The following is a 72,089-nucleotide window of genomic DNA, read 5'->3' as shown; positions in this document are numbered from 1 at the left end:
GCAGTGCTTTTTCCATTGGAAATGTTCTCACTTGGTTTTCCACTTATGTGACCAAATCTCTCAGTCACTATTTTTATTGCTTGGACTAATTTAATTTATTTTATATCTATGGGTTTATTATATTAATCTGCTAAGTTATTTTTCATATTGGTGTTTTTAATTATTAAATTTATTAATTCTGCAAAGTTAAACATGTTAGGGGTTCTAATTATATTTTTTCACCAAGGAGTTTGATTTTTCATGGTGATCAACCAACATACAAGGTTCACATTGACCTCAATCTAAGGTATGCACAAAAAAACCTAGCCATCACTCTCTAAGATTGTATCATAATTAAACACTGCCTTCGCTAACTTAAGCATTAGAGGTCCCTATCAGTCCCTGGCAGCTCACTCCATTTCATTTTTCATCTTCATTACAACCCCTTGTGGGTTTGACCGTACGATCAGTTGCATCAACAATATTATTTATCATTCATTCTGCATATGAAGAAAAACAATAGTAAGAGCCTTGGAGAAATCCGAATCAATCCCACTAAGCTATTTTCTTGGCCATAGAATTTTATAAATCGGGTATCCTTTCCTTTCGGTTGGGAATAAAGTTTCCAGAACCATCAAATTGCCAATTAGTGAAAGCTTTTCAGTCACATATATGCCATTCAAACATGGCCATTATTTGGATACGAGATGCAATCTTATCTATGAACAGCCAAATGTGGAAGCCTATAAATGACTCCTCAAGTGACCAAGAAATGCATACCACAGAAATCTCACAGATTAATTACTAGCTAGTTCTTGCAACTTAAGAAGATTTCAAAATGCGCAGAAGCTATGGTTACCAACAGCAGAGCTATGCGATGCAGGAAGAGGTTCAACAGCAGAGCTATGCCATGAACCAGCAGGAGGCTTGGAAATCCCAAAATCAATATCAAAACCAATATTCAGTCATGGAAATTATGCCTAGTGCATGCATTGATTCTCAGCTCTTGAGGCGCCAAAATAACTTCAATGGAAAGAAAGGTCTGCATCAAAATGGCTGGATGGGCCAAGAGGGGCTCCAAAATGGCTGGCATGGCCAAGATATGAGCCAAAATGGCTGGCATGAAACAAGTGCCTACTCTAGCCATGTCTCTGGCGGCAATAGGTTGCCACGGGGCAATGGCTTCAAGGCTGCTTCTCAGTTCTCACAAGGGGTCATGCTCAACAATGAGATGGAGGAAGATTTTGAATATGAAGCTTTCAACCAGGTGCAAGTTCCATCAACAGTGAGGGTGCAGGAAATGAGGTATGAGCGTAGCAGTTGGGGTGACAATGGCCATCCCCGCAGTAGGAATATGGTGATGCTCAATGGGAATGGCTGCTGGAATGCCTAGTTAAATCCTATTATCATTATGAAATTTGACATCTTCTAAGAAGAGTGTGCTTGGTGTTCTCTTTGCTTGTACTATCTGGCCTCTGTGTGTTGTATTAAGATGCTAAGTGTGTATAATATGAAAACTAAATAATTTCTACTTGCTGACCCAGAGGCATCAATAATAGCTTGCTTTTATTAACTGGAAACTTGGTTGTCTTGAATTCTCTTCTATTGTTTTAGTGTTGATACAAAATTTGGTGCTCTTGATCATATTGGTAAGGTTTGAGAAAATCTGAAAATGACTGTTGAAACTGAATAACATCCCTTATTTGGACATAATTCAGATTCGAATTAGGAAGCAAAACGTGCATATGGGATCCGTATGGATCATGAACCTCTAGAGTTCCACTTCAAGCATTGAGTTTCTAAATCATATCCATTCATTTTGAAAGATGTTTATAGAAACAACAATTTACTAGTATAAAAAGACAATACTAAGTTTCTAATGAATAAAAATAAATTTTAAATATATATATATACACACACACTAGTTGCTAACCCGTGCAATACTTGGAAATAGATTTTGGACGAGTTTTAGGGGAAAAAAAACCATTATTTTTGAGTTTGAGTAGTAAGCAAAAATGCATAAAATTAAATAATAAAAAAAAGAAAAAGAATTAGCACAAAGCTTTATTAGTTAGATAAAAGAAAAAAAATATTTTTTTAGAGAAATGATATGTCTACAATATTTTTACAACAAATCCTAAGTGGCAGATTGTTACTAGTTGTTATTGTTGGGGCAAAAAAGTAATCTTAGTGTTAGTTTCAAATTTGAACAAATAACAACTAACCACCTGTGATTTATTGTAAAAATATTATAGACGTAGCATCTCTCATTTTTTTATTTATCAGTTTTTTGTGGGAAGGAATAAGAGACAGAATGTTGAATCTCTAATTTAATTTGTGTTGTATATATAGGTATATAAAATATATATTGTAATATATATACTAAAAGGTGCTTATTGAAATGTTATAACTCTTTGTATTAGATATATTAAAAGGTGCCTATTGAATGAAAATGTACTTACCAAAAATGTGTCTATTGAATGACAAGGTACCTATGTAAATAAGTATGGAATTGTGTTTGTAAATCAAGCACCTTCCAAAAAGCTTCATTTTTCACTATCTCACGGGACTATCTCAAGAGAGTTAATACTGAATAGAAACACGTTTTGATAATACCTTTGAATTGTTTTGAAGTTATCGCTAATTTTATATATAAATAAATAGATATAAATATTTATTTATGCATTTATGTGTTTATTAGGCAAAACTTAAATAAATTGTTAAAAACTTTAAGATTTATAATAGTTGATATACTTCAATATTATCAATAAAAATTTATGTACAATTATAATTATTTTAATATTATTATTATTATAAACTAAAAAAGCTAAAAGCATTCCTATCAAAAAAACAAAAAAAAAGAAGAAGAAAGAAATAAAGAAAGAAAGGCTAAAAGCATCTGTTTCCAGATGCTATTAAGTATTAACATTGGTAATGTGCAAAAACTTGAATTAGAATCAATTCATGTGGTGTGTCAGACAGGTATGGGCACGTTTAACAAAACATCATACTAAAAAAAGTTAAAAAGGAAACCCAAACTACACATCTAGGTAAAGCAACATGAAGAGGAAGAAAAAAAAGAAAGAAGAAGAAGAAGGGCGGGACAATGTCAAGGTACCGGTACGAAAAATTCCATCTCTTTCTCATCGTATCTTCTGTAACTATCTCTTCTTTCCTCTTTATTTATCTTTTTCTTTTCCCCACAATCAAATCCTTTGTTATCCCTCTCTTGTAGTAGTGCTCTTTTCGACACTAATCCTTCTCTTGTAGTATTGCTCTTTGTTATCCTTCTCTTGTGTTCTCTTCAATTAGTTAAGCCATTTGGTAATGGAAGTTGTGGAGATTTGTGGGTTGGAGTAAATTGGCCTTGGACCACCAAAGAAATGTTTCAAAGTTGTGGACAGAAAAATAATTTCAGAGAGAGTGAGAGAGAGAGAAGAGCGTACTGAGAGAAGTGTTGTTTTGTACTTTTTATGTTTTAGTTTTTTTGTGGGATCCTATATGTAAATGTGTTTGTAACTACTATCCAAGAGGCAGAACGATGCGTCTCTAGTTTAGTATATGCAGGAATTTTTTTGGGTGAAATTTATTAGAGAAGGTGTAAGATTTATAACTACCCGTTGGAACAATGCAAGTATGCTACTGAACACCAACTGTAGCAAAAAAATTGTACTGAAATGGTTTGTATAATCACCAAATGAAAAGATACATTGTTTTGTGTTTTTAAAGGTAGACATTGCATTAATTTATGCAATCACTTGGCGCAATAAGCAGCAGTCAACAAAAAGTCAAACGTTTCGACTATTAGTTATTATATATATATATATATATATATATGAGAATAAATTTTCCCAACCATTAGGCATTAGATTAAAAATGGTGTATCTTTTTAATAGGTGGATATATGAAAATAATCTATTTATATGTTTAGTGGATTAGTGGGTGACAAAGAATAAATATGTCAAGTTAATATAGATTAGCGGGTATAAAATGTGAGTTTAATATGGTTATAATTTATATCTATATAATACTAAAAGTCGAAACGTAACATTTAATGTTGCTACACTCTCGTTGAGCCACATCAGCAACCATGTCATTACCAACAATTTTTTTCAATTTCTCTTATAATTTAAAATGCTTTTGCTAAATTTTAAAATACTAATAAAAGAAAAAGGATTCCTAACCTTATCTCCACCGTAAAGCCTAATCTTTTTTTTTGAGAAACCACCCTCAAAGAAAGAGGGGGGGGGATCATTTTATAACTTCAGAAACATACACGTCTATGACTCCTGGAGGAACATCCTCCATCCAGGAATGGAAATTTACAAATTTACAAGCCATTCTAGCAAGCCTATGGGCAACTAAGTTGCCTTGTCTACGAGTATGGTTGAAGAGAACACCTCCAAGCGATGAGGATACCGATTTGATATCCTGCAAAATGTGGCCAAAGCTGGAAGCAGAGAGACCATTACTGTTAATGGCTTTAATGATAATCTCAGAGTCGCCTTCCACAATTACCTTGTTGAAGCCGAGATCCTCTACAAAGCAGAGGGCACCCCAGGCTGCCAATACTTCCACCATCTCTACGGATGTAGGCAGTGGAATGTGTTGTGTAAAAGCAGCCATAACTAGACCCATGTCATTGCGGATAATTGCTCCCAAACCAATAGAGCTAGAATCGACGAAAGTTGCTCCATCGAAGTTAACTTTAACCCAGTTCGGGGGAGGAGGCAGCCATTTCGCGACCTTTGGATGGGAGGGAGATTTTGGATGGTTAAGGGAGGATTGTTGGAATTCTAGAAGGCAGGTAGACGCCAACTGGTTGAGCAGAGCAAGCGGAGTGACTGCCTCACCCACACGGAGCTTGTTGCGCCTGGTCCAAATCAGAGAAACAATCATGGCAAATAAATCCATATGGTGACTCTTATCAAATCTCACTTGCAAAACATCAAGAAAGCAAGAAGCCTTACCCGCTTCTTTGATAAGCCAACCAAAGTGAACTTTCCAGACCTGCACTAGTGAAGCGCAAGACCAGATTGCATGGAGCGAAGATTCCACTTCCAGGCCACAGGATGAGCAAGTAGTATCTATTGGAATTTTTCTTTTCCTGAGGTTGGATTTTGAAGGCAGTGAGTCAGACCCCGCTCTCCACATTAAGTTCTTCACTCTATTTGGGACTTTTAAATTCCAAATACCTTTCCACAGCCGTCTAGCATTGGAGGGGTCAGAGGCCCTAGGGAGCTCATCAAGTTCCGAATTAACCAACAAATGATACCTGGACTTGACGGAGTAAATACCATCCCTGTTTAGCGGCCAGAATCTAGCATCTGCGCAATTGCCAAAGCTGAGAGGAATGGCCTTGATTATGGCTGCTTCGTAGGGGAGGAAGTTCGTGTCAATTAACTCCTGTGACCAGCACTGCCTCACATTATCGATAAGACTAGATACCATTTCCCGGCTGTCCAACAAGAGAGGTTTTGAGATTATCTTCTTGAGGCTCGGATCAGGCAGCCAATTATCATGGAAGATCTGGATTGATGCACCGTTGCCCACCCTCCACAGCATGCCTTGATGGATAATTCCTCTGCCCTTGAGGATGCTTTTCCAAGCGAATGACCCACTCCCTTCTTTTGCCTCAAGAATGGTACCCGTAGGGAAGAATTTGGCTTTAAAAAATCTGTAGAAAAGGGAGTCCTCGCATGCTAGCAGGCGCCACACTTGTTTCGCTAGCATCGCATCGTTAAACTTTTGAAGGTCCCTAAAACCCATGCCGCCTAAACTCTTTGGTTTACAAAGCGAGCTCCACTTGGCCCAGTGGATTTTCCTCTGCTCACCACGTTGCCCCCACCAGAATTTTTTAATCAGGGATTCTATTTCATTGCAAAGGGTGATTGGTAGCTTGAAACAACTCATGGCATAAGTCGGTATTGCTTGGATGACTGCCTTGAGAAGCACTTCCCGACCAGCTTGAGAGAGGAGCTGTTCTTTCCAGCCTTGAAGCTTTGCCCAAACCCTTTCCTTAATGTACCTGAAACTTGCCTTCTTGTTTTTTCCTATTAAGGTTGGTAAACCCAGGTATTTCTCGCATTGTTTCACTTCTTGGACTCCAAGAGAGGCCTTTATTTGGTTAAGGGTGTCCGGGGGGTAGACTTACTAAAGAATAAGCTCGTTTTGTGCATATTAAGGAGCTGCCCCGAAGCTTTCTCGTAGCAAGAGAGGAGAGACTGAATTTTTTGGCATTCAAGCATGGAGGCTCGGCAGAAAATCAGGCTATCGTCGGCAAAAAACAAGTGGGTGAGCCTTGGGCCTTTTTTGCAAATGGAGATTCCGCGGATATGCCCCATAGCTTCTGCTTGATGTAAAAGGCTGTGGAGACCCTCTGTGCACAAAAGAAATAGATACGGGGAGAGAGGGTCCCCTTGCCTGATGCCTCTCGATGGACGAATCACGGATGAGGGTTCTCCATTTATAAGAATGGAGTAGCTCACCGTAGTAACGCATTCCATCATTAAAGCTACCCAATTCTCAGCAAAGCCCATCTTTCTCATGATCTTCTCAAGGTAAAGCCATTCAACACGGTTGTAGGCCTTACTCATATCCAACTTCAAAGCCATGAAACCCGTCTTGCCGGATTGGTGATTTTTCATGTAGTGAAGGGTTTCAAAGGCCATGAGTACGTTATCTGTGATGACTTTCCCAGCCTGGAAAGCGCTTTGATTTTCTGAAACTACAGCAGGTAAGATCACCTTAAGTCTATTAGCCAGGACTTTGGAAGCTAGTTTATAGACTACATTACAAAGGCTGATTGGCCTGAATTCGGTAATGTTCTCTGGAGATTTCACTTTTGGAATCAATGTAATATATAGACATGTATCTCACATTAATGATGACTAGCATGAAGCCCAGACCTATATGTTGTCCACCATAAAGCCCAAACCCAGCCAAATGGTTTTTAATTTTTAACGGCAAAAAACCCTTTCTAATCCCCCCACCTTTTACTTTACCCTTGTTTCACGGTTTCAAGCTTGCTAACAGCAGCCTCTCTCTCTCCCAAAGACAGTTTCAAATCTTCAAAGTTCAGACTTCAGATTCATAATGCCTGCCGAGCTCTCCCTCTTCTATTATTGCGGCTCTTCCTTCCTCCAAATGTTCAAGTCCTTTCAGTTGCTGCTTTTTCAGAAAAACCAAAGGTAGGGTATTTAATGCAAGGTGAATTTTTTACGATCTCCATGTATCTTTTAGTTTTGTTTTTAATTTTTCCATTCTACTTATCTTTCAACCTTGCAGTGCCACGACTACACAATTGAAGAGCTCATCACCAAGAGCTTCAACAACGTCATCTAGCAATCAGATTGGCTAGATGAATACGGAGATAGGTACATCATGACAACAATACCTAATCTTTCTCCCTCTCTCTCTTTGGTATTGTAACATCCATATTTCATTTTTTAATCCTTTTGGGTTTTCAATTCTGGCTTATTGTTATTTTATTTAGTTTCTCAATTTTTGGAATTCTATTTTTTTTTTCTTTGGTTTCTTAATGCTGCACAAGTGTTTGAAGAAATGCTTAAACTAAACTTTGGATTGGATGTGTGGAACCCAATTGCTTATGCACGTGCAATGCTATTTACATATTTCTTTTAAATTATGTTGTCAATTGTGATATCAATATTAGTTCTTTGGAAATTTGGTTTTCTTTTTAATGTTGTGGTTTTATTCAAGTATATGTATGTGAGATTGACCTATGTAAGCTCTACATATATATTCATATTGCTATATTCAATTTGTGTTTGCCAATTGGGTTTATGTGTGGCCTTGGGTCCTTGCTATCTAAATGTTACTTTCTCTCCCTCAAAAGGCTGAAAACTTTGTTATGTTGAGTTATTTGGGTTTCGTTTGAATGGCTTTCGCTTTTTTTTTTTACATGTGAACTTTGGCTTTGGGAATTTTTTTTTTTTTTTTAATTTTCTGTTTTTTTTTTAATTTTCTGTTAATAAAGCATATTTACACTCAAAAGTTGTTGGGTTAGAAAGTGAAGGGTTCCAGTGTTGATTAGCTTCTTATTTTTGGATTTTAGGGTGCATATACCTTATAGGAATTTGTAAATGTTTTGGTGTTTTGGCTGCTTTTTGTTCAAGTGAATTTCATGTAACATGTGGTTGAGATTTGTAATAGAAATTGGATGTGAAGTTGACCACAAAGCACCTGCATGCCTTAAAATTAAATCCACCATTTGGTATGGTTGTGCATATTCTACCTCCAATTCTTAGAGTACAGGTAAGGTCCTCTTCAGACTAATCAATCTTTGAAGCCTATTTAGTTACATGATAAATCATTTCATCTTGGGTCTTTCACATCTTAATTCTCCAGAACCATTATTTTCCATAAATTCAACCATTAGTGCAAATTGTTCAATGTTGATTGGCTTATGAAAGGTTAGGCCTAATAAGTTTTCATGGGGAATTCAATTGCCGACTTTGGTAAGTTGGGTCCATCAAATTAACAAATTACATTCTTTTTTTTCTCATGAGTCCTTCATTTGCTACTTAATATAACATTGCAAGTGATATTTTAGATGGTGGTTTGTTCTAAACCTCATGGATGCTATTTCAATGCACAGGATCAGGTCACTTTCTGAACATGTCAACCAAGCAAATTATAAGTTTGAGTTTCTCGGTTGCAATTAATCATTTTGGGGGGGGGGGGGGGGGGGGGGGGGGGGGTTATTTTCAATTGCAAAAATTAGGAACTTTTCTATGCAATTTGGATTTTTTATATGAAAATTTCAATCTAGGACCATTAGCTATTTAGGTTTTGCAATGTTAGCCAACAACTGCAGCTCCTAAAACATGGCAATGGCAGCCACCTATTTCGCCTCATCTCAAAATGAATATGGCGCCTGACCTTTTCCGAAAAGCCACTAATTATGCAAGTTTGGGCATTATTGTTAAAGATAGTTGTGGTTCTTTTATTATAACCCATACTGAATTAATCCCTTGCCAAAGATTGTGGATGGCTGCCACAGCTATGTTGAGAGCATCACACATGTTAATTTAATATTTTCATTTGAATATAGCAAATTGATTTACAAAGCAAGCAATGTTATCTTGAAGGTACTCCCTTTCTCTATTTCTCTTGCCTTTATTTTTCTTCTTTGAACTGTATGTGGAGGTTGCATTGGACTTGGCGAATACACCACTCAAAAATTATGACAAACTATCTAAAAAATGGGGAGGAAAAAAACCTCTTCCTTTTTTTATGGACCATACAATAAGGGTAAGTTTGTATCTTTAAGATTTTTCCTTAATGTTCCATCTTTTAGGTTTTAAGTCGTTATCGAAGAGAGACACAACTTGATTATTTACTATTTAATGGTCCCTTCTTCTTTTTTTTATTTGGTTCTGTTGTGTGGATTGCAAATTGTCAAAGTTGAACTTTAATTTGAAGGAAAATTACTAGATAGGGTGCCTCAACGTTATTTTGGAGCATGGGATGCTTTTTTCACTATAGTGAGGAAGGTCAATTTACTTTCTATAATATTGTGCCTTTTGTTTTCCGTATCTCAATGCATTATTTCTAATACCTTTCAAAAATTAGGATGTCTATGGACTGATCTCAGGACCTCCAGCTTTATTAGGTAAATCAATTAATTTATGAGAGTTTATATGTAGATTACTGTGTTGAAGTCAGATGGATACAGGGATAATAGAGAGATTGCAAAGAAATGGGTTCAACTATTTTAGTACTCCTTATTTCTTAGTCACAGCCATGAATGCAATGGACACATTCAGTTGATAAAAATTAACTTTACAAATTAGTTGGCTAGAAATATGAGGTATTATAATTGCAAATCGTTAATAAAATCCTTGTTTCATATAAAACTCCATCACTGAGTAAAAGTTCATAGTCAAAATTTAACTTTTCATTGCAAGTATATTATTTTTCAATTGAAATATGCCAACAAAATGAGTGGATTAAATTTTTGGTCATCAACATTTAAATAAATATTAACTATTATCATTTTAATATATTTTTTTTAAATTATCGATATAGTGGCAAAATTCAAACCACTCATTATAGATGAATAAATTTTTAGAAATTTCATGGAAAAATTATACAAAGAATTTCAGAGAATCCTAATCTGATTCTATACATGAGTTCTAGCTTCAAAATGTTAAAAGGACATGACAAGCATGAATAAAATGGTTATCATTTCTCCATCTAATAATTTCAAACTAAAGTGTCACAATCCCATTAATTTGAAGCTATTGTTTCAGTCAGTGCAACTCCATTTGGAAAAGCAACTTCCTTTATTCTTCCTCTTCTCATATTCCTATCTACCATCTAATTGGATGTAATTACTGCAGATCTTATCTCCTTTTTTAAAATTAATTAATTAATTTTCACCTTATAAATTTTATTTGCTAGTCTTCTAGATTATTCTAGATATATTCATTATGTACCCCATTAAAGCATTGGAGATGATATTCCTCATAATTACACGGTGTGTGTTAGATGAGAGATTATACACACTTCAAGCATATCCATGCTTGAAGAGCTTTAGACACCCACAATAATGGAGGAAGTTTCCACCACTTTAATCCCATATATATGTTACATCATCAATCATGTTTTCTTGAGTCTAACATGAAAGTAAAACATACTAATCATACTATATTTCATATATTACTTTCAAGAAAATTTCTTTTCTATTTGAATTGTTTCATCAAAACGAATCATATCTTAATATCAACTAGGATTTGGTAATACGCAATTATGCTGATGTGTGTTAGATGAGAGATTGTACACACTTAGGGATCATATTCCCTATAATTATGTGATGTGTGTTAGACAAGAGATTATACACGATATATCCATGCTTGAAGAGTTTTAGACACCCACATTAATGGGAGAAGCTTGTACCACTTTAATCCCATATACGTAACATCATCAATGATATTTTCTTGAGTCTAACATGAAAGTAAAACATACTAATCATATTATGTTTCATGGGTAATTCTACAGTACCCAAAAAAAAAGGGGGTACGATACCCACTAGTAGGTAACCTACTATATCAGGTTATCTTTTTCTCACACTTGATGGTTTCATTCTCATACTGTACAGTTCCAACATCACATGTGACAGTTCTTTTCTCACATTTGGTGGTTTCCTTACTTTTTTTCTCACATTTAATGGTTCCATCCTCACATTGTGCAGTTCTAACATCACATGTGACAGTTTTTTTCTCACATTTGGTGGTTCTCTTACTTTTTTTCTCACATTTGACGGTTCCATCATCACATTGTGCAGTTCCAATATTACATGCGATAGTTCTTTTGTCACATTGGGTGGTTCCCTTACTTTTTTTCTCACATTTAATGGTTCCATCCTCACATTGTGCAGTTCCAACATCACATGTGACAGTTCTTTTCTCACGTTTGGTAGTTCCCTTACTTTCTTTCTCACATTTGACGGTTTCATCTTCACATTGTGCAATTTCAAAATCACATGCGATAGTTCTTTTGTTATAATGAATGGTTCCCTTACTTTTTTCTCACACTTGACGGTTTCATCCTCATATTGTGCAGTCCAAACATCATATGTGACAGTTCTTTTCTCACATTTGGTGGTTCCCTTACATTTTTCTCACATTTGATGATTTCATCCTCACATTATGCAATTCCAATATCACATGCAACAGTTCTTTTGTCACATTGAGTGGTTCCCTTACTTTTTTTCTCACATTTGACGGTTCCATCCTCACATTATGCAATTTCAACATCACATGCGACAGTTCTTTTCTCACATTGAGTGGTTCTCTTACATTTTTCTCACATTTGACAGTTCTATCCTCACATTGTACAGTTCCAACATCACATGTGACAGTTCTTTTCTTACATTTAGTGGTTCTCTTACCTTTTTCTCACATTTAACGGTTCTATCCTCACATTGTACAGTTCCAACATTACATGTGACAGTTTTTTTTTCTCACATTTGGTAGTTCCCTAATTTTTTTTCTCACATTTGACGGTTCTATTATCACATTGTGCAGTTCCAATATCACATTGTGCAATTCCAATATCACATTTGACAGTTCTTTTGTCACATTTGGTGGTTCCCCTACTTTTTTCTCACATTTGACAGTTTTATTGTCATATTAAGCAGTACTAGCATCACATGTGATAGTTCTTTTCTCACGTTCGGTGGTTCCCTTACTTTTTCTCACATTGACAATTTCATCCTCACATTGTGCAATTTCAACATCACATTTGACAGTTCTTTTCTCACATTGGGTGGTTCCCTTATCTTTTTTCTCACATTTGACGTTTTCTATTATCACATTTAACAGTTTTTTTTTTTTGTGACATATAGTGGTTCATTTATTTTTTTTTTCTCACATTTAATGGTTCTATTATCATATTAAGCAGTACCAACATCGCATCTGCTTTATTTTTGTCACATGTGATAATTCTTTTGTCACATTGGGTGGTTCCCTTACTTTTTTCTCACATTTGACGGTTTCATCCTCACATTTTGCAATTCCAATATCACACGTGATAGTTCTTTTCTCACATTTGGTGGTTCTCTTACTTTTTTATCACATTTGACAATTCTATTCTCACATTGTGCAGTTTTAACATCAAATGTGACAGTTCTTTTCTCACATTTGGTGGTTCTCTTACTTTTTTTCCTCACATTTGACGGTTTTATTCTCATATTGTGCAGTTCCAACATTACATTTGACAGTTCTTTTGTCACATTCGGTGGTTCCCTTATTTGTTTCTCACATTTGACAGTTCTATTGTCACATTGTGCAATTTCAACGTCGTATTTGACAGTTATTTTGTTACATTCAGTGGTTCATTTATTTTTTTTTCAAATTCGATGGTTCCATTATCACATTGTGCAATTCCAATATCAAATTTGACAGTTCTTCTGTAACATATAGTGGTTCGTTTATTTTTTCTCAAATTTGATGGTTCTATTGTCACAGTAAGCAGTACCAATATCACATCTAACCATAATTTTACATTTTGGCCCATCACTAAAGTCACTTTTTTACTTACTAATAACCGCTCATCACAATAGTAATTTTTTAAAAGTTATTAAAAAATTTAGATCTAAAATCTTAAAAAAAAAAAAAAAAAAAAAGCATCCCAAGAAATTAGCCTAACCACAATAATTAATTTTGTCACATTTGGTAGTTTCTTTATTTTTTTTCTCACATTTGATGGTACCATCCTCACATTGTGCAAGACCTATTATACGGAATTGTACTTTGTCACATTCGGTGATTCCTTTTTTTTTTTTTCCCCTCATGTTTGATTGTTTCATTGTCACATTAGGCAGTGTCAACATCACATTTCTCACATTCGGTATTACTTGAATTTTTTCCTCACATTTGACAATTCCATTATTACATTGGGCATTACCAACATCAAATGTGAATGTACTTTTGTCACATTCGACAGTTCCCTTATTTTTTCACATTTGATAGTTCCATTGTCACATTGGACAGTCCTAACATCACATTTGACCATATTTTTGCCACATTCGGTTGTACTCATATTTTTTTCTCACATTTGATAAGACTATCCTCAAATTGTGCAATATTAACATTACATGTGACTGTACTTTTGTCACATTCAGTAGTTCCCTTATTTTTTTTTTCTCACATTCGATGGTTTCATTGTCACATTGGACAGTACCAATATCACACATGACCGTACTTTTATTACAATTAATGGTTCTTTTCTTCTTACTCATATTTGACAATTCTGTCGTCACATTAAGCCGTACCAATATTACATAAAGGCGTAGCCAACCCAACCCAATGCCATCAAATTATCTACTAATTGACAAATATATATAACAAAAATACCCCTAAAATTTCCGAAATACCCTTAAATATAATAAAATTACCAAAACACATCCGAACACTTAAAAATTACCAAATAACCCCGAAACTCTAAAAAATTATTAGGATATCATTAAAACCTAAAAAATGATCGAAATGGCCCTAAAACCTAAAAAATGACTGAAATACTCTCTAAACCTAAAAAATTAATCGAAATACTCTTAGATACTTAAAAAATGACCTAAATGACCATTAAACCTAACAAAATGACTATAATGCCCCTGAAACCTAGAAACTTAACAAAATACCTTTGAAACCTAAAAAATGACCTAAGGACTCTTGAAATCTAAAAATGACCAAAATACCTCCTAAAACCTCTATTTGCAAGACTAAAATGACAATAAAAATTTTATACAACCACTCTATATGCTTGATTTGAAACCCGTTGATTTTAAAATTAATGGATTTAAAAAGCCTTGATTTGAAATCTATTGATTTTTAAATTCCTTGTTTGGGTCTTTTTATACAATGAAGGATTTGAAATTCCATTATTTGGATTTGGATTTGAATTTGAATTTAAAAATCAATAAAATACTTTTTCCAATTATTATTTTTTTTAAACCCTCTATAGTTTAATTTTAGTAACATTTTTTAATAAATACATGAGCTAATAAAAAAGCCATTGATAATCCAATTGACAATATGATTACTAAAAATCTGTCATCATAGCCAACTAAATTTTTTTTTTTTTGGCAAACTATTGGCAATTAAAATGTTTTATATCAACATAAATAGGGAACCCAAATGCATGAGTTTTTTCTCAACATTTAAAATCTCAAACTAAAAAATTGTTTCAAAGTTCTTAACAACTAAAAAGTTCTATTTCAACAGAGACAATAAATATCCAAAATATATGTTTTTTATAGAAAATTCAAAACAAAGAAGTCATTGATAGACCAATTGACAAGATAATGATTAAATATCTTCCATCATAGCCAACTAAAAAAATTTATCGCCAACGCTTGCCAACTAAAATATTTTAGAGAGAGAGAGAGTACCCAAAATACATGGGTTTTTTTTTAACAACATTCAAAATCCCAAGCTAAAAAATTGTTTTGAAGTGGATATTTTCTACTTTTTTTTCTTTGGCAAGGTTCAATTGCATAACTTATTGATACCAAATGTTGACGTGTTGTTGTGCAATAGGAGAATTCATCACTTTTCTCCTTCCTCAATCATAACTTCAACTGCATCATCCATATATTTTGCACCAACTCTAGGAGCTCTATTCCTCCCACACAAGATCTCAATGTCCTCCAATTGTCAATAACTTTGTTTTTATATGCACATGCTTTCGTATTTTTCTAAGGAGAAAAAAGAAAAAAGCAATGAGTTAACTTAAATAAAATAAATTGGACAATAAAACAAAGGAAAGGGGAAAAAAAAGTAGGACATTATGTGATGATTGTATTAGTGATAAACTTATGTAGAAATGAAAGGCATTATGTATCTACAAAATTTTCTCAAAACAATTTTTAAACATGGACAAAACTCGTTATAGCTTGAAAACTGCAATACCAGGAAGTAGTTAGCACACAGCCATATAGTTGAGTTAGCCCTGGAAAGTCATTCAATAAAACAAACATCACATATGACCCCTTCCCGGCCATTTATTTTAAAATATTTTGAAATTTTAAATTTCATATTTTGCACAATTGATACATAAACTGATGTAATTTTTTTTTTTTTTTTTGCATTGATTGGGCAAATTTTGGGTGTTATAATATTTTTGCTCTCTTGATCTGAATGCTATATGAAACCCTTTTCCTCAAGTTCATATACGAAAGGATAAATAATTCATATATTAGTTCTATTTGTATATGTCATAGATGGTCCAAAGAAAACATACCACCTACTTGCACTTGGAGCTAAATATAGTGTTTTTTACCTCATAATAACGATAACGTGAAATGATATACAACCCAATTTCATGCACTACAAACAGGTCTCTTGTTGTAAAGTATCTAAAGGAAGCTGAAAAACTTCAAAGAAATCCATTATAAGTATCTTGACTTCTACTTACTTTGCTGCTTGCTCATCATAAGAAGGAAAAAATTCATTTACAAAGAAATCCACTACAATGTGTTTCTTCATATCTATATTTGAATACCATCATGGCAATAATTGAAAAAGAGACAATCAAATGCATCTTGCAATTGGTCTACATGTTTGGATTATTCATTCCTAAGTTCTCAACATGGCAATTCTAACTTGTAGGAATTTCTTATTGCATGTCCCTTTTGCAGCACAAGTCGTAACTAAAGTATCTGCATTTACATGGTATAACTATCAACACTTAGAAAAATGAGATGTTCATAAGAGCACACCTCATTGCATAGAGAATTCTGGTAGTTTTCTGCACATCAAAGGGGAATTTATCAAATAAAGCATATAATAAAGACATTATGACTAAAGTGAAAAACACAAAAGGAACACAAGAGTTAAAAATAAATCAATATCCTTAAAATTTATAACAAAATATTGATAAGTTTTTGATAAGGTCCAACTCAAAGATTCATGCCTTTTGACAGCAAGTTTTTTTCCAACTAATTTGTTAATTTATTTTTTTGATAAGTAATTTTATTGAAAAGTTCAACTAATTTATTATGTAGTTTCCTTTATAGGTAAGTTCTACACGCCTCTAAAGAGCGCCAAGTCAGGCACATTCGTGCTACACCATATTTCCAAAGGTCACAGGTTTAGCGTATTGTAACTAAAAGGCTACTATAATGGTTTATAAAAAAAAAAATTGTGATCCACAGTGGCTTAACAATAGGTTCTTGCTCACCAAATTAGTGACTTACCATTATCCTTCCTCAAGATCAAATATTTACAATATTTTAGTAGTTGCAAGTCAAAACTATAACAGCCTAAATCTAAGAGTTAGCCATGGAGTACCACTGTACCAGGGCCATTAAGTTCAAAGCAATTTTTAACAATTTGCATAATGAAAGTACCATTGAGAACTCCAGGAAATGAAGAAAGGCATCAACTTTTGGAGGTACAATGATATTAATCGTGTCAACCAGGTTTAAGACAAAAATTTCATGTATCAAGCATTTTCATGTTAATAAATAATAATAAAAGAAAAGTAACAACAACAAATGAAGACGTAATTTGATGTATCTTATTTATACCTTTAAACTTGTGAACCAGATCAATACCATCAACAACCCGAATTCATGAATCTGCAGGATGTGATGAGAACTTCTGATGAACTACCTGGAGCAAACTGTTTAGATAAACTGATTAGCAGCTGAAAAGTATCAACCAAACTTGTCTCTCAAAGTAGGCATACAAACCATCTTTGCAAGTGAAAATCAGCTGAACAAGGAGAGAGTAAAATAGAAAGAAATCGGCAAGTTAATTGTAGTTTGTTAGGTTCTAAGGATTAGGAACTAATGTATTAGAACTCTAATTTGTATTGTTGGCAAATCATGATCAAAATAGGTTTTAGTCTTGTTTAAATTTGCTCAAAGTGTATGCGTTTTATGTAAAGTTGGAATCGAGTTACTGCAGAATTTATTGTGCAATTCTGTCTGGCTCAATCGGTCGAGAATTAGACTCGATCGATCGAAACTCGGGCAAAATGTTTTTCTGCAGAATTTTTCAACTCAGCCCAAGTCCGCTTGTCATGTAGGGTTTTATGTTTTGTCTTAAGTATAAAAGAGAAAACCCTAACCACATTTTGGTTGCTCCTTATGCTGTGTCTGTGAATCTTTTGTGAGATTAAGAGGTGGTTGCCTTCACACATATTTAGGGTTTCCAAGATTCAAGATTATGTCAAGAACTTGGTGATCGATTCAGTTGCTGCATTAAGAACTTAAAGATATACAAGCGGGAGTGCTTGTACTTGCTGGAGAATCTAAGAAAGAAGGAGTCCATGGTCTCGGAGATTGCACGTGGTCGTGTTAGTAAGTTTCTACTGGTGGGTAGCAATAGGATGTTAGTGATCTAAGTTGCTATTGTAAAACTTCGATTCTTTCATAATGGATTCAGGTTTACCTTGAGGATAGTTAGGTTAAATCCTCCCCAGGTTTTTACCGGTGTGGTTTCCTGGGTCATCATATCTTTGTGTTCTTTATATTCTGCATTTTACATTGATATGATTATATGATTGTGTTAACCTAGATCTGAAATTTGGACTAAGTAATCACTTGGTTAATTCACTAGGTTAATCCAATTGTGTTTTTAAGGAGTCTAAAAACAAACATAGTTGAATTTATAATAATCTCATAAAAAGTACAAGATGGTAGAGCCACCAGAATACCTGGAAACCAGATTTTCTTGTGATGAGATTTCTTCTTCTTGTTCTGTAGATTTTTTTTTATACAAGATAGAATTTTACTCTAGCCTAATCTAAGTGTATATGTGTGTGAAGTTCCCTTTTAGAGACTTGAACCCCGGCCCTTGCCCCCCACACCTCACAAGCACTTATACTTGTGGAGTGACCATCGCACCAAGGGTGTGCGGTGGTTTTTGAAGGGTGCACTAGTTGGTTCACACAAGGGGAGTTGTCATTTATACAATACATCTAGTACTAGTTTTTCTTGTTCTGTAGATTGATTTGGCTTTTTTGTTGCAACTTATTCTCTGAAATTATGAATAGATAAAGAAGTTATTAACAGTTGGTGCACTAAAAACTTGACTAAACCAACCATGCACACACAGAGAGCTTTCTAAACTAGTACTAGATGTATTGTATAAACGGCAACTCCCCTTGTGTGAACCAACTAGTGCACCCTTCAAAAACCAACAAATTTCTTAAGCCAATTGAGGAATTTTATTTTATATAACTTGAACTTTAGTCTTTGATATCAACAGTATCCATGATACAAATTTAGTGTAGAAGTCACCTGACTATATTGGCAAATAGAGCAACTATTGCTTCCATTTAATGAGAGGAAAATCTCATGGATATAAACCTCAAGAGTTCTTTTGCATTCTGCATAATTGTCCTCATATTCTGAAGTCCTAGATGAAAATTACAGTGCAAACATTATTGTACCCATTAATATAATATTTATTGCAAAAATGCAAACTATTTAAGTTCTCTGCTTTTATGAATTAAAGCATCATTTTTTCTTCTTTTTTTTTTGCTGAATTACTACGTCTTTTAGGAGTTAGGATAGCCTGTTTCTATTTTTTATGGAAGAAAGATGTTGTAAGTCTCTAGAATTATTGCTATTTTCACACCAAGGTTCCATAAGTTCTTATTTTGACTATTTATTATCATTTTCAAAGGTTTACACATGGAAACTATGATGATGATGATGATGATGATGATAGTCATCATAATAGTTTCCACGTGTAGACCTTTGGACCAATAAAGTCAATTTCTCTAAAAACACTAAAAACACAAGTAAATCATTAACATAGAATACTAGACATGATTTTCTTTCTTTTTCAAAAGAATTAAGACATTATCCTCAGGCTCAAATGCAAAGCTCAGTCAAGCATGGCAAAGGATAGCTATTGCCATGACAAAAAGCCAACTAAATCCAAACACATCAAAAACATTACAATGGCCTATTAAATAACTAAGGAAAGGAAACATTATGCATAGAGGAAAAAAATATTAAATAAATAAACAAAAGCCCTTTTTGGCATTTTTACAAACATGTATATGCATAAGCACTCTTATAAAAAAAATTTAAAAAAAAAAAAAAAAACCCAAAATTTAAATGCAAAAAATTCCTCCATTGTGAATCCTATTTACTAACTCAATCACAATTCAACATTATCTTCTCACATCATAAAATCCAAGAAAATTGAAAGAAGAAAGAGAGGAAAAGAACCTTATTGCATGTACATGTCAAATATCAATTACATGGCATAAATTTCTATTATTAATTGAATTGAAAAAACCAAAGAAATTTTTTCCCCAAATAGATACATGACCTACAAAGAATTAAAGAACTCATATTTTGCCAATCTAGAGGCAGAGATCTAGACTAAGAAATACCAACTTGAGAATTGTTAGAGTCGGAAATTTCTTCTGCTGGATATGGATTTGTTTTTTGGAAGAACGATTTTTTTGCCATGAAAATCACTGCTTGATCTCAAGTCCTATGATTTCTCCTCACTCAGCAAGGCAAGAAACGACAGGATTGTATTGTAGAGATGAATTACCTGCAACAACCTATCTCTATCTTCAAGCTGCTTTTGATTTGCAGATCGGAAACCTTTGTAAAATTTTGTAGTTTTTTCTATCATACCTAGAATGATAGAAAAACAGGAATACAATGTGACCATGAATATAAGGGAGTGGAGTGAACTCAAGAGCAAAATCTGAGAAAGGAAGAAGAAAGAATCGGAGAACCAAAGGAACAAGAAGAGAACACAAAAGAAGAGAAAAAGCTGAGATAGGAACCATTTGAAATTTTTTTAGTTTATATACACTAACCTACTTTACCAGTAACAGGTTTCCATTAAAATTAAATGAATGGCCAGGATTGAAACAATGATAAATTAATGGTTTGGATTGGAAAGGAACTGTACCCCCAAAACAAATAGGGGTACCGTAGAATGACCCCAAATGTTTCATATGTTACTTTCAAGAAAATCTATCTGAATTGTTTCATCAAAACGAATCACATCTTAAAATCAACTAGAATTTGGTAATACGCAATTATGCTGACATGGCTTAAGATTCCACAAGTTTATCCCTAAAATAATGCAAATTGTTAAAACGTTTATCACACCTAACTCAAACTCCCAAGCATAAACTAAATAGTCCAAGTCAGGAAATCAAATTTGTCTTCTGAGAACCGAAAAAAAAAATGTCAAACTTCGATTCTCATGCATCTATCTTCAAAAACCAGTGAAGCGACAATTTGGACTATTTTAAACCAGAAGTTCGGCAAGATATTTGTTCGGCTTGTTCACCTAAAAAAAAAAGAAGAAAGAAAGAAAGATTCGGAGTTGTTTCCATGTATGAGAATGGTTCTTCCTTATATTTGGTCCATCAATAGAACATTAATTTATGCCATTCTGGTCATCTAGATTATAGAAATTATCCCCAACTAGTTTAAGAAATTTCAATTGGCAACAAAGTTACAGCTTACAAGTACTTTATAGATTCCTTATGCCTTGATGATATGACCCAAACATGGATGGAAGAAAACGTAGTGCTGTTTCCTTTTTCTTTCTAGGCTCGTGGGTCCAAAAATTCGGCCAAAAAATAGAGTATTATATTCAATCACATCCTTGGGGAATAAAACCATTACTCTATAAATTACTGTCTCGAAAATACAACTACCACATCAAAAAAAACAGTTGAATAGCGACACAAAATGTTCGGAAGTACTCATCATCATCTTCATTCCAAGCACCATCACCATCACCATCATCATCATGGTTGGAATAGGAGTACCTCAGATGATAACCAAGTTTATCAAAACACAATTTCTGAAGTTATGACTGAAAGCCTCAATATTGATCGTCCTCAATACCCAAATGTCCAACAACATGTGACATACAATAATGATTATGAGGAGGAACGTGTTACAGAGGGCCCAAGGAGGGCGCGACTTGCAAAGTACGAGTATGCTCCCCAATATGCCAAACCTAGTGGTAATCATGTTCATGAAGCTGTCGACCAAGAAGCTGAAGAATTTATCAAACTTGAGCACAAAAAGTTTGAAAGGAGCAAGATGCTGTCCATGAAGTCTCGCTGAGTGATAATATTTATAAGGTTTATACAGCATTAATTTGTGTACATGCAATTTGCTGCAAATTATCTATAGCTTAAATAATGCATCAAATTGCCTTTTATTTTTATTTTTTTGACATTATTATGTCTCATACGTAATGGTGAAATACTTCCTAAAAAAGTGATTTGTGTTTTGTGTTTTTTTACTTTTTTTTGGTCCTCTCCTTTTTTCATGACAGATATTTTCATCAAATTACTGGTTGAAGATTTTGAACAAACACATCATATGTGGCATGAATAACAAATATATAATCATAAAGAGCGTTGTAACACAATTAGTACTTTTTAGTATTTCCAATAAAGATATTTAGAGGTTCAAATCCTCATCCCCAATTATCAAATAATTAAAACCAAAATATATATAAATAAAAAATTTCTTACTAAACCTTTATTTCTTTTCTTATTTTTTTTAATAAAAAAAAAAATAGGTGAATTACATTTCTGTAATTTAACTCTATGACTAAAGTTCGTCTTGTTTGATTTGTGAATCACCGAAAAGCTTGACTTGTTTAATTTGTGAAATTTCCTTTTAAAAGGAAGAATTTGATAAAAATTAGTTAGGATTTGGATTGACCTATTCCATGTGACAAAACATGTGTCAATAAGGGATTTTGTAAGAGTTTTTATGTTTGGTAAAAGTATATCAAAGTGTTGCTTGAAGATATCAAAGAATTGAATGTTTGGTAGAGCAAAATCAAGATTCTCTTGAACGATCATTAAAGTCAAATAAAAAGTTCACAAGATGCTTGACATTCGCTTGAGTGAGATGATAGAATCAGTCGTCTCCATTCTTCTAGAAGTTATATTCAAACCAAAGTTTAACCTATCGATATATGCCCTTTGATGCACATTTTCATAACAAGAAGGTTGCCATACAAGAATATCTAGAGTGACTTTCTCCAAGAAACTATTTTTATTTGGAATAATAATAATAATAATAATAATAATAATAATAATAATAATTGTGGGGATAAATAGGCCGAGTTGGAATATTGGGTTGTGGGCCTTGTCCGAGGATGTAGGATAACTCGAGGAGGGTTGAACAGTAAGATAAGCTTGTATAGCAAAGGGACGAGGACAAGGACAAGTAATGATGAACAAAGGTTGTCTCCCGAGGATCCAAATTTCCTTGGGAAACGTTTTGGGGGGATCAAAGCCCGGTTGCCTAGAAGATACCATGCAAGGGAGCACCATACTTCAAAGGATAAGTCTTAGATAAAAGAATCAATAGTGAACCAAGAAATATCTGAGAGGAAAGTTGCTACCACCACATTAAATATTCTGCACCTAACCATCTGACCGCATTTATGTGGAAATAATGCCTAAACAGTGACGTTGAGCCTTACAGCTATATGCAAAGGTTCCAGGAGGGCTCTGATGGGACAAGCATCCAGAAGATCACTTACACAATCAACAGATGGAAGGCTGGGATTGAAAGGGAGTAAAACTATATAAAGAAAGGACCCATGCAAGAACTGGGGCATGTAATCACGGAGAAAGAAAGAAAAACAGGAGAAAGAGGGAGAGAGAGAATATCATGTACTTAAAGAAGCTTGAGTGAATATAAGAACAATTGATCCTCAAATTTGACCGAGCATTATTCCATTTTAAACTGTATTTTCTTATCTTTTTGGCGTAAGTCCAATCCCTTGTGGCCCATACATGATTTGCTAAGTGTTACCCGTAAAATCCACTCTCTAACAAAATATATTGCTTTGGGCTCGTTGGGCCATCACCCATTGCTAAGGGGCTAAGGGTCAAAAGCAAGTCCTTACAATAATAATAATAATAATAGTAGTAGTAATAGTTGATTTAGAATATGATGACATTCTTTTTCATGTTATATATTAAAATATTATTATATGTAATTAAAAAGATTACTAATGTGATAAATACAATTATTTTTTATATTAATTATTTAATTATAATAAAGTTTTGATGTCATTTTTCTAAGATTTATATGTATGAGAAACAATTGATTTGAAATATGGTATTCTAGGTCATATTTAGTTACTTTTGCAACAGTTGAAACAAAGTCCAACAAAAAGAAGAAAATTTTAATTACACACTGTGGGGGCCAGTTAATCAATAAATTATTAAAATCGTGTAAATTGGGCCTGTGGCCCATCCGAGGACGTAAAACCGTCCGAGGAGGCCCAAATCAAGTTGTAAGGGTAACCAAACGAAAGGAATAGTAGATATCACGTAAGGTGAATTCAGTATTTGTTCGAGAACAAAATCCTTCTTGGCAATATGAGTCTGAGGATGACCTAGACGCCACCTTCTTATAAACATACTTCGGAGCTATGTTACCACTAAAAGTGGGATATGGGGCCATGGGTAAGAAAGAAAAGGGAAACAAATATCTATGACAGCAGCTGTCTCCGCATTAATTGCCTCTCAACCAACTCTCTAGCCGCATTAATGTGGAAATGATGCCTGAGCAGTGATGAAGCAGCCTTACAGCTGCTGGTTGGAGGTTCCAGAAGGTATTAGATGGAACAAAAAGAAATCCCCTGAACCCAACCTACGCATGTGTGGTGAAGATGATATCAAGAGGACAGTATATAACATAAAAGAAGGCATTGAGGAAAGAAGATTGGAACATCAAAAAGAAACAGAGAGCACTCAGAAGAAAACCTTAGAAACCAAAGAACTGTACTTGTTTCAAAGAAAAGCTAATTGTTATATCAGTGCTAATCCATCTATAAACGTGAGGTTTAATCGTTTTTCTTTTAGAGTTAACCTAGTTCTTGGACGCCCACGCTCTACAAATTTTATTGTTTAAACCTTTAACGTACGAACCCAATACCAGTTTGGGATCGTTACAAATTGAGTCCTTACACACACAATTAAGAATGTAAAAAAAAAAAAAAAAAAAAAAAAATTTCTATTTACCAAAACAATATTTACATTCTTGAGTAGGCTTGAAAAATGTCTATCTATATTAGTTACTATATCATTCAATTTTTAAATTTTTAAATACATATAGTATGATCAAATCACTATATTACTTTGTCTATAAACATAGAACGCTAAATATTAAAATTTTGTACAAGAAAAATTATTGAAATATTGGAGGAAATTAATAATAAAATGAACTGTACATCGGGTGAGAATTTGTCTAGTTTAAACAAAAAGACAAATCTGGCTCTGTGTGTATTCAATCTTGTTAGCGTAGTGGATTGTTCAATATGTAAATTGAACTTTTGTCCAAGGCATATTTCTACATGTGACAGGTTTTGAAGATGCACACTCGGATGCAATTGGGATGCTTGTCCAGATTCAAGAAGAACCATCACTGGCTATTGAGTATTCTTTGATTTCACGGAAATCAAAGAAGCAAAACACTATTTCTAGGTCAATAGCATAAGCTGAGTATAGGTGTATGGTAGTTGTTGTTTACGAGATTACATGGATTTTGTAGGTGCTTAAGGACTTAAATGTTATTCATGACATTCATAAAAATAAAAAAATGTTACTCATGCATGACAAACTTGCATTATTCTTCAATGACAGTCAAGTTGTTTTACATATAGGGGAAAATCCAGTCTTTCATAAACGTATGAAACATATAAAAATTGATTGCCATGTGGTAAGAGATAAAACACAAGCTGAAGTGATTAAATCGCTTCAAATCAATACACACTCTTAGTTGGCAGATTTGTTAACAAACGCATTAAACTCTAATCAATCTTCAGCCCTTCTTATTAAGATGGGCATCTGTAACCTTTCACCGTAAGGGGAGAGTGTAAAAGATTAAGATAAAAGAAGAAGAAAGAAGAGAAAGCTGTGAAGGAAGAAGAACAAGCTGCCTCTATAGCAAACGACAGTAGTTTTGATGGCTATTAATGTGTATAGCTGTAAGCCATTAATTTGTTAAGTTCAATAGTTAGTTAAATTATTTTTCTGCTTTTCCTTTAACTAATTCTGTATATAAACAAATATCTATAACAGTTTTCATTCAAGTTTTAATTGATTTTATTTCTTTTAGATTATGGTTCTATACATTTGATTATTCTAAATCTAATTCTATGTCTTGGAATTTAATGAATTGTTAACTTTAGGAATTAATAAATAAAAAAATTAGACACAGGTAGTATCTAATGTTAAATCATATTTTTGAAATTTAATATTTTTTACTCTTTAAAGCATTAATAAAAATAATCATTAAGAAGTGGACATATTGAATTGAAATTCTGTTATATTTAAAAAATTATATAAATAAAAACACTTTAAAAGCATTGGATAAATTTTGATAATAATATTACTCAAATTATTATGCTATTTCATGAATGTCATGTGTAAGATTTTGAATGATAACTTTGAAAGATCCGGGTTCTTGAAGGGAGTCACTTTCGAAACTCACTGGTTAATGGATGACTGGTGTTTATCACTGCACGCCTACAAAACAAAATCTGAAAGCGCTAAAAGAAAGGATTAAAAGCCAACTGTTAAGTCTTGAATTAGTTCAATGGTTAAAAAAATTTGCAAAAAAGGATCAAATGAGTGTGAGTTAGGGAAAGGGTGTGATCTAACATGGCTAGAGGCATTTAATTTTAATGGGCAACCCGCATGTATAACTCTTCCTTTCAAATACTAACTTGTTTTCCTTAAATAAGTCAAACTGATGATGATGTGTCTAATCTTTTAATCTTTTGCTTTACATCAATAAAAAAAACTAGTATATAATCCGTGCTTTCGCATAGGAAAGATGAATTGTAGTGGTGCTATTGATATTAATTTGGGTTATTATATATAGGACATTAGTTCGACTAGAATATTTGGAGATACTAAAATGATATTTCCTTGCTATTTTAATGATATTGGTTATGTTATAATTTTGAAAATCATTGTTGGATACTACATATATAATACCAATTCACTATCATTGTCCGTGAAATTCTACTAAATACAACACAAAATAAAAGAATAAATTTGTTCAATAGTATCTCCTAAATTGATTAGGAATAGGTGCATAGGATCGTTTAGCTCATTTACAATTTGTTACATTCAAGATCTTCATATACAAAATATCTAAATAGAAACAGTATTAAAAATATATTCATTAATTCAAAAAAAAATATGAATAATTTAATTTGTATGAAAAGCTAACAAAGGCAAAATCTAATTTTGATTCTAATCAAATTTTATTTAAGATTTGGTTTTATATATATTACCTAGGTTTATTTATACTGGACTCCTCATTTTCTACATTGAATTAACTTACTTGATGCAAAAATTAAAAAAATTTAAATTAGATAGGACACATGGCGCAAAATTAAACTTTAATTGAAATTTAATTTTTACACTAAATTAACTCACTTGACACAAAAATTATAAAACTTAGATTAGATAAGAGAAATGACGCAAAATTAGACTCTAATTGAATTACAATTTGAAATTTAATTGGACTTTCTGTTAACTTTACCTATTAATATATATATTAGAAACTTAAGTGGCCAATAAAAGGTAGAGAAATTATTCTCTCACACTTGTTGGTGTACATTTTGTACACACGTCCATAATTTTACGCGTAGTATCATATATATATTTTTTAAGACAAAATTTAGGTACAGTACCTTATGTGCTATTTTTTAGGTTTCCATTTTAAGATTCAGTCACGTGGCCACTTAACTAAAAAATATACTTCTATTCATGAAAAAAAAAAATTCACATGACAAAATCTTAAGAAGGAAACTTAAGGAATAGCACTTAAGTACTATACTTAAATCTTATTATTTTTTTATATTAATGTCCACATTTAGAACATGAAATAGTTGGTGCATTCGAATAATATAAAATAAATAAAGTGTGTATGAAAATCAATGCCCTTGAAAGAGTGGCAAGCCCACATGTATAAGTATAGCTCTTCCTTTCTGTTAAATTTTAAACCACAATCACACTTTCCATTCCGAACTACAATTCCCATTTTATTTCTTAACCCCCATGAAAATACATGGGTTTGGACCGTGATTTGAAGCCGAGAAGAGACGATTACCTTTGCAATGGGTGATGGATTTTTTCCCAATAAACTAAGCCGTTTGAGGTTTCGGCATGGACTTTCATTGCTATCCGAAACTTGCTGTAAATAAGGGTATTAATTGTAGGACCCAATCTGCATGGGTGAAGTGTAATGGATCACAATGCCAAAAATAGTTTGTGGGTCCTTTAGCCCATTTAGGTATGAGTCTTTTAGCCCAATTAGATTTGTGGAAATTGGAAACCATAAGGCCCGGCTTGAATTGCGTCATCAAGGCTAGATTGAATTGCTTGGCTTTAGATATGCGGGTCATTTTTACCCGACTTGGAGTTTTATTGAGTTATTTCACTTAAAGGCCCAACACTCTTGGACTAGTGCTTTGGGTCTTTCGGCCTTTCATGTATTCAACCCACCCATTTTAAGTGCTGCAACGTTAAAACTAAAAAAAGAATACTGAACACATTAATTTTATTCAACAAGAAATATTAATAGTGCCCATTTTATTTTATTCTCATTATTCATAGGAAACTTGGCACAAGATCCCCCTTTTTTAACCCTATATCCTCTTGGTACTTTGTAGGTGTATTAAAAAAAAGTATGGAAATCAATTTACACTTCTTATGTGTATATTCTTTTTACACATTTCACATTTTTAACCATCAAATTCCAACATTTGTTATACCTTAATTTAAAGCTCAAAATTATGAACGAAAAAAAAAGGGAGTTCAAGAGAGGTGTAAATATTTCAAGGAAAGCAAAATTATTTCAATGAAAGCAAAATTGTCACATAACTTTCTCTAATTTTGCTCAAAAATAAATAAAAAGATGACAAAAGGAAAAAGTACACTAGAGAAAAAATAAAGCTGTAAATTTCAGGGTATCCATCCAACAAAGCCATTAATTCTTCTTCTAGTCCATAGAGCGACAAATAGGGCATGTAGTATGCTTGTTATCGAACCACTTCTCTAAGCAACCTTTGTGGAAAAAATGCTTGCAAGACAATTCACTCACTTCCTCTTCAGCTTCAAATCTACATAGACACACACAACATTCCATTGTGCACCCATTACTACTACTACTACTACTAGTTCCACTTCCGCCTCTAGTTTTACTTGTGCTCCCAAGCTTAATGGACCTGTTTTGGCACAAAGACTTGAACTGGGTTATTGAAATGCGTCTCTCCCTTGCATTTTGAGCACACCCATCTGGGTCTTCCTCTAAATTTGAAGGATTTTGATCACTAGCAGTAGCACCCGTCCCTTGGAGCAAAGACCTCACCATGTTCTTCAAGAAAGCCACTGACAGAACTGTGTTCATTACTAACACAGGAAGTACTCCCTCAGCTGGACTTGGAAAGTTTGAGAGCCCCATATCTTTCTGTGTTCCCAAAAATTCCCAGAAAAATAGCACAAAATTTTTGCTATAAACTTGTGGTGGAAGAGTTTGTAGCAAAATTTACTTCCAATTCCAAATACACTGTTCACTGCCCAACAACACACTTAAAGACTTCACCAACATTTATCAACTTGGGCTTAGCTTTATATACACATAGAAGGAGCTGATTCTAACCACGAATGTGTGAACCAGGGTTAATGAGCTAACCATGATGGGTCAATGTTACATGTGGCAGTAGAGCAACACGTGTAAGTTCAGAGTAAAGATAATGATTGATGACTGATGATTACATTTACGACAATGAGAGAAAATGCGTTGGAAAAATCGGTTGTGGTGGCGTTTTCAATTGGAACGAAGGGGTGAAATAAGAGAGAGCCGCGTGTCCGCGGAGCTTTGTGCTGGCCAATTAGGTGGCGCCTTTTGGAGTGGTTGATCACCTTTCATCTTGGGGTTGGAATGGATGGAACCTTCTTGATTCCTTAGTGACACATATAAGGTCATGATTTTTTTGAGAAAACGTAAAAGCTTTATCTAACACCGCGTATATGAGTAATCTTATTGCATCACATGATGCTTACAGTGACACTTTGGCAATTATGCAGTGCTTATAAAATTATAATGATAATCTCATCAAGACTCTAATAATATACGTGATATTACTTTTATTGTTTTATAATGTGGACTTGATTGTCGTGCTTATAAAGTTATAACAATAGTCTCATCAAGACTCCAATATTAGTTTTACTGTTATGTAACGTGAACTTGATGAGCACATGGTGGATATCTATTTTTTATTATTTATAAATAATTTTTAAAAAAAAATCTTTGTAATTTATCTATGCCCATTTATAGGACTTATGAGTGAAGTGACTTTATTAGGCCGTGAGGATCTATGTCGGTAGACCGAAAGAATGGTCTACTGCCCACCTTTGAAATCAAAGCTTTAGTGGGGCCCCACGTTGAAGTGAATTTGAAATGGTCTACTCTATGATCATCAAAGTCATCAAGATGACACAAACCAATTTTATTTGATGATTTTTTCTTCCTTTATATATTTCATAATTTAAGGAATCTTTGAAAAAAAATATAAAATAAAATTACGGAGCTGAGTCAGACAATCATAAAATCACATCAAAGAAACGTATTGAGATTCCTAAAATTATTGTATATTAAAAATAAATAAATAAATCCATCAAATTAAATTGGCTTCTAGAGCTTCCAAGTTGTTTACTTTAAGATTGACTTACGCAAATTTTTTTTTATATATAATTTAAATATGTAATGCCTAGTTTAAACTAGGGATTTTTTTTTTTCCCTAATTGGAGATTTAGTAGATAGATCATGGGTGATTAATGATTTGAAGTTTAGATGACTATATTGGAAATACTAAAATATATCAATTGAAATACAAAATTATTATTAACATTTAAACTAGGTTGTGAGTACCCTACGTTTGCTAGAACTATATTGTCAAAATTTGAAGGAAAGTTTCCCAACTCTCAATTCATCCAACTGATTCTTCTCAAAAAAAAAAGTCATCCAACTGATTGGATAAACCAGAACAGATTTAAATACATTTGAGTTTTTTTTTTTTTTAATGGAACAAATACATATGAGTTTTATTGGAAAATATTCATCAAATGTTCTATTTTACAAATGTAACAATTAATATAGTAATATCATGTTAGAACTTAGAACTTAGAATAGAACTTAGAACTTAGAATCCATTCTAATTTCTAAGTCCTAACCGCCATAGTTGTCACCACCAGCCCACCATCATTTGGTGAGTGAATACTACTACTACCAATTTTTCACACCAACCAGCATTGTTTGGAGTTTTCACTTTAACCAAAATTTGGCAAATCATTTTCCAGGTTTGAATCAAATAATGGAAAATAAATCATTTTCCCTTAGAAATGTCATTTCATTTCTGGTATTCTTCTCAAAAAAATTGGTATGAGGATGAGATGGCTAGCTCCAAGTCGTCGAACCCTGACAAATTAGGGAATCAAGATATCAACATATGTTGCTTTTTTTTTCTTTTTTTTTTGAGTAAAACATATGTTGCTTTTCATTTAAAACATATGGGTATCATTTTTCCCCACACACACATTATACCAAGAATCTACTTGCATACTCTTCGGTTCAGTTTAGCATTGGAGCATTTAATGGCGGACCACGCAACTGGTCCTATTAAGTCACAAAACCATGTGAAAACATGAATTTCCGGTAGCCCTATCCTCAATGACACAGCATGCCCCAACCTCAATTCTAGGTAGCACATTTTGCCCAGAATGGCCGTTGAAGTGTGAGTTTTTCCAATAAAGAAAAAAATTATATAAGTGGAACTATTAGTTAGAGACATTGTAGCATTATTAGGTAACATTAAGTGCAATTCATGATTCATACAAGCAAAGATACAGAAAAGAGATTAAGAGACGAGACTGTGTGATTCTTTGCTAGTTGATTTGAGGAAGCCTTAAATGTGTTTTCTTATTTGGTCATGCTTCCATATAATTATTTAATGGTGAACACAGAATCTCTCTCTAGGCAAGGCATTTGATTTTGGGGTGTCAACATTTTCACCTAGCACAATTGGTCCTCAATTTTCTAGCTTCCAATCTGACTGCCTATTTGCCAACCTGCCCATATAACCCAAATGGTGACCGATACGGTATTTAAAACTTTGCTCCAAAAAGCCTCCAGTCGACACTAATATTCTGTATGACTTTCACCTCGTGTTTAACTAAGATTTGAAAATTGCAGTTCTTAACAAATAATGATACAGGTAATAATAATGAATTTTACTAATTTATGTAAAATCTAAGCAGGTGTTGTGCTTGTAGTACAATCAGCTTCTGTTATTGCTGTTCCCTAATGAACTGTGGAATTGGAAGAACCAATTCCCATTGCTTTAAAATATTGATTCTCCGCCTTTGACAACCGATCTTGGAACATTGTCCACTCCTTTCTACACCTCTCTCTAACCTGGCACAAGTGAAATATAAACATTGTCAGCACAATTCATAAACAAATAGCTGATTTATTAGAGAGAGAGAGAGAGAAAGGAGAGTGATGCAAAAAACTAATTATAATGTGAAAAAAGCTCTACATACCCCTTGCCATGGTTTCTTCCCATCGTGTGATTCTCCCTACCAAAAGAATTAAATAAATAAATATTAGTTTCTCATTCCAGAATGTTTTATTTCTATAGAGTAATAAAATTTTGAGAATGTAAGGTTGCCAATGATTTCTGCTTTACCTGGCTACCAAGTGAGGGAACAGTTTGATGAACAATCCACTGGGAATCTACAACTCCTATCTTCTCGTGTGCAGGCTGTTTTCGTGAAAGCAAATAGCGTATTTTAATAAAGAATTGCATTGCAATCACTCCAAGAATTAATAAATAAAGAAGAAAGCAGAAAAATCAAAAGGTAGGTCACTCACCTCTACACATTTTCTAAGGGCAAAGTCAAGACCCCACCCATGGACCAAGTCATTCTGCAATTCAACAAAGTAACGCAAACTTAATATAGTGCAGAAGGCCAGAAAAACAATTGAAAAACACTAATTTCTAAATTGGGAGATAGTAGAATGCTCAATACCTGAATCAAATGCCACACACAGCGCCATGCATCTCGGGAGAACACTGGAGCCATGATTTCCACAAACCTGCGTTAATGAAGGAAAAACAATGGAAGATCTATTAAATATAAGCATTAGACAGAGAAGAACTTAGAACCATAGCGCATAACAAAACTTTTCACATACGCTGCACAGGGAGGCAGATGTGGGTCAGAGCACCAGCCTGGTTTCTCGTCTGTCTCTCTGGTAGAAATTAATTTGCAAAAAGAATATAAAGGTTAATTTGTCTGTGATAATTAATCTGAAATAACGGACTTTCAATAAATGGGTCCCATTGTTCTTACTTGTGAACTTCTCGATCACCTCTTCTCTTTGTCATTTGCCATGTTAATCCTTTATTAGGTTCCAAACCAGGCTGTGAAATCTCCAAGCCATGCTTCCTTACTAATTTTATGTATCTGAAATTAAATTTTAGAAGAGGCATAAAAAATTGTCTGGAGTACACTGAAAGAAAGTTATCATGAAAGAGTTTTCATATCCAACTCACTCTTCTGCATTAAAATGCTCTACTCCCAGGTCTTCATCCCAGATAAATATGTAGTCATATTGGGCCACTATAGCAGGATGCAGAAATCGCTTGGCATACCACCTTGTACAAAATTTCAGATGGTAAAAATTAGAAGCATAAATCAAAGAAACCACCTAAGCCTACTGAGCAAAAGCAGAATGAGAACTTGTCATATAAATAATACATAAAAACCTAGCAGCAGTTACTTACCATTTAGTCTGTTTACGAATGCTCACATGAATAGCCTGCTTTGACCACTCAAACTCATCCCATTCAGTTGTTCGGCCATCATAATGAAATAGAAGGATTGTAAAGTTTCCCGAAAACTGCCAGAATAACATATTCAGTCACACACACAATTATACAGAAAAAGAAACGAGAGAGAGAGAGAGAGAGAGAGAGAGAGAGAGAGACCTTTTTCACTGCCGCATCAATATTCATTCTCTGATCATACCCAACGGTGAAGGTTACAAGGTACTGTGGTTTGCTTTTTAAGTCCTGTAAATGCCAACTTGATCACTCAATGTTTTTAAAATGTTCTAATAGACCAACATCAGATGTCTTTCAGTTACAGGGGGTAAAAAAAAAAAAATCAACAGAGGCATTAAAGCATCGGTGTCACAACATCAGTGGCAAATTTTACGATTCCTCAACACCAGAGAGAGAGAGAGAGAGAGAATTTTTTTTTTATTATTGTCTGTTAGAGTTTTCACTGGAACAATAAGTATTAGAATTATTCTGGACATGAATGAATGCATTTTATCATCATGTATGAAATTATGACATATAATCATTCTCTTCATTTCTTGTTTAATATAAGTAATACCATTCTCTTCACTTACGAAGTCCTACATATTTCTTTGTGTGTACTCAACTCAATTCTCTAAATGATCAAAATTCATGTAATGCGACTAAATTTTATGCTGGCCCTTGACCTAAATAGTCCTCCTTTCTTCAGATTTGAGACCAGCTTTGTGAAATCTAAAAACATTATGACACCAAACACTGACATGGGGAGAGTTATATATGATAAAGCATTGATGAAGAAAATTATAGCTTCTATGTTATGGTCATACATAACACCATTAACACTTCTCACATGTAAAACAACTTCTCCACTTCATCCCAAGTCACAAATCCCAGAAAAACATTTGTTCACAAAAACACCATATTTTAATCATTCTTCAATAATTTAATTTAGTTGGTCCAAACTAAATGACATTCTAGAGGTCGAGCCTTGTTGTGATAGCAAGTGCCTTTCATCAAAAAGCGACAAGTCACAGATTTGAGTCTAGGAATCAGCCTCTCCAATATATTGGGGGAGTAAGACTGGCTACCATGACTACTTATCAAAAAAAAAGACTAGCTACCATGACCTTTCCTAGACCTCACAAAAGTGAGAGCTTTGTGCACTAGGTATGACCTCTAAACTAAATGACATTCTGAAATTCTTAATTGCATCATATTCACATATGAATAAAAATGTTGTAGGCATTGTACAAATTTTGTAACCACAAGGAATATTTAAGTTGCAGAAAAATACACACCTCATTAGGGTTACCCCACAATCTTCGCAGGTAGAAATCTGACTCAGCTGCAACAATTTTAGGAGGTAGTCTTTCCGCACCTCTAGGATTAGACGGAACCCAAATCTACAGCAGAATAATAAGTGAAGCAGGAAAAGTACAAAAGTATAGAAATGACCTATTACTATTTCTTAAGAATTTGCAGCACGCATTATTTCTAATTTCACCATGATCATACTTAACATGCATGTATTGAATAATGTAAAGCACACGGAATGATAAAAGTCATGGATGCATGACCCTTTTTATAAGGTATCTTTTCACTTAAAAGTGATTCCCTATTTTTCTCTTCAAGACTATTTCACCATTATATCCACTATCTTCACCTGGCCAGCCCTCAAAATCCACAAGTTTTTTCTACTGCACTACTTGTTGATCAATAGTTGAAAGATGTCAACAGAGAAGAAAAAATTGGATGTTTGCATCATATAAATTACGATACCATATTATTCCAAGCAGTAAAGTTAAAAAGGTGTCACTTTAACATTCACAACAAATGGGTTCTTTGAGTTCTTTCCAGAAAACTCAGATCTCTCCAACTAAAAAGCATTCCCAAGAAAGTAGGAAAGTGCAAGAATCTCAAATGTGTTTATGGATCTGGTTCCAAAAAATATTGGATTACCTATTAATTTCAGCAAAGTTCAAAACCAAGTAAAACCTGTAACCCCAGAATTTTCTGATAATGCTAGTATGAGAGGATGTTTACCTTTGATGTATTGGTTACATTTTGAGCAGTTGAGCGGCTACTAATACTATTCACAGGTAGCCAAGTCTTCTCATCGCCTGATTCCCTCACATGTAAGAGATCCATGGAAGGAAGAATGCTGGATGGGAGATTCAGCTGCAAAATTTACACAGTGAAAAATGTCCCATCATCTTGATAATAAATAAATAAAAAAGATGAAGCACATGAATATATACCAGACAAAGAATTCTAAGTCTGTGTACCTTAGTTAATGACAATGAAGGAAATGATACTCCTATGAAGAAACCCAAAACTACTCCAACAAAAGTAGTTACAATAAGCCTCATCGTCTCGTTTGGCTTTCTGCTAACTGCACTGCAGTGAAGAAGATTCATATATTATATAAAGAAACTTCTTATCATAACTTAAAACGCCTCTTAAATTTCTCAAAATATCTTTCTAGTGATATATGCCAGCAGTAATACTGAACCTGCGCGAAAGGATTCCCATTTTATTTACAATCTTCTGACTGTATATTCACCAAAAAAACAGCTGCAACAAAGAAAGCAGGGCAGCTGATCTGCATTATCTAACAAGTTTTGAGTTGCCAGTTCTCCATGAAAGTAACAGAGACCCTCATGAAAGGAACCAATACCTGCCATACATTTTTTATAAAAAGGAAGATAAGTTTAAGTATTGCACCATATGAATATGAACACTCTGTGAAAGATAAAACAAAATAATAGCAGCAGTAAAATTTCATCTAAGTGTGAATTATTACATGGCATTTAATGGAGAAAAAAAAGCATATAAGAATACATACTTTTAGGTTGAAAAAATCTTATGAATTTTTGGGTGAACTTTTGGGTGGTACTCACAAGTGACAACCCAAAGTTGTTATCTAGTGTAATTATATCACAAAGTTTGGAAGCTCATTTAAAGTGCTCTTCTCACAACCCAGAGTTGCTACAGAACATAATTTTATCACAAACTTCAGAAGCTTATATAAGAAGCTCTCTCTCGCTTTCTGGGGTGTAATCCCAAAACCTGAATAAGAAACATTAAATAGCAGTATAGCACTGCTGCACGGGTGCAAAACACTTCTCTTTGGACACAAAAAAAGCAAATTCTACACTCAAGGCCAGCAAGTAGCCCTTGTTCAAACATAATATGAGTGAAACCATGAGCAAGTAACCATGTGTTTCTCCCTTATGACCCTCTACAAGCTACTCTACCAAACAAGCAACCATGTGCTGCCCTAGTCAAAAAGCCTATAACCCAGGAACAAACACAAATTAAGCCATGCCATTACTCCCCGAATTATGTAACGTTGTGCCCATTTTGACTTATACCCAAATCTCTTAATTAAATCACAGAAACCCATTACCCCAGGTAATTGTATCCTCATTAAGACTAAAAAAAAAAACCTGGGGCTTGCTTACATTGAAAGACAGTACAAAATGACCAACAACAAAATACTCAACCATTAAGTTAGCTCAAAAATTATAAAAAATAAAAATAAAAAATCCAATCATTATTTTTGTCTTAGTAATTACCTATACTATTATAGCTTCAATTTTAAAGTAGATACTTGAGAAACAAACACATGGCACAAGAACCCAACAGCAACTTTAATTCAAAAACCAACAAATAAAATAAAATAAAATCTCAAACCACTTAGAACCCAGCAGGCAAATTATTTTTAAAAAAAATCTAATCTTTATTTTTACTTCAATAATACATAATTTGAAGAACTCAATAAGTGACAGCTTCTTATAGATTGTAGAGAAAACTAACAAACAAACAAAACAAAAGAGTAAACTTGGAACCCAAATCAAAGCAAAACAGTAGTACTAAGAATATACCTCAACTGAGTAAAGGTTTTTCACTTTCTTTGCTGGGTTTCAAGCAAGAAAAACAAATTCCTTCTAAACTACAAAATCCTAACTGAGCAACCAAACACAAACACAAGCTGATTTTTAAATTTTTTTTTTTTTTTTAAAAAAAAAGACGAACCTGGAATGACCCAAATAGCAGGAACAAGATCCGGGTATGGGAAACCGTGAGGAAAAGTTTGAGAATCACGAGAAAAACCACTTCCTCTGGAAAAAACGAAATCTGGGAAAGCCTTTTCGTTTGTGAACAAAAAAAAAAAAAAAAAGTTATTAAACGTGAGTAAAGGCTAGAGAATTTTAATGGGCAGAGAGGAAAGGGAATAGAATCTGTGTATAATAATAAGCTGTGTGTGAGAGAGAGAGAGAGAGAGATGGGATTTTGGTTTCTGAAAAATTCTTTTGTTTGGTTTCTTCTCAACTTTCAAGTTTGGTTGGGTTGGTGGTGCGGTGTACTTGTAAAGATGTAATTGTTGTAGTGTTTGTGCTTTATGAATTTATATTTAGATTCATTCATACACACAGTCCTGGGATTTGGTATTTAATACTTTACTATGTATTTTTTATTTTTTTTTTACCAAATAGGAAAAATACCAAGAAGGTTTTTTTTTTTTAGAAAGTTATCTAAATAAATCTTATTTAAAAATAAATTAAGAAAACAGATAAGGTAATTCCAACTCTAGTAGTTATGTTATTATTATGACGGATTTAAAAAATAGTAAATAAATAAAGAAAGAAACATGTTGTTCACTCTTTGTTTATTGAATTGAGATTAGATTATATGTTAATTTATTGCTTATTTTTTTATATTATTTGTGTTTATTTTTCCTACTATTTGAGACACTCACGTGAGTTACTTACTTATTTTATTTAATTTTTGTTTATTTTTCTACAATTTTAACTATTGGCAGGTCTCGTGTGAATCATCTACTTACTTTATTTAAGTTTAACTTTTACCTTTAAAATACCTTTTATTCAAAAAGTTTTTAACAAAAAATAAAATAAGTTGTTCCCAAATAGACACAAATCATTAATATATATATACACACATGTTACGTGCACGGTACTTTCACTACAATTTATAGGTTGTAAGTTGTTATTGATTCAAATTTAAATCTACCATTAAAATCACTTTTTCCCACCAATAACATAACATTTCTCTTAAAAAAAACCCAAAAAAAAAAAAAAAAAAAGATAACATTTCTATAAAGGACGGCACAAGAGTATACATGAATGCTTTCTTAATAAATGCTATTTCATAGAAGAAAAGTTTAATTTTTAACTCTAGGATACAACCTTTTTCACAATTTGTTCAAGGGATCAAGTGTGAATGGTGGGAGATTAAAAAAAAAAAGTGATAGATCTGTATACATCACTCATAATCGATCATTTTAATAAGTTGTGATAAAAGTTGTGTCAATTTATAAATAATTTTCTTTAATATTGTTTTACTAAGTTTTGCATCACAATTTTTTTAAAATATTTTTTTATGATCACAATTTAAAGATTTATAGTTAGAGCAACATGCCAACATTAATTTTATATAAGTAAAAAGATTAGGAAATATTTTTTCGTTTTTAGATTTTTGAGTAGGTTTTTGTTCTCCTTTTACTTAGCTATGGCCTAGGTTTAATAACTCACCAAAAAGAAGAAGTATAAGTAGTGTAGGACTGTAAAACTGGTGTTAGAATTAGAATGTATATCAATTTTCTACAATCAAGATTTGGGGGTAAAAAAATTATTAATGGCTTATAAAAACAGAATATAAAAGAACTTTAACATGATGATTATGTTTTTGGCTTGGTCCACGGACCACAATCTAAAGATTGATGCAGTGGAGCATATTTTGGTCTGCACTTTTTTGAATGACCATGCATCTTAATTAAGGCATGGAATGACGGCAAGGGGAGTTTGAATCATTGAAATTTAAAAGAGCTTTAATCTGTTTTTGGCACCTCTTTTTGTTGTTTTTTATGAAAACATGACTGGGCTGCTCTCATTTTCAATAGGAAAAATTTTATGCCCATTCAAAATATAATTATTTATATAATATATATATATATATATATATTGAGATAAATGTCAAAGATATTTCTTTATAGAGAAAAGTTAATAGATGATTTAAGGATATTGGTTTAGAATCTATTTTTAACAACTTTTAATAGGAAAAAGAAAAGAAAAACAATTAATTTTTTTAATTGCTTTTTATACTTTCCATAAAAGTTGTATCAAAATTTTCTTTAAATAATTTATTAACAATTTTCCTAAGGGCATCCATTAACATGACATTTCTTTATAATTTGAAGAATTTTTTTTTTTTTTTTGAGAAAAATTTAAAGTAGCTAAAGCCACTAATAATTAGGAAAAAAAAAAAAAAAAAAGCCAACTAATAGTAAGTCACCTTGGTTATTCATGCTATAAATAAAGAGTAAAATTTACTTGGGAAATGTAAAGTTTACATGGGTGATGTATATTCAAAATTTTCCAAGTAAAAAAAAAAAATCCAATATCCAAAATCCATTGTGCTCATTAATGCAGTTTTTTCCCTTAAACCTAGCACCGCATCCTAAGGCTATATACGTGGGAATGTTTTGTTATATTTTGCACGGAACTAAGATATATTAACTTAAAATAATGACTATAGGTATAAGTGCACACACAGCTTTTGCGCGACGGTCGCTTTATAAGTATAAATGCTTGTAGGATTTAGATTATCTAGATTTCTTAGAATATTGAATATTCTACCAAATAGATTTCCTTAAATCTTAACAATTCTTTAATGATTTAATGATTTAGATTTTGCCATGTTAGCATTACACTAACAATAATCTTAATTGTTTTGTTTGCAACAATATTTTATTATTTTAAGAGTATTGTTAATGGAATGCTAACATAACAGAATCTAGACCCTTAAATCATAAAAGAATAGTTAGAATTTAAAAAAAAAATCTATTGATAGAATATCCTAGGAAATTTAGAGGATCTATATCCATGCATGTGTGGTGTGGAGGGGGGGGGGGGGGGGAGGGTTGAGATTCAAGTCTCTAGGGAGCTTTACACACACATATATACTTAAATTAAGCTGGAGTAGAATTTCAATCTTGTATAAAAAAAATTAAAAATTAAAAACTTAAGGTAGTGGATGGCCACTTGAACACAAGATTATATATATATATATATATATATAGAATATATATATATATATATCCTTGTTTTCTTCTCACCATGTTTTATCTATTTCCTTTATTTTATAATACTTCACTGGATTTGTATTGATTTTTTTTCCTTCAACCATTTATGACCACTTGTAACCCATACAATGCAAGGAAAATGTTAACATGATAGAATCTAGACCCTTAAATCATAAAAGAATAGTTAGAATTTAAAAAAAAAATCTATTGATAGAATATCCTAGGAAATTTAGAGGATCTATATCCGTGCTTGTGTGGTGTGGAGGGGGGGGGGGAAGGGTTGAAATTCGAGTCTCTAAGAGGGAGTTTTACACAGGCATATATACTTAAATTAAGCTGGAGTAGAATTTCAATCTTGTATAAAAAAAATTAAAAATTAAAAACTTAAGGTAGTGGATGGCCACTTGAATACAAGATTATATATATATATATATATATAGAATATATATATATCCTTGTTTTCTTCTCACCATGTTTTATCTATTTCCTTTATTTTATAATACTTCATTGGATTTGTATTGATTTTTTTTCCTTCAACCATTTATGACCACTTGTAACCCATACAATGCAAGGAAAATGTTAACAATATATATATATATATATATATATTGTATCTTTTATTTTTTGCGTAAATAATACATTTACTAAATTATGGTACTTGTTAATAGACAATTATTATGATTTTTTTTATTAATATGCATTTATTATGATTATGTTTATATATGAAACAATATTTATTCTACTATTTAAGAAAAATGAATTAAGATCGGGTGCAATACCTATACCTCTCTAACCCCTCACAATTTTTTTTTCACCTTTTTACTTCTCTTAATATTTTTAATCAATTGTAGAATTGAAATTTTTTTTTTTTGAACTCTCAATCTCAACCATTGAGAGGTATTGCATCAGGTGGGTATTACACTTGATCTCTATCCAAGAAAAATATTATTTGATAGATGTGCAAAATTATAGAATATAATTAAAAGTTTGTAATAGAATAATATGCACAAAAAAAAAATGAGATTTCAATTATAGTTATAGATTTGCTTGTTAAATTTTACATAAATTAACCCATTAAATTCTTCCTAAGAATAAGGGCTATTTAGTTAATTGAATCGTCACTTAATGGTAAAGATAAAAAATAAAAAATAAATTGAGGAATGAGGTCGGTCATATGCATTAATTCTTCTTTCTTATAAGGGCACGTTTGGTACACTGAATGAGAATTATAATAGAAATTGTAATTTTTATTACTAAGAATAAAACGTGTTGTAATGGAATAACTAAACGTATTCATAAGTTTGATTGTGAGTTGTAACATTAAATAAAACTTAAAATTTATTTTAAGAAATATCTTCCTCATACAGTAATATTTTATTAAAAATAGTAATTTTTAAATTTGAGAGAGAGATGAATTATTTTTTTATGATTTTTTATTTTTTATAATTGTTACGTATATATGGAAAGTTTTTTTATTGGGAAATATATTAATTTTAGAAATTATTGCACCTAGAGATGAATTATTTTTTATGATATTTTATTTTTATAATTGTTACATATATATGGAAAGTTTTTTTATTTTTTAATTTTAGAAATTATTACACATAATAAGAAATAGCTATTACAATCCTTTTATAGAAATATAATTATTCATCATTTTGAAAAATAGTTATTTATAAGGAATTACTATTCCTTGTAATAAAAACATAATGAAACTAAAAAATGGCTAAATTATAGAAATAACTATTATATTGTATAGTATAAAATATCTATGGTTCAATCCCTACCTACACCAAAAAACTGATTGGTGTCTTAGTCTAATGATAAAAAAGTTATCATTAGGAGCGAACATCATAGGTTGAAACTCTCTAAAAAAAAAAAAAACAATTACATTATAATACTTATTACAATCTACCAGACATGCCCTAAGAAAATGTAAAAAAAAGATTTTTTTTTTTTTTTTTTCCTTTTAAAGAAAAAGTAACGAGGGAGGGGAGGGGAGAAGTACCTAAAAACTAAAATGACCAAGATTTTTTATATTATATTTTAGATTAAGTTCCATGGTTATTTTTAATATTGTCAATTAAAATCCTAAATTAATGAAATCATTTCAAATTGAAATAATTGTAAATTTTCATAATTTATTTTTATAATAAAAATTGTGTTTAATCTTAAATGCACCCATGTGTTTTCATGGGTTACATGCTAGTACTAAATAAAAATCACCACACAACAAAGATCACCACATGGTCTATCTTATTAAAAAAAAAAAAAAATTATCATAATTAGTATTAGATTTGAGTAAGAACTTTTAATATGTGACTAATTATGCTAAATTAAAAAAAAAGACTAATAATTTATATTTTTAGGATAACAATTGTGTTTAATTTTAAATGTATTAATGTGTATGTATGAGTTACATGCTAGTTCATTTAGAGTAAGAAAATGATAGCTAGAAAATTAAAGAATTTTATAACAATTTCTTCATTTTCCCTGTCCCCTTACTCCAGAATAAGTAAAAGAATAACAAAAAAGGATAGAAGATTCAAATTGAAACTATTTCATAAGTTGTAGACTTTTTTTGAGGTAGTTCACAATCTCCCCCCCCCCCCCCCCCCCCCCCCATTATCTTCAAAGCTAACAAAATTTTCCCTTTATGTTTGGGAAATAAGTAAATACTCCCAATGTATTACTTTCTCAGCTAAATTCAATAGAATATTTTGAAGTTATTAATTGTACACCACAAAGTAGAGAAAAATTGAAAATTGCATTGCTGTTTTTCTGGATTATATTTTTAATCATTATGATTCATTTGGATTTAATTGAAAAAGTTTCAGATTTTTGGGTAGTTGCTCATTTTGCAAACATTTAAGATAAATTGGTTGGTTTCAAAAATAAGGAGATGAATTGTAATATACCACAAACATGAAAGGGAAAATACAATTTTTTTTTTTTAATAAAATTAAAAGTTTGAGATTTCTAATATATATATATATTTAATCGAAGCCTTTGACTTTTGGTTGATCTCTCCACAATTTTCCACATAAGAATTTTTTATTTATATTTTCTAATTTGATTTAATTCTTTTGATTTCATAACACCAAATTGCAAAAAGTTTATTAAATTTCTTTATAAAAAAAAAAAAATTTAAATTCAATTGTTTGGTGCCATACAAACACTATACTTAAAGGAGACCTAAATTATCACCTAATCAAGGAATTTTTAGATAATCCTAACAACCTTTATAATAACTCCATTAATATAAATCTATCCCAAAAAACGGAATATATCTCCATTAATTTGATAATTTCAACGTTGATGACATTTTTTTTAAAAAAAATCTATCATATTAACGTTGATGAAATAAATTCTTTCTCTTCTTTTTTTCCTTTTTTTTTTATTTTTATTTTATATATATATATATATATATATATATATGTGTTAACATTGATTAGAAATTATAATTTCAATAGGATTTAAATTTTATATCAAATGGACTCTACCAACATATTCATCCTTTAAAAAAAATTATATAACCAAATTTGATTAGGAATCTGTAGGGACATTGGGCCAAGGAGCCCATTACCCATGTACGTACTGGGCCTAAAGCCCGAGTCGAGGACTGAGACCATCCGAAAAAGGGTAAACATTTATGAAGGGAGTCCGTGTTAGCAGATGATGAGGTCGGTGTTGGTCATAATGGCACAGAAGTATAAGCCGAGGACGAATGTCACCTTAGATAAACAAAGCTGAGGTCCAAATAGGTGGTATGCCATCCAAGGGGATGTTCCTGGAAATTCTGGAGGCACAAATAAGCATTGTAAAAACAAAGTACAGAGGGAGGTCCTAAAATACTTAGAGGGAAAGTTGATATCATCACATTAAAGGCTTTGCAGCTAACTTTTTGGCTGCATTAATGTGGAAAAAACTCCTGAACAGGACTATATTGGCCGCCCCAACGCACAAAAGAGCCTAAAGAGGTATCCGATGGGACAGACACTTAAGTGGAGGCTTGGATGGTCAACAAGTGGAAGGCCAATATCGTTTAAAGGGAACTATATAATAGAAGGAACCCACCATAGAAAGGGGATCAAGAAATCAAGGGAGGAATACTGTAGCAATCAGAAACCAATCTTATAATCAAACCTAAGAACAATATAAAAGAGTTGTGCTCCTCGGATATTGCCGATGACGTTTTTCTTCAACATAAACTCGTCTGTTTTCATTCTTTTGTTATTTCAATCTACCTTAGTATTGGTTTGAATCATTAAAGCCCAGTTTTTCCAACCCACTCTCTACAAATTCTTTTTTTTTTTTTAGCTTTTTGGGCCTAAGTCCACCAACCTTCGGGCTAGGGAACTCGAATCAGGTCCTTACAGAATCCATAACCCTAACTAAATTTGATTAGAAATCCATAACCCTACATTATATTATATTATAAATTGTTTTTTTAGGGATTATTTGTTACAATTTCAACTCGGCTTTTCATTCCTATATTATATTTTAAATATATATTTTTTTGGATTATTCTTCCAACACTGCTCTGCTATCCAGTCTCTTGCATTGATTTTGGTTCTTGGAGTGCCTTCAAAACAAAAGGTATGTAAAGTTTTCTTATTTGATTTAATGCTAACATATATGAGCGATATTTTGGTCAATTAGAAAAAGTTTGATGAAACATAAAAGGAAAAAGAACTAAAGAACGCACAATCTAAAAAAGAGAAAAAAGAAAAAGTAGTGACTGTATTAGGCAGAGGCTTTTGGAGATTGTTGTTTTTATTTTTGGAATTCTTTACGTTCATGTGTATGTATGTATTGAGTTTAATTGAATTGGAATTATCTTTGAAACTTTGGTTTTGATTGAATAATGAAAATGACAGAAGAAATATGTTCTTATATTTGGAGTCTTGGTATATGTGCTGTTGTAGTTTAAACTTGGTATTTAAATTGTTAAATTATTAATTCACAGTTTCATTATTCATCTATTAATCATAAATAATAATATTGCTATTTGCAACCATCATGATATGGTATCAATGATATGATCATTCTGAATGCTTTCCTTTAGAGTTTAGATAGATTATATTTTATGATAAAAAAAACTTACGATTAAAAGACTTTTGAAATTACATTTTAAAAAAAATTATAGGATACGTTGAATCTTAAATAACTTCTATTAAACTCCATCATTTATGGCATCATTAAAAAGAAAACTCATATAGATAGGTATTAGGATATTATTTAGAACTATTAATGGACTAACATATTACTGCATCAAAAAAAAAAAAAAAAAAAACATATTACACATCGTACGTATCTAACTGTAACATCCTATGTTATAAAATAAAAATCGGGCCTATGATTATCTTCTCTTTGCAAAAAATGGTTAAATTTTCATTAATTGTGATAGTTCACTTTTAGGTAAAATAGAAACTCTATTAGTTAAGTTTTAAGAAATTTAAAATTCTATTTTAAAAAATTTCGAGAACATTAGATTTTATTTTAATTATTTTAATAATTTTATATTGTAAAAAAATAAAATTTATACATTACATACAATCATTACTTCAGTTACCTTCTAAATGATGGAGGATATGATAATGCAATTTGTAGATCTGCTATCAAGATAACTTAGATTAGATTGGCGGTGGATAGTAGATTTAATTGCAGTTGAGTATTGTGTAAAGTCTTCACTATAAAATAGCTCACACTAGGATGTGTTATGTGGAACCAATGATATGAAAGAAAAAGAATTTTTTTAAACCATTATATTAAACAAAAAAATTACTTATTTTCATTCATTTTCAAGTTATACATTTTTTTTTAAAGTCAAATCATAGACCTTTAAGTAAAATAAATACTTTTAATTTTTATTTAACTATCTCGTGCATCGCATGGATTAGTGACTAGTTTGAAATAAGATTAAACTTTGAAATATTTTTAATGTAATTTCCAAAAATAATAATAAATTTTGAAAAGTAAAAATTATCTAACAGAATGTACCATCTCACGGGGTAAAGTGTCACTTTCAGCTACGTGGGAGGAAAGCCCCATAGAGTATAGACAAACCAATCCGGGTCCATACTATTAAAGCCACTGATTTTATTATTATTATTAATATTATTTATCATTGCTTTCAAAAAAAAAAAAAAATTATTATTATTATTATTATTATTATTATTTTCTGAGAAGGAAAGACGCGGAAGGCTGAATTGTAGACCATGACCAAAGGATTCGAAATTTCAAAATTCAATGGCAAGTTGGCATTTTAGGCAACAATCACAAGTAATTCTCCTAATACAATTTTTTTTTTTGGGAAACAAGACAAATTCTATTTCTCTTTTTTGAAGCCAAGACAAATTCTTTTCTTTATTTTTATTTTTTTTCTTGAGACGAAGAAAAATTCTTGTTTAATCTCTTGGACTTTTATCTTACCAAGGACAACTTGTTATGAGGTCCACCAAATTATTGCCCTTATATTTTACACTATTTTTGTCAAAATAAATAAATAAATAAATTTGTGTAGTAAGGGAAAAAAATAAAACAAATAAGAAAGTGAGTGAAACTTTCAACCATGTTTTTTTTTTTTTTTTTAATAATTTTTTTTTATGGAAGCATGCTTGGTTTTATTTCAAAAAATAAAAACCATGTTGACCATTATCGTGGGAAATTAGGCAATGGATTATAGACACATCACAATATATGAGTTTTATTTTTTATTTTTTCCCATGCCATTGCAACTGAATGAAACTCAATTTAATTTAATAGAATAGTAATGACAGTCAATGAATTGATTTTGGGCCATTTGGAAACGTGGAAGTAGTCCACCATTTATGGCAGCAATCTGGAATTAGATAGGACTGTGACTCTGTGATGAGAGAGAGAGTCTTGGAAACCAATTCTTAAAGGTGGAATTTGACCTCATCGTCACCAAAGTTTTAAAAGTCACACCAATTGATTGCGCAGTGGAAACTAGGAAGCCACCTTTCATACACTATTTCTCTTGCTGCTTCCACATCAAATGGTGACCAAAATTTGGTATAGACGCTAGACTAGACCTTTTATTTTATTTTATTTTATTTTTTTATTTTTTAAAGAGAACTCTAGACTAGACATATGATTCACAAAGAAGAAAGTTGTTGGTTTATTATGTTACAATTTCAAACCCTTTTATTCTCTTTGATTGTTTGCATCCTTAATAGCTTGTTTTGTGGGGGAGGCATACTTGCTTCCCTATATTGCAATTAAAAGATATTGTTATTCTATTTAGGCTAAACCATCAAATCATACCCCTAAAATTTGAAAGTATTTAAATTTTATATTCTGAAATTTCAGAGTTTGAATTTTATTGCGTAAAATTATATTTTGTTTGCATCAATCGCTCACTCGTCCATATTTTCCGTTAAGTGTTATATAAGTTTGCCACTTATATTTAATTCATCCAATAAAATAATTCCACGGTAAAATTTAAATTTTAAAACTTCAGTGTAAAATCCAAAATGCACCCAAACTTTAGGGGTGTAATTTGCACTTTAGCTTACTATTTATTTATCATTTTGTTAAATGAACATTCACTTCAACAAACAAGCCAACAAATAAGGGCAGTGTTATTGTACTTACAATTTATTGGCATATTCCCAATTCTTGTTTTGACTATAAGAAAGTCTCTTGATCATTTTTTTAATCTGAGCATGAATGCCGTACTAAAAAAATAATTTTCTTTATACGTAATCAGTACATTATTGACTAATTTTAACAATTCTTATATTAAGGACTCACCCACAGTACGAGAAGTAGAAAATACATTATTTAATTAATCTTAAAACTTGCTAACTTGATCTTTCTTTCTTTTTTCTTTTTAAATTATCCTAAACAAACCCCCAAAAAAAAAAACCTGATCTGTTTTTTTAATAGATACAATAGGATTTAAAACCTATAACATTCACTTTTTAATGATTGTTCATTTCATGATAATTGTTCTTTACTATCATACTAACACATCAATAAATTTTTGGTGTAAATAAAATTCTAATCTAGATCCTTTATTCAACAATAAAATACTTTACTGGTTGTATTGAGTAGAAATATGTAACTTGCAACAGATTTGATTTTTAAAGTAGGCCAAATCCCAAAACACATTAATCTAATTACCGCCAGTCTCAATCATTCAAACAAACAAATCAATTGTTAATGACTAGATAAGTATTAAAGACTTTTGGATAAAGTAACCCATTTACTTCCCATTAGTATTAATAATTTTATCATACTCAAATATATGCATCCAACTTCTCACACTATGGATCCTATAAATCTATCATTCCTCTTATATTGTGAGGAAGATGCAAACATTTTATTTATAAGAGCATTCATGCATGTAAGCTTGTGCAAAAATTACTATCTATTTTAGGAAAAAATAATTTACTTTTTTCTATTTTAACTAATTTTTTTTCAAAATACCCACATTTGATTATCCATTTTGTACATCATTTCATTAAAACATTTATTTTTTTAATAGTTTTTTCCCCACACACAACAATTATCATTTACCCTCTTTCTTCATCTTCAAGAAATGTAAAGAAATAATTAAAAAATATTTTTGCATAAGCTACTGTGACTTGTATATATGCACAAGTATTGTAGCAAAATTACATTTTATATAACCGGTTCATAATCTGACGAGGGTGATTTTTATGCTTCTTTGCCTATCTTTTGGGCTATATGGTATTTTACGTAAGCTGATAGAACACTATAAGATACTTTTCAACAAAGAATAATGGCCAAGTATTGGATCCAAATCTCCTTGACGCTTTACCTTAAAAAAAATGAATTAAATAAATAGTAAAATTGAAAGTAAATCTAACATAAATAATGGCCAATAAGTATAATTGCCCATCTTGCACGGGCTTCTCAATCATCAAAGTTCGTATTAAATTTTGAGTGCGATTCTGAAATGGATTGTTAGGTTTGGTTGACTTAGTTGGGGTGAAAAGCTTGAAAGCAGAGGCTAACTGTAGATAAATCTTGATGGGACTGACGAAATCAATTGCAGATGAACCCAATAAGACAGACGAAGTCATTCTCTAAGACGAGCCCAAACCAGTGCCCACGTCACCGATGAGGATAGCAGGACCATTCAATACTGCCAATAATGCCTCGAACAGTTACAAAATCAGCTGTATAGACCGTTGAGAGCATATTGAGCCCAATTACTAAGCAGGAGGTGTTACCAAGAAAGGCATTAACACCACAATATCAACCACAACGGCTAGAATCCAAGGCAACATATATAAGACCCTCACATTGCCAACACAAGGTACATAGACACTTATTGTTATCTTGCTATTCTGTTTCATTTTACAAAGCATTTTCCTATTCTGACTTGGGTATCGGAGACGTTGTGATAGGCACCACACCGGTGACTACCTTGAAAGGAGCAATCTTCTCATTTACGCAGGTATCCAGGCGAGAATTTGGATCCATTTGGGCACGTTCAATTCAACTGACGAAGTCACGCTTCATCAGTTTGGCGCCGTATGTGGGTAAAGACATTTTCGTATTTAGATTAAAAAACGTAGTTTCCGATCAACTGTAACATCTAGATGTAGTCCAATCAATATTCTGCAACCTTGACTCAGCAAGCCTAGGCCCTAGCGGCCACCGTTGAAGAGCTTGATAGTTTTTAGACCCCTTAAAACACAATTGATTTAACCTAGGTAATTAGCCAAGTTGTTACTTAGTCCAATTTAACAAATATAGGTTATCACAATCACAAAGATCATATCATGCAAAGCAGCGGAAAGATAAATAACACAAGATATGATTACCTAGGAAACCAAACCGGTAAAAACCTGGGGAGAATTTGACTTAGCTATCTTCAAGGTAAACTTGAATCCACTATCTTGAAAGAATCGAAATTCATACAATAAGACTTACAAGCCCCCACGCTCGACTTTTTATTGCTACCAACCAGTAGAACTTACTGACACGACCACGTGCAAACTCTGAATCCACGGACTCCTTCTTTCTTGGATTCACCACCAGATACAAGCACACCTGCTTCTATTTTCTTTAAACTTCATTGGCAGCAACTGAGCTGATTATTAAGGTGTAGAAAATATCTTCTCCTTGAAAACCCTAAGTTTGTGTAAAGGAAAGCTCCTCTAGATCTCACAAGAGATTTACACAAACAGCAATATGAGCAACATTAAAACGTGGCTAGGGTTTGCCTTTTATACTTAGGACAAATTAGAAAACCCTAAAACGTTTTAAACAACTAAGGCTGAGTTGGAAATCTACAGAAAAAAAAATGCTGCCCGAGATTCGATCGATGGAGCCTAAGCTTCGATCGATCGAGCCAGGCCGAAATGCATAATTCTTTTTGCATTAACTCGATTCCAACTTTACATAAAATACACAACTTTGAGCAAGATTAAAACACTTCTAAACACATTGTTTTGATCATGGTTTGCTAACAATACATATTAGAGTTCTAAATAAATAACTACTTAAGTCTTTAAAACCTAACAAATTCCCCCTTTGGTAGTCCGTGACAAAACACAACTAGAAGCTCAAAGTTTACAAAATAAAAACCCTTTACACAAATAATGCTCATAAAACAAATTCAATCCTAACTACTATCCATCAGTTGCAAGTGTAGACAACAGCTCAATTGAATCAACCTGTATATTTCCTGAAACACTAAACAAAATGCATAATGTATGTGTGGAAAAAATACAAGTAAACAAATTAAATTCTCGATTTCAAACAACACACAATAAAGACATATATCAACGAATAACTCATAAAAATAAATCAATAAACAGTTTAAAACAAGAAACATATAAGGTAGCAAAAAATAACACTCCCCCTAACATGAATATCCCATCAAAAAAATGGCAAGAGCTAAAAAGCCAAAATATAATGTGAAGCACCCAGATACAATCTAAACTCCACAAGCTGCAACCAACAAAATACTCTCCCCCTGAAAACAAGAACTCTACAATGGACTCCCCCTTTTTGTGACAGAATGCCAAAGGGCAAACAAAATCCATCATCAAAAGGGAGGTGGTGTGGAAGAGCGTCGAAATTGTGCCAACTCCGCACGCAAGGCACAGATCTCATCAAGCACGTCCACCAAAATTTGTCCATGAGCCACTTGAATGGTCAAGACATGATCCAATATATGTCGAATGTTTGAATCATCCGAAGTAGTCGGTGGAGGAACATCAGTGTCAGCAGCAGCAGCACCAGACGTCTCAGCAGCATCAGCACCTGTAGAGGAGGGAGGAGGAGGAACAGCACTAAAAGACGCACCTTTAGGACGCGAAGGAGCAACTCTCAAGTGAGCAGCCCTCTGTCTAAGAAAGGTGGCACCTATGGGAGTAACGACATGTACAGGCTCACCAGAAGGGAAACCATCTAGACCCAAAAATAGCATAATCCTATGAATGAAAATAGGATGAATAAGCGCATGCCCTATGGCAGGACTCCTATGATCCTCATTCAAAGAACGAAGGACCAGATGTGAGAAACTGATAGACACACCAGAAACGAACGCATACAAAAACACACATTGCTCTAAAGGGATGGTGTAGAGATGAGAAATAGGCCACAACGAATGACACGCTATCCTAAAGAAAAAATTGGCAGTCTCGGTAAGCTCAGCAGACGTGATCCGAGGATCAGAACCTCACTCGATAGACGACCCAGTGATGTATGACATGACAACATCTAAGGGAGGAGACTTATCATAGGGATAGTCAGACTCCCGAACAACCGGAACTCCAAGAGCCTCAGCCACTACCCGAGGGGTAATGGTGAACTCAACACCTCGTATCCAACTCCTAACAAGTGTGTTGGAATTATAGACGTGGCAAGAGAGGTTCGAGAAGAACTCTCTAATTAGGGCGGTCGGGGGTGGATGATCTATCTCTAAGAGAGGCAACCCACCTCTAGACTCAAAGTTAGCCCTAATGGCCAAATCAATCTCATCTAAAATCACAGCACGCCCAGCCCAAATCTTACGCTTACAGTTCAAAGTCTCAAAGGCCTCAATGCTTCTATCATTCCTAAACACCTCACTCCTAGAGGGAGACTCAGAGGAAGTGGAAGGGGTCCTACGGGCTCTAGTTTTCCTAGGCATGGTGCTAGGATAAGGACCAAAACACAAAGCAAAGGAACAAAAACAAAAACAAAAAAAATACCAAGGGCAGACTACAAGTTAGCACATGAAAAAAAATATAGAACAAAAACTATATGATGCATGAACTATTTAAATGGCATGATGCATGTCCTAATGCAGTGCAATTAAGTTCAAATAAGTTCAAATTCACAAAATTGGCTTGAGCATAGAGTTTTTAACACAAAAACCCCAAAATTTTGAAAAACCACTTGATCAATTTGAAAGATATTGACTAATTGATCATCATACAAGATAGATTTCAGAAAATAATGACCAATTACATCAATTGAACAAGCCAATTTCATCAATTTAGCCAAATTTGAACAAAGTCCCCAATTCGGGTTAATTACAAGCCCTAGAATTTTCAATTTTTCACAAAGCCCCAAATTGATCAATTTAACCAACATATATCATGAATATAACAATATATGAGCAAAACCCAATGATCAATTTCAGAAAAAGAGGATTGATTCAACAAAAATCCCAATAGTGAAAAGTTCCGAAAATCCCCTTAAAATGCATGAGTTTATGCATGAAAATATGAAAATAAATGCAAAAGGAAGGGTATAAAGGTCTTACCAGTCTTGGAAGAGAAAAACCTTGCAAAAAGTTTGGCCGAAAACGACAAAAAATCCTCAGTGGAGCCTTGCCAAGTCGGAGTGAGAGAGAGAGGAAAGTTTGAAAAAGTAGGTTCAAAACAGTCCAATCTGAGTTTTAAAAAAAACTTGATTCATGAGTTTCGATTGATCGAAAAACAGCTTCGATCGATCGAAACAGACAGAGACTTGATAAAACAATTTTAAAAATTTTCGATTGATCGAAAATCAGTTTCGATCGATCGAAATAGACAGAGACTCACTAAAACATTTTAAAAAAATTTTGATTGATCGAAAAATAGAATGGATCAATCGAAATTGGCAGAGGCTCAATAAATTTGAGGAAAAACACAGTTTTTAAAAAAAATTTAGAAACAACTCAAAGCATTGAAATTGAAGAACAAAATGCATGAGTATGTGATGATATGATTTTCAAAAACAAGAGTTTAAGCCCAAAATTCCCAAAATTAAAATTTCTTGCATTCTCCATAAATTTTCAAACTCAAGTTAATTTTGCACAAAATTCAAGGTATTTGCAAAACTTGGTTGGTCAGACCATAAACACACACAATAACATGTACAATGTTTAGCAAAGAGTAATTTGTGTAGTGTGTGCAACTAGCAAAAGTTTGAGATACATGTGAGGTGATATGTGAATAGCAATCAATCACAAAGTCTACAAAATTCATCACAAAGAATTTAAAAAAGACTATCACCTAAAGAGTTACATCATATAACTCCCACATCTCGTAGATCATAAGCTTGCAATCATGTAAGTTTCTTGAATTTATGCCTCATAATATACACACCAATTTTAAGTATTAAGCAATTTAAACCGAGGTTTCACCTTATGTTCTTTTTGTGCATGTGCTACACTTTCTCGAGCACAAAATCTTATGATATGCACTGATGTGTTCATGATTGGTTAGTGAACAGTGGTGAGATGGTTATTTATGCATTTCTCTAAAAGTTCAAATCCGACAGTCAAAAACATGTGACTTCAAGATCAAGACAAAATAATCAAAAACCATTAACATCTTTCACACACAAGATGCACTACAAAGTTTCAACTAGTAAAGTGCAAAAAGTAAGCTTATCAAAACTAAACAAGGTACAAACGACATGTTATGTGAAAATAAATTGACCAACCTTATTCTCAAAAACCAAGAAGAATAGTACAACACACTTTGCTTCCTTTTTCTTCCCTTTTTCCCTTCCCCCCCCCCCCTTTTTTTTTTAAAAAAAAAAAAAAAACACCTAGAATGAAATGCATGAATGTTATGCAATGCAAATCCTAGAAAAAAAAACAAAAAAAAACAAAACCAAATAACCATGGTCACAGAGGGTAGAGCAATGAAGCACAAGGACCATGTCAGAAAGACTCAAATAGTTCGAGTCTTTTGCATTCAAAACCTTTTAGATGCACCATGAGCATTGGAGTTCTTATTCACATGGAAATGATTACCAATTCTAGGATTTGAATAAAGTTTTAAAGCCTTTACCAATTCACTAATAAGTACCATAGGATCTTGTGCTTGAGGCACAAGTACTTTTGGTTTGTTTGCTCTCTTTGCAGCTTGTAGCTTGTAACAGTTTGGACATATGTGTCCAGACTTTCCACAAAAGATAGGGTAGGCTTCTTAGACTTAGACTCTTTTAGACCAACCTTAATCTTCCTAGTTGATGAAACTTCTATGGGTTTGAAAACCTCACTCACAGGGGGTTTGACAGTTTCACTCACAGAAGGTTCAGAAGAAGATGAAGGGACAAAGTTTGTGGAATGGGGAGCAGACACAGAGATGCTTTCAACGTAACCTAAACCAGATTTGTCAGAAGGAGACTTTTGAACACTCAACATTTGATCAAGTTTAAAACTAGCAGATCTAGCAACAGATAAATCAAGTTCCAAAGATTTAACTTTATCAAGTAAAAGTATATTCTCAGTTTTCACATTGTTCAAAAGTTCATTAGCATCAAACAGTTTTACAAGCAAATTCTTCTTATCAAACTCAAGAGATTCAATTTTCTTCAGGCCAAGTTCAGCATTCATAGCATCCTTTGCAGCAACTTTGCAAAGTTTATTATAGGCCTCTTGAAGATTTGCATCTTCAGAGAGTTCCCCATCAGAAGGGTTCTCTTCAACGGATATGCTCTCATTGACTATAGCAGTAGCGGTGAAAGTAATGAAGTTTTCATCCTCATCACAATTAGACTCATTATCAGAAACTTCACCATCACTAAGGGTTACAGCCATAGCCTTACCCTTAGATTTCAAATTGATAGGACATTTAGATTTCATGTAATCATACCCTTGACATCCAAAACACTGAGAACCTAAAGAATTATTAGAAGATTGACCTGCTTTTTCTCTAGGTTTATCATTATTGTTAACTTTAGTGGGATCATGCTTCCTAAAGTTTCTAGGTTCAGCAGTGTTCGTGCCTCTTGCCTTTCTGTTACTATTCTTGAGAAAGTTTCTAAAATTCTTGGCAAGGTAAGTAATCTCTGTAGCAGAGAGCTCATCATCAAATCCACCACCTTCAACATCATCAACTGACTTAAGAGCCATTGATTTGGATTTGGTAGTTTTGGGTAGATCCAACTCATAAGATTGAAGAGATCCTACAAGTTCATCAACAGGAATGGAGTCCACATCCTTACTTTCAGTAATGACAGTCACCTTAGGTCTAAAGTCTTTAGTTAAAGATCTAAGAATCTTCCTAACAATTTTAGGTTGATTATAGATTTCACCCAAGTTAAAAGTAGAATTAACAATATCATACAATTTAACATAGAATTCATCAAAAGATTCATCATCAGACATCCTAATGCTTTCAAATTTAGAAGTCAATTGCTGCAAATTATTGATTTTGACAGCCTTTGTGCCTTCATGTACAGTCTGTAGGAAATTCTAAGCAGTATGAGCAATCTCAACATTAGAGATTCTCTTAAATTCCTCCATAGAAACAGTGTTAAAGATAGCATTCATAGCCTTACTATTGAACGCAACTGCTTCTTTTTTAGAAGTTTCCCACTCATTAACAGGAGTAGTGGGCTTCTCCCATCCGTATTCAACGGAGTTCCAGACTCTCTCATCAATCGATTTCAGGAATGTTTTCATCCTTACTTTCCAATAAGTATAATTATTCCCATCAAAGTGTGGAGGAATAACTAGAGAGTGTTCGTGTTCCATGACAATAGGGGTCAAGGATCAGCTCAGTGATCAAAAGATCAACAACAAGAGAGTAACCTGCTCTGATACCACTTGATAGTTTTTAGACCCCTTAAAACACAATTGATTTAACCTAGGTAATTAGCCAAGTTGTTACTTAGTCCAATTTAACAAATCTAGGTTATCACAATCACAAAGATCATATCATCCAAAGCAGCAGAAAGATAAATAACACAAGATGTGATCATCCAGGAAACCAAACCGGTAAAAACCTGGGGAGGATTTGACCTAGCTATCCTTAAGGTAAACTTGAATCCACTATCTTGAAAGAATCGAAGTTCATACAATAAGACTTACAAGCCCCCATGCTCGACTTCTTATTGCTACTAACTAGTAGAATTTACTGACACGACCATGTACAAGTTTCGAATTCACGGACTCCTTCTTTCTTGGATTCACCACCAGATATAAGCACACCCGCTTGTGTTTTCTTTAAACTTCAATGGCAGCAACCGAGTTGATCATCAAGGTGTAGAAAATATCTTCTCCTTGAAAACCTCAAGTTTGTGTAAAGGAAAGCTCTTCTAGATCTTACAAGAGATTTACACAAACAGCAATATGAGCAATATTAAAACGTGGCTAGGGTTTGCCTTTTATATTTAGGACAAATTAGAAAACTCTAAAACGTTTTAAACAACTAGGACTGAGTTGGAAATCTGCAGAAAAAAAACATTCTGCCCGAGATTCGATCGATCGAGCCTAAGCTTCGATCGATCGAGCCATGTCGAAACACATAATTCTTTATGCATTAGCTCGATTCCAACTTTACATAAAATACACAACTTTGAGAAAGACTAAAACACTTCTAAACACATTGTTTTGATCATGGTTTGCCAACAATACACATTACAGTTCTAAATACATAAATACCTAAGTCTTTAGAACCTAACAGAGCTTACTAAACAAAATCAGGAAATGAAGCTACGACTTCAACAGGAGGAAAATCGATCCAAAGGCAACTTGGAAGATGAAGGAGACAGTCATTGAAGAAGTGACAATCGAAGACCTATAACTCTAGATGAACAGAGTTCGGATCTTCTTTAAGAGATGAAGAAGGAGATGGACGAACTAAGGAACACAATCAAGGAGAAAACAGACCAGAGTGTGGATAGAATGGTCAGGGCAATAGACTCACCCTTCACTACGGTAGTCCTAGAGTGTCCGGTGCCGTCGAAATTTCGACTACCCTAACTCGAGCCATTTGACGGGTTTAAAGACCCCTAAGATCACCTCAACACCTTTAAAACGATGCTAGGCCTTCAACAGCCACCTGAGGAGATACTGTGCTGTTCTTTTCCCACCACCCTTAAAGGAGCGACAAGAGAATGGTTCACCAAGTTGCCAATATCTTCTGTCGATAGCTTCGAGCAGCTGAGTAATGCATTTTTACGCCATTTCATTGGAGGACAACGCCCTAAGAGGACGACGGACCATTTGCTCACCATCAGACAAGGAGAGAAAGAAACCCCGAGGTCGTATGTACAACGCTTCACTCGAGAGACCTTGGAGGTAGACGAAGCTAACGACAAGGTGCAACTGACGACCTTCAAAGCAGGACTGAGGTCTAGAGAGTTCGTGGCTTCACTCGTGAAGAATCCTCCCAAGACGATGGTAGAGACGCTCTTGAAAGCACAGAAGTATATGAATGCTGAAGACGCATTAACTGCCATAAGGGATGTAGAGAGGCCAAGAGATACAGGAAGGAAGGAAGACGATCGTAAAGGACAAAAGAGGGAACGCCCAGATCGTTAGAGCAATGACGGGGGAAAAAGGAAAGATGATAAAACTCCTCGAACGGTAAAATTTACCCCTCTAGTTATGCCTGTTGACAAAATTCTAACGTTGATTAAAGATGAGCACTACCTCAAATGGCCGAGGCCATTACATTCATCCCCCAACATCCGTGATAAGAATAAATACTGTCGGTTTCACAAGGATTATGGCCACTACATAGAAGATTGTCGGGACCTAAAAGAGCAGATAGAGGAGTTGATACGGAAAGGGAAACTACAACAGGATGTGAAGAAAGGAGAGTCTAGCAGGTTCAGGGACGGTAACAAAAACTAATGTGACTCCTCATCAAGAGACGAAGATAACACTTCCCAACCCCCACAGAATATAATTGGAGAGATAAAGACAATTGAAGGAGGACCATTCATGGCCAGGTCATTCAGATCCCTCCGGAAAGCATGTCAGCGGCAGGTGAACAGCGTCCACACGATACCCCCGTTCAAGCAGAGACGGACAGACCAAGACATGTCTTTCAATGAAGAAGATGTTAGGGGAGTGAAGCAGCCTCATAACAACCCCTTGGTTATAATGCTTACGATAGAAGGATTCAATACCAAAAGGATCCTTGTAAACAATGGTAGCTCCGCAGACATCATCTACCTTCCCGCCTTTCAGCAACTGAAGCTAGATCCAAGAAGACTACACTCATTTGACTCCCCCCTCGTCAGTTTCAGTGGAGATAGGGTATATCCCAAGGGCATAGTGACGTTGACGGTAACAGTGGGAACCTACCCGAGGCAATTGACTCATCAGCTAGACTTCTTGGTGGTAGATTGCCCCTCATCATACAATATAATCATTGGGAGGCCCATACTCAACAAATGGAAATCAGCCACGTCCACCTATTGCCGGAAGGTGAAGTTTCCAACGGAGAACGGTGTAGGTGAAGTTAGAGGACATCAAGTCCTAGCTAGAGATGGTAGAAGGAAAGTCAACCTTGACAACAAAGATAGGGACAACATTGAGTCCTGAGATGAGGTTAATGCTCGTTCAATTCCTTAAAGAAAACCTGGACGTCTTCGCATGGAGCCACAAAGACATGCGTGGCATATTCCCGTAAGTTATCGAGCATAAGTTTAACGTGAATCCCGAAAAGAAGCCTGTCCAGCAGAAACGACGGGTCTTTGCCCCAGAACGGAACCAGGCTATTATAGACGAGGTTAACAAGTTATTGACGACAGGCTTCATACGTGAAGTGTATTATCCAGAGTAGCTTGCAAATGTTGTCTTAGTGAAGAAGGCAAATGAGAAATGGAGAATATGCGTGGACTTCACGGACCTAAACAAAGCTTGCCCAAAGGACAGCTTCCCCCTACCAAGAATAGACCAGCTAGTAGACTCTACAGCCGGACATAAACTGCTGACGTTCATGGATGCATTCTCGGGGTACAACCAAATAAAGATGGCTGAAGAAGACCAAGAGAAAACTGCTTTCATTACAAGCCAAGGGCTCTATTACTATAAGGTAATGCCTTTCGGATTAAAAAATGCAGGAGCAACCTACCAGAGGCTGGTGAACAAAATGTTCAGCGAATAAATTGGGAGAAACATGGAAGTATATGTGGACGACATGCTCGTCAAGAGCAAGGAAGAACTGACACATCTGGATGATCTGAAGGAGACGTTCTCCACGCTCAAACAATACCAGATGAAGTTGAACCCCAGTAAGTGTGCCTTTGGTGTAGCCTCGGGAAAATTTTTTGGATTCATGGTATCCCAGAGGGGAATAGAAGCAAACCCAGAGAAGGTGCAAGCCATCCTCAACATGACGTCACCTAAGACCGTCAAAGAAGTCTAGAAACTCATAGGGAGGATCGCAGCACTTAATAGGTTCGTCTCTAAAGCGACGGACAAATGCATTCCCTTCTTCAAAATGTTGAAACAGGCTTTTGCCTGGACTGACGAATGCGAGGCAGTGTTTCAGGAACTCAAACGTTACCTAAGTAATCCACCCCTCCTAAGTCCGGCCAAGCAGGGAGAAGACTTATATCTTTATCTGGCAGTATCAACTACGACAGTGAGTGCAGCCCTAATTCGAGAAGAAAACAAGAAGCAACTTCCTGTTTACTATGTTAGTCAGGCTTTCCAATGGGCCGAGGCCAAGTACCCAAGGATTGAGAAGATCACATTCGCATTAATAGTGGCCTTGCGCAAATTGCGACCGTACTTCCAAGAAAACCCTATTTTGGTAATGACAGATTAGCCCATCAAAAAATCCATGAATAAACCCGAGACGGCAGGAAGGATGGTCCAACGGGCAATAGAACTCAGCCAGTTCGACATCGAGTACCACCCCAAAATAGCCATCAAAGCACAAGCTCTTGTGGACTTCATTGCCGAGTTCACCCTTCCAGAAGAGGACAACCCTACCATTAAGACAGAACAATGGACGATCCGGACTGATGGTTCATCAGCTCAAAAGAGGGGGGGGGGGGGAGTAAGGATCATCATAGTCGCCCCCGAAGGAGAAATACTCAAGTACGAGGTTCAACTGAAGTTTCCAGCCACCAATAACGAGGTCGAGTACGAAGGAATATTGGCAGGGCTGAGACTCGGGAAGGCACTTGGGGTAAAGAACCTGCTTATCTAGAGCGATTCAAAACTAGTGATAGGGCAGATCAAAGAAGAATATGAAGCAAAGGAGGAAAGAATGCAGAGGAAGAGCCAACGAGCATGGAGTTAGACATGGAGGTTTAGAAGCGCCCTAGCATCAAAGAAGTCCTAACATTTGCAATCTAGAGCACAAACAGCTAGATGACACCGATCGTGTCTTTCCTCTTAGACGGGCGCCTCCCTTAAGACGCCAAGGAGGCCAAAAAGATCAAGAAGAGGGTAGTCAGATTTACAATCCTAAATAACACTTTATACAAGAGAGGCTTCTCCATGCCATACCTGAAATGTGTCGACGAAGATGAAGCCAAGTACATCCTGGAAGAAATCCACCAATGAGTTTGTGGGGACCATGTTGGCCTTAGATCCCTGGTAAGCAAGGTCATTCGAACAGGTTATTTCTGGCCTACTATGCAAATGGACGCAGTAGAGCTCATCAAGAAGTGTGACAAGTGCCAAAGGTTTGGGAATGTCCAGTGACTTCGAGCAGAGCAACTGACGACGATAGCATCCCTGTAGTCATTTGCACAATGGGGAATCGACATCATCGGCCCGCCGCCCTAAGGTAAAGGTCAAGTAAAATTCCTACTTGTTGCTATTGATTACTTCACAAAATGGGTCGAAGCAGAAGCACTAATAACCATCACTGAAGTAAGAATTCAGAGTTTCGTGTGGAAGAATATAGTTTGCAGGTTTGGGATTCCAAGGACGATCGTATTAGATAATGGGCGGCAGTTCGACAGCTAAGACTTCTAAGACTTTTGTTCGGGCTTAGGTATCAAGAACCAGTTCTCATCCTCAGGGCATCCACAGGCGAATGGACAGACTGAGGTGACGAATTGGACACTGCTTAAGATTATCAAAGCTAAGCTGGATGACACGAAGGGTACGTGGCCAGAAGAATTGCCCAACGTCTTGTGGGCTTATAAGACCACAACAAGAACCCTAACTGGAGAGACTCCCTTCAGGCTCACCTATAGCACTGAAGTGGTAATCCCAGTTGAAGTAGGAGTAACCAGCATCAGACGAGAGGTATTGCACGAAGAACACAACGACGATCAACTGCGGATCAACTTGGATTATCTAGACGAAGTAAGAGACAAAGCCTTCAGTAGAATGACGAAGTACCAGCAGAAGATGACTGAATACTACAACAAGAGGGTAAAGCTCAGACGACTTGACATAGGCGACCTCATCTTGCGAAAAGTCACCTTAGCAACTAGAGATTCTGCCCAAGGGAAGCTTGTCCCCACATGAGAAGGACCCTACCGAGTCGTCTACTACTCCAGGCAAGGCAACTATCACCTGGAAACCTTAGACAGACAAAGGCTCTCGCGGCCATGGAACATTGATCACTTGAAGAAGTACCACAAATAGATGTAACAAGTAATTGTATTCATTCCTAAAATCAATAAAAGAATTATTCAGCTAAAGTCTTCATGCAAGCAGGTCTAGTCAGCTATAAAACCAAAAAATGGCTAAGTAACAAGATTCCGCCTTGACGGATGTAAGTTACTAACGAAGCCACAAACATGACAAGATCTCTTAAATGGGTGTAAGTCACAAAACAAAAATGGTTAAGTAACAAGATTCCACCTTGACGGATGTAAGTTACTGACGAAGTCATAAACATGACAAGATCCCTTAAATGGGTGTAAGTCACAAAACAAAAATGGTTAAGTAACAAGATTCTGCCTTGACGGATGTAAGTTACTGACGAAATCATAAACATGACATGATCCCTTAAATGGGTGTAAGTCACAAAACAAAAATGGTTAAGTAACAAGATTTCGCCTTGACGGATGTAAGTTACTGACGAAATCATAAACATGACAAGATCCCTTAAATGGGTGTAAGTCACAAAACAAAAATGGTTAAGTAACAAGATTCCACCTTGACGGATGTAAGTTACTGACGACGTCATAAATATGACAAGATCCCTTAAATGGGTGTAAGTCACAAAACAAAAATGGTTAAGTAACAAGATTCCGCCTTGACGGATGTAAGTTACTGACGAAGTCATAAACATGACAAGATCCCTTGAATGGGTGTAAGTCACAAAAAGAAAATGGCAAAATAACAGAATTCCGCCCTGACGGATGTAAACTACTGACGACAAGATCCCTAATAGGATATAAGTAAAATAAAAAATAAAAAATAAAAAGAAAGACAAGAACCTTGCAACAAATTAGAACAAAACTTAGGCTGAATCTGAGCTCCCAACCAGTTCACCAAAACCCTCGATGAGATCCCTTGAAGAGGTTCAAGTTGTAGGGAATCAACTAAGTGAGAGAACCAACGTAGACGAGAAGCAAGACGCTGACGAAGAAAAAGGAAAAGACATAACCAAAGATTTTACCAAATACAAGGCAAGACGGATGTAAGACATCACAAGCATGCCACGAGCCAATAAATGTGCAATCACAAATGCAAGTAAGTATGCAGCCATAAATTTAATTAAATCCCAAAAACAACGGGCAGTTACCATTGTTTTTACATCCAAAGACCCATAAATGTTGGGCTAAAACTACTGTTCTCAAAACAGATTAAAAGGAAATTGTTTAGAAATTAGGTTTACAAAAGCCCAAAATATAACGGGCATCCAAAAAAAAAAAAAGGGAATAAAATTTTCATAAGTGTCAGGTCCAGGCATCAGCAGAGGCGTCATCAATAGGGGTGTCATTAGCAGGGGCGTCATCAGTAGGAGCCTTCTCAGGGGCATCACCCTCAGGAGCCGAAGATTGGGTAGCCTTATCCATCGTCATCTCCTGGTCCACCACTTTGAGATCCAGGTTCTGGAGGTCAACTCCAATGGGATACTTGACAAGGTACCTTCGCAGAAGCTCGAAGCCCTTAAAATACCAACTAAAGAGCACTGTGTTGTACTCGTCAGTTTGCTGGAAGGTCTCAACAGACCTGGCAGCGATAGTCTTGAGCTTCTCCTTGGCTACCTGAAGTTGGTCGTCCTTCTCCAGGTTTAGCTGACGCTCAACTCTACGATCGTCATTCAAGACCCTGACGTTTTCCTTTAAGGTGTTGGCCTCGCCCATGTAATCGATGAGTTTCTTCTTCAGCGTGGAGTTCTCCTTCTCCAATGCCTCCATCTTGGATACTAGAGACGCCACCTTGGCCTCCTGGGTAAGGCACTTAGAAGCAATATGGAGGCTCTCCCCCAACACCTGGGAAAGAAAACTAAAGCCGTCAATGCAAAAAAAAAAAGAAAAAAATGCACGAGCATTTTACCTGGACGATCTTGTGTACATGCTGATTCGTAACCACGTTGAGTGACTCCCCGGAAAAAACCTTCAGGTCTTCAACAGTCACGACTCCGTTTGCCCTTTCCACGGCTAGTCCTTCGTCGTCCCAGACTATAGATGAGCGAGAATCGACCTTTTCCTTTTCCTTGTTTGATAATTGCTGCCTTTTTGAAGAAGGAGTAGGGATTTCTTCAACCGAAGTAGTTGGAGAGGCTATCCTTGCAGTCTCAACCTCGGAGATGATGGGAGTGGCAGAGGTAACTGGAATAACGGACGGACCTTTCCCCTTGACACGCACTCCCTTCTTACCAATATTGGACAATGGCTCATCCTTCTTAGCCCTCATGTTTGCATACATATCCTTATTGAATTTGTCGTCATTTCTACAAGAAGAAAACACTTGTTAAAAAAAAAAAAAATTCCAAGTGTACGCAAGAGAATCAATACTGACGAGTTCTTACTCTTTTTTCCCTCGATTTCAATGTTGTGCAAGACGTAGGGAAACGGGTCAGGACCAAGATTATAAAATGCAAGGGTCCGCGGATCTACCAGATAGTCCCAACTCTTTATCGTCAGGGCGTATTCTATTGCTTTCTCAACACGCTTCTTATGCCTGCTTTTGAGCTTAGGCCGTCTCTTAACTACGCAAAACAAGAAGCATAGGAGTCAATGACGATAACAGCAAACACAACCAAACTAAAAATGAAGGAAAGAAATACTGACGCACCTAAGGTTGGGGTTCCTCACCGATGAAGCAACCTCAGGATATCACCCCAGTCCTTGCTGGAGGGAGTCTCAAAATCGTCCCTAGACACAAAGAAAAATCTTGACTTCCAATACCTGAAGGACGAAGGTAAACCCCTGACAATCCTCGTTTTCTTCTCCCAGGGTACTAGCTCGTAGTATCCGTACTCCTTAGACTCTTTCAAGCGATACAGATAGATGAGTTCACCTACCTTAATCATGTCCCTATTAGCAGCCAACCATATTTCCATACAGTTGACCACTATCCTCCATGAATTGGGCATAAGTTACTCGGGAGCAATGCTAAAGTGATCTAAAAGCTCCATCATGAATGGGTGGACGGGGAGCCTAAGTCCACAAGTGAAGGTGGCCTCATAGAAGTATACCTCACCAGGGAAGAAGTGACAAGCTCTATCCTCGTCGTTGGGTCGACGAACACAAACCCACTTTGAAAATTGAAACCTATGCTTAAATCTACCCACGGTGTCAGCATCTAGCCCATACACCTCCTCGAGGGCGTAAAAAGCCCTAACCTCTCGAGGGGTAGAAATGGCAGTATCTCCCTCCACCGGGTCACCACTAGACGATAACCTAGTCTCGAGCTCACTAGATCTAACCTCGACATCGTCCCCTGCTCTTTCACCAAACCCTCAAACCAATCAATTGATTGATAGAGCAAAGGCAACAACTCAGCCATGCAACGCCCAAACTATTACCCTAAAAAACAAAACCCTCAAGGTTTGGGAAAATGCCTGAAGACCCCCCTAAATGCGTGAAAAAGAAAGAAATTAAGGGGCAAGTTATCCTAAGCTCAGAACCACTAACCATGGAAAGCCAGACAAAGCACAAAGGGAAAAGATACAAGCTAAACCCCCAATAAATCCAAAACAAACACAAAAGGAAAGGGAGAAAAAATCAGAAAATTACCATTGTTATGCCTACACCGAAATGAAAAAGAAAGCAGAAAGAAAGAAGAAAAACGTACCTAAAAAAAAAGTAGATGAAAAGCACCACCGCGCAGCACACCGGTCTAGAGAAGAGTTGCAGAGTAAGGGTTAGCAAAGAAAGCGCTCAGAACAATGATTGGAAGTTTTTTGAAAAAAGAGGAGAAGTTTCAAATCAAGGTTCAAAACAATTGGAAACCAGTGAAAAACCCAATAGTCCCCCAAATTGGAGCATTAACTCCACCAACCGGGACGTGCCATATGGCCACGACCTATGGAGCACCGCCACTACGCATTTAATACGGCGCAAAATCCCAAGAGTTGCTTACAATCCCAAAAAACCTTTCATCTTCTATGGTCATCATGACATGTCACGACGACCACAGAATCTGGGGGCAGCTGATGGGACTGACGAAATCAACTGCAGACGAACCCAATAAGACAGACGAAGTCATTCTCTAAGACAAGCCCAAACTAGTGACCACATCACCGACGAGGATAGCAGGATCATTCAATATTGCCAATAATGCCTCGGACGGTTACAAAACCAGTTGTACAAATCGTTGAGAGCATATTGAAGCCCAATTACTAAGTAGGAGGCGTTACCAAGAAAGGCATTAACGCCACAATATCAACCACAACGGTTAGAATCCAAGGCAACATATATAAGGCCCTCACATTGCCAACACAAGGTACATAGACACTCATTGTTATCTTGCTATTCTGTTTCATTTTACAAAGCATTTTCCTGTTCTAACTTGGGCATCAGAGACGTTGTGGTAGGCACCACACCGATGACCACCTTGAAAGGAGCAGTCTTCTCATTTACGCAGGTATCCAGGCGAGAATTTAGATCCATCTGGGCATGTTCAATTCGACTGACGAAGTCACACTTCATCAAATCTAATGCATATGAGCTATGAGCCTAGATGAGAGAGGCCTCCCATAACCTGGCTAAAACTTAATGTGAATGCTATTTAAAAAGAAGGTAAAGTTAGCATGACGGTTTTAGAAATTAAGAAAGGGAAATATTATGCACACCTAGGGGTGACAAAGTAAGCCTAAACCCCTTTGCCCATCCAAAACCACCTACTTTAATTGAACCTAAACCCACCCAATTATTAGTTTGTTTAAATAGGCATCAACCCAATTAGACCCAATGATTACTAGGTTTTAAATAAAAACCCATTGAGACCCATTTAACCCAAAAACAATATACCCAAATTCAACCCAGCCCTTCCCATTAAAAAAAAAAAAAAAAACAAATGCAAACATCGTTGATTTGATTCTCGCCAATTTCAATTCTCCACTGTTGATCTCCATCTCAGATTCTCACCACCAAAATCCAATCTTAATGATGTGAAGCTTGCTATGCTTGCTTGGTGATCAAATCTAAATCCCTTCAATTCCGAACTTTTTTTTTTTTTTTGTTTATTGTTGAAAATCTTGAATTGGCTATGGAAATGAATGCAGGGCTCCTTGATTGATGTGTTTGGACAGTCCAATTTAGAGAGATTTCGGTTTGGAATTAGAAAGTAGAAGAAGATGGCGTGGTTTGGTTGGAGAATTTTGTTGGGGAACTTTCCGGATCTCTCTGGAGCTGTGAATAAGCTCCAGGAGAGCGTTAAGAACATCGAGAAGAATTTCGATAATGCTCTCGAATTCGAAGAGAAGTCTGGAGATAACTTCGAACCAACCACTGAAGGTTTTCTTTCTTTCTTTCTTTAAATATGTCATTGTATTCTTTGATTTGCTAATAAGATTTTTTAATTTTGTGCTATTAAATTAGGATTAATTTAGTTTAGAAGAAATTATTTTTTTGGTTCAGAAGAATTTCTATTTGTTTCAAGGACAGTTGTTTTCAAAATTTCAGGAAAGTTTTGAGCTTGAAATGACATTTCTTTGTATTTGTTGCACTGTTTGGTTGCTAAGAAAGTGAAAGAAAATAGAAAAGAAAAGAAAATATTTTTTTATTTGAATCTTTAATATAATTGCTGATGTGGATGTGTTTATGTGGAATTTTTTAATCCCAAGAATGGAGACTAAAGAGAGTGGAAAAGGGAATCCAAGAAAGTGTTGGGGTTTTCACTTTAATGGCATATTGGTAATTTTGATAATTGGGTAATTGGGTAAGTTGGAGTTTACCCATAACAATTGGGTTGTGTTGGATTTGGGTTAGAAGTAATTAGTTAAATGAATTTTAATGGGTAAATGAGTTTTATATACCCAACCCAATTATGCCTACTCCAAACCCTCCCAAACTCACCTATTTGACACCCCTATGCACACCCAATTACACTCTGTATACACTACACACACTTTTTAATACCAAAATCATAACTTGCCGTTACTAAGAATAATAATTGATAAATAAATAATCTTCAAATATAATTTAAATAATAACATTTCACATAAATTAAATTTACCATAAAATTAGAGAACAATTGAGAGATATTACCTTGATGCTTTAAAGTTACTCCCATAACATGATAAATAATTACCATCAATTCATGAATTTTTTAGATGGTAGAATTGATGCGTAGATCACGTCATTATTTTGAGAGGATATATGCTCCGTAATTTCTGGTGTAGTATACAAGTAATTACACATGCTGCCTCTGGGATATAACAAACTAGCTATCTTGTTGATTATTTTTACAAATCTACGCCACTTGTAAAATATGAAACTCTCAAAATAGAACTTTCTTTTACCCAAAATTATATTGCGGCAGGCATATATATATTTTTATTAAAAGAAGAGGAAAAGCAGTTAGAAATATGTAGCTGCATGTAAAAGTAATTAGACGAAACTACACTTGTTTTTCTACATCCCATTCACCGCACATAGCTAGAGGTCTATATAGTATATACCTCTATATAGGCTGGGACAGGCCTTATACTTAAGAATCTATGAACATTGACAACCGGTTTGAATTTCTCATAAATCAAATAATAAATATTTATTGGGTTTTCGTAACATATGACTTATGGCACAGGCACAAATTAGTAATTTTTTTTTTTTAAATTTATGGAAAAAAGAAAGTAATTAACTATTTTAACAACTTTTTCAATACTTCATAAAAACTTTTCCAAAATTGATGGTTAATGTCATACATTAACCGGACAGTCCAACCCCTTATTTATTTATGTCAAAATCTTTCCTTATTGAAAGGTCAGAACATTTAAAAGGAAACATTTTATTAGGAACTGTATTTGGTAAGAAAATATTGTTATATGCATTGAGCCATCGAGCCACTAAACGTTTATATAGTCAATAATATTTATAGTCACTCAAATGCTTATAACATTTTATACAAAATAACTCACAAATTAATACAAATATAAAGACTTTGAATTTGATAAAGAGAAAACTGATTTCATCAATTCACTTAAATAAGCAATTAATCAAATTATAATGTTTTTATAAAAAATAATCTAACATAACTTGATGTCAGAATTCCCCACTTGGAAGTGCCAAAGTGGTATGTGTGTGACATGCATGTGTGTAATAGATATTACCCAACAATTGAGATTGCAGCCAATAAAAGGCTCTTACTCCTAATTAGTTACTAAACGGGGTGTTGAGGTTCTTGATTTCTAGGTGCTTTTCTTTAACTGTATTAGCCAGAAGATAAATTAAATTATAGAATATATTTATTCCTTGACTTAATTGTTACTCATCCTGCTTGTTGTCTAGTTTGATTTTATATGATAGTGAATAGAAAGAGATAAAAGTGTAAATGGTTGTGTGTTCATAATCTTCTTTCCTTATTAGGGTAATGGAGGCTAACAGTGAGGATGGCTGTGATTAAAGTCTTGGTGTTTCCTTTGTCCTTGTCTTAATGACATTTTAGTTAAAAACAAAAACTTAATTGGAAGTAATAGACTTATATTCTTGACGCGGTTATGGTGTGTTAATCTGGCCGGCGCTCACCAACGTAGTTTGCTGTAGTTATGTTGGGTGTACTATACTTTAGTCACGAGCAAGTTTATGAAACCTGTCCATATATTGAAAGCGATGGACATAAAAACTACAAAGTTCTTTCTTTTTTTCCATGGTATTTACCCCACATGTTATCTCATTGTAAGGATAATATGTTTGTCGTTGCACTTGTAAAGATTTCCCATTCATTTCAGTTAACTACGCAATTAATAATATTTTGAAAGGATTATACACATCCTTATTAGGATTAGCCAAAATCAATGCAGCACACAAGTTACCACTTAACAGCAAAATGCAAGCTTAGACAAAATTTAAAATACTAATCCAAGGAAAGACTTGTGTCCAATGCATTTAGGACAAGTTGGAATACGGACACATGTACATATCCTAACGTTTCCAGGGCAATTGTAACACAATGGATTTTTTTTTTAATTAGGAGTTCCACAATTAAATAGATCAGATGAGAAGTTTCTGAAGAATAAATAGACTCAACGGCTAATCCATTAAGTCAACGAATGACTCTTCATTTTCCATAATAAAAAAGACAATTATGAATATGGAAATTTATTTCGAATGTATCTAGTTTAATATTTGCTCTAATACATATCAACACATTAATCACCACAACTAAAAAGAATAAAAGAGTCTCTCTCATTTTCAATGTGGGATTAAACATTCCACTAACTTCATATCTTCTATATTAACTCCCACATTTTTAAATTTATATTGTCATATAAATTCATTTTAATTAAATAATATTAAAATGTTCCAATAGAATCCATTTTTCTTATTTTTTTGAGATGCAAAATGTCTAATTAGTTTTTTGTATTTAGGTTTTCCTAACATCAACTTTTCAATTGATAATATGGCTAATCAACTTAATTTTCATATTGTATAAAAAAAAATTAATTTTCTTATTATATAATCAATTTTAAGAAGGGTTTTATTATCAGTCTTAATTTTTTTAAAAATAAACTCTAAACAATTGTAACAAATATTGTTAGAAAAATTCTACAAGCAATACACGCATTTAGAATAGAATCTAGTTTTTTTATATTATAAAGAATTGTTATATTACATGTTTAAAGATATATGGTTATTTTATTGCTTTCTCTTGTATTATTTCATTATCTTCTAACTCTTTTGATAAATTTTTTATTCATTTGTGAAATTTTATCTAATTTTTTATATTGCTAGTAAATAATTTATCAAGAGATCTTATTTGAAATTTAATTAACTTTTCTATTCTCTTTTTCTCCCTGTTCCTTTAATAAATTTTGCTTATTCATATTGATACTTTCTAGTAGACATTTATAACTAAAGAATATATATATATATATATATATACACACTAGCTACAATATAAATTATCAAATGATAAGAATAAATAACAACTTAAAGTGTAGAAGGATACTCAATTGGTAAAGTCTTTGATGGTTAAATAAGAAATCTAGGGTCCAATCTTCGCCTACACCAAAAACCAATTGATATCTTATTTTAATGATAAGGAGTTATTATCAAGAGTGGATGCCATAAGCTGAAACTCTCTAAAAAAAAGTGTAAAAGGATACAATTTGATTTATCAAGAGTGCTATTGCAACTTTCAGTTACAATTGGATGACTAATGTTGACAATGTATCGTGTGTGAGAGATTGGTTTTACAAAAAATTTTAGCTTACAAATGTTTAGAGAAATTGATCCACTCATAGCTTATGGTATCAATTGAGTTATTTTTTTATTGGCCTACAATTTGGTTACCTTATTGAGGGTAGGAGAGAGAAAGCACAACACACCAATATTTAATCTTTTTTATTAAAAAAAAAATCGATGAAACCAAATTTTGACCTATAAGTTTGAGAATTTAATGGAGCCTCTAGGAAATGGCCTAGGTCTAGAGGTAGCCCTAGTGGGGAAGGGCCACCTTTAGGTTTAAGATCTCAGGGAGGGAGAGGAGGGGTTTTATTTGACCATCTTGAGGGGCAAAAATTTATGCCCAGCAATGTAGGGTTATTTGATGGGTGTTAATACCCCATTTGGTCCCCGCCTGACAAATGAGTATTGAGGTCATAAAGAATGAAGCCTAAAATACCAAAGTAGAAGGTTGACTCCATATGCAAGTGCCATGCCAAGTCAAATCTGAAAATGAGGTTTAGAAGAAGAAAACTCATCTTGCATACATTGTATGCGTGGTTGGCTTTTATTGTTGAGTAGTAATTAGTAGAATCCATCATAAATGTAAAAAAAAAAAACTGCATCATGTCATCACAATCCGAGATTACCTTAAAATTTTTATT

The 72,089-nt window shown here is 34.1% G+C and overlaps 4 protein-coding genes and 1 long non-coding RNA gene across 7 annotated transcripts; 2 read left to right on the top strand and 3 right to left on the bottom strand.

Annotated features, from left to right (window-relative positions):
* Window positions 1-14,939: 14,939 nt before the first annotated feature.
* Window positions 14,940-20,244, bottom strand: LOC115982248. Of its 2 annotated transcripts, none has more exons than XR_004089573.1 (4): window positions 20,031-20,244; window positions 17,036-17,130; window positions 16,226-16,254; window positions 14,940-15,202 (listed from the first exon to the last, which is right to left on the bottom strand). It is a non-coding gene; the product is annotated as an uncharacterized LOC115982248 (long non-coding RNA). The 2 variants fall into 2 exon arrangements; XR_004089574.1 differs by having other exon boundaries at window positions 17,036-17,120.
* An 8,078-nt stretch (window positions 20,245-28,322) lies between these two features.
* LOC115981722 (probable E3 ubiquitin-protein ligase XERICO) lies at window positions 28,323-29,106 on the bottom strand. Its single transcript, XM_031104046.1, has one exon. The coding sequence runs from the start codon at window positions 28,964-28,966 to the stop codon at window positions 28,505-28,507; it is 462 nt and encodes a 153-aa protein (XP_030959906.1). The 5' UTR covers window positions 28,967-29,106; the 3' UTR covers window positions 28,323-28,504.
* A 2,547-nt stretch (window positions 29,107-31,653) lies between these two features.
* On the bottom strand, window positions 31,654-37,820 carry LOC115982444. 2 transcript variants are annotated; one of them, XM_031105049.1, is made up of 15 exons: window positions 37,431-37,820; window positions 35,905-36,069; window positions 35,678-35,784; window positions 35,436-35,570; window positions 34,691-34,795; window positions 33,558-33,641; window positions 33,354-33,469; window positions 33,123-33,224; window positions 32,920-33,033; window positions 32,762-32,818; window positions 32,596-32,662; window positions 32,438-32,491; window positions 32,253-32,327; window positions 32,107-32,142; window positions 31,654-31,978 (listed from the first exon to the last, which is right to left on the bottom strand). In XM_031105049.1, the coding sequence occupies exons 3-15, from the start codon at window positions 35,759-35,761 to the stop codon at window positions 31,865-31,867; spliced, it is 1,143 nt and encodes a 380-aa protein (XP_030960909.1). In that variant the 5' UTR covers window positions 35,762-35,784; window positions 35,905-36,069; window positions 37,431-37,820; the 3' UTR covers window positions 31,654-31,864. The 2 variants fall into 2 exon arrangements, with proteins under 2 accessions (XP_030960909.1, XP_030960908.1); XM_031105048.1 differs by having other exon boundaries at window positions 35,678-35,789; window positions 37,431-37,784.
* Window positions 37,821-57,754: 19,934 nt separating this feature from the next.
* On the top strand, window positions 57,755-58,258 carry LOC115981141. Its single transcript, XM_031103320.1, has one exon. It carries the CDS (start codon window positions 57,755-57,757, stop codon window positions 58,256-58,258), a length of 504 nt encoding a protein of 167 aa, XP_030959180.1.
* A 2,257-nt stretch (window positions 58,259-60,515) lies between these two features.
* On the top strand, window positions 60,516-62,164 carry LOC115981140. The gene is made up of 2 exons (XM_031103319.1): window positions 60,516-60,702; window positions 61,683-62,164. The coding sequence occupies exons 1-2, from the start codon at window positions 60,516-60,518 to the stop codon at window positions 62,162-62,164; spliced, it is 669 nt and encodes a 222-aa protein (XP_030959179.1).
* Window positions 62,165-72,089: the final 9,925 nt, after the last annotated feature.

This window comes from Quercus lobata, chromosome 3 (genome assembly GCF_001633185.2).
Source record: "Quercus lobata isolate SW786 chromosome 3, ValleyOak3.0 Primary Assembly, whole genome shotgun sequence".
NCBI lineage: Eukaryota > Viridiplantae > Streptophyta > Magnoliopsida > Fagales > Fagaceae > Quercus > Quercus lobata.
This window is presented reverse-complemented; position numbering and strand designations above follow the sequence as displayed.

Bases quoted from the DNA above. Each gene is read 5' to 3' on its own strand.
- LOC115981141 (XM_031103320.1), top strand. From the start codon at position 57,755: ATGCTAGGCCTTCAACAGCCACCTGAGGAGATACTGTGCTGTTCTTTT.
- LOC115982444 (XM_031105048.1), bottom strand. From the start codon at position 35,924: ATGGGAATCCTTTCGCGCAG. The intron at 33,642-34,690 runs GTGTGTATTTTT...TGGCATTTACAG, and splicing joins TGTGGGGTAACCCTAATGAG to GACTTAAAAAGCAAACCACA. The intron at 32,819-32,919 runs GTAAGAACAATG...AATTTCTACCAG, and splicing joins GGTGATCGAGAAGTTCACAA to AGAGACAGACGAGAAACCAG.
- LOC115981722 (XM_031104046.1), bottom strand. From the start codon at position 28,966: ATGGGGCTCTCAAACTTTCCAAGTCCAGCTGAGGGAGTACTTCCTGTG.
- LOC115981140 (XM_031103319.1), top strand. From the start codon at position 60,516: ATGAATAAACCCGAGACGGCAGGAAGGATGGTCCAACGGGCAATAGAA. The intron at 60,703-61,682 runs GTTCATCAGCTC...GTTCGGGCTTAG, and splicing joins ATGGACGATCCGGACTGATG to GTATCAAGAACCAGTTCTCA.